The 67,777-nt window shown below is 52.8% G+C and overlaps 4 protein-coding genes across 9 annotated transcripts; 3 read left to right on the forward strand and 1 right to left on the reverse strand.

The window, feature by feature from the left end:
• The first annotated feature begins 9,670 nt into the window (after positions 1 to 9,670).
• On the forward strand, positions 9,671 to 12,746 carry LRG1 (leucine rich alpha-2-glycoprotein 1). The gene is made up of 2 exons (XM_043911904.1): positions 9,671 to 9,803; positions 11,100 to 12,746. Exons 1-2 carry the CDS (start codon positions 9,751 to 9,753, stop codon positions 12,109 to 12,111), a joined length of 1,065 nt encoding a protein of 354 aa, XP_043767839.1. The 5' UTR covers positions 9,671 to 9,750; the 3' UTR covers positions 12,112 to 12,746.
• A 1,133-nt stretch (positions 12,747 to 13,879) lies between these two features.
• On the forward strand, positions 13,880 to 24,687 carry PLIN5 (perilipin 5). 4 transcript variants are annotated; one of them, XM_043911907.1, is made up of 9 exons: positions 13,900 to 13,962; positions 14,409 to 14,460; positions 14,964 to 15,045; positions 15,903 to 16,098; positions 17,094 to 17,176; positions 17,779 to 17,959; positions 19,354 to 19,553; positions 23,323 to 23,442; positions 23,674 to 24,687. In XM_043911907.1, the coding sequence occupies exons 3-9, from the start codon at positions 14,986 to 14,988 to the stop codon at positions 24,202 to 24,204; spliced, it is 1,371 nt and encodes a 456-aa protein (XP_043767842.1). In that variant the 5' UTR covers positions 13,900 to 13,962; positions 14,409 to 14,460; positions 14,964 to 14,985; the 3' UTR covers positions 24,205 to 24,687. The 4 variants fall into 4 exon arrangements, with proteins under 4 accessions (XP_043767841.1, XP_043767840.1, XP_043767844.1 ...); XM_043911906.1 differs by lacking the exon at positions 14,409 to 14,460 and having other exon boundaries at positions 13,880 to 13,962; positions 14,831 to 15,045; XM_043911905.1 differs by lacking the exon at positions 14,409 to 14,460 and having other exon boundaries at positions 13,889 to 13,962.
• A 2,792-nt stretch (positions 24,688 to 27,479) lies between these two features.
• On the forward strand, positions 27,480 to 40,633 carry PLIN4 (perilipin 4). Of its 2 annotated transcripts, XM_043911911.1 has the most exons (9): positions 27,480 to 27,609; positions 27,736 to 27,800; positions 28,312 to 28,459; positions 29,309 to 29,370; positions 31,748 to 33,275; positions 33,474 to 35,627; positions 35,739 to 35,926; positions 38,218 to 38,286; positions 38,363 to 40,633. In XM_043911911.1, exons 2-9 carry the CDS (start codon positions 27,753 to 27,755, stop codon positions 38,693 to 38,695), a joined length of 4,530 nt encoding a protein of 1,509 aa, XP_043767846.1. In that variant the 5' UTR covers positions 27,480 to 27,609; positions 27,736 to 27,752; the 3' UTR covers positions 38,696 to 40,633. The 2 variants fall into 2 exon arrangements, with proteins under 2 accessions (XP_043767846.1, XP_043767845.1); XM_043911910.1 differs by having other exon boundaries at positions 31,748 to 35,627.
• A 143-nt stretch (positions 40,634 to 40,776) lies between these two features.
• HDGFL2 (HDGF like 2) lies at positions 40,777 to 56,863 on the reverse strand. Of its 2 annotated transcripts, none has more exons than XM_043911913.1 (16): positions 56,682 to 56,863; positions 54,237 to 54,313; positions 54,005 to 54,143; positions 48,808 to 48,999; positions 46,928 to 47,044; positions 46,749 to 46,820; positions 45,697 to 45,859; positions 45,490 to 45,565; positions 45,026 to 45,335; positions 43,921 to 44,024; positions 43,162 to 43,235; positions 42,959 to 43,029; positions 42,524 to 42,625; positions 42,122 to 42,335; positions 41,245 to 41,377; positions 40,777 to 40,925 (listed from the first exon to the last, which is right to left on the reverse strand). In XM_043911913.1, exons 1-16 carry the CDS (start codon positions 56,751 to 56,753, stop codon positions 40,823 to 40,825), a joined length of 2,019 nt encoding a protein of 672 aa, XP_043767848.1. In that variant the 5' UTR covers positions 56,754 to 56,863; the 3' UTR covers positions 40,777 to 40,822. The 2 variants fall into 2 exon arrangements, with proteins under 2 accessions (XP_043767848.1, XP_043767847.1); XM_043911912.1 differs by having other exon boundaries at positions 45,697 to 45,862; positions 56,682 to 56,862.
• Positions 56,864 to 67,777: the final 10,914 nt, after the last annotated feature.

Genomic DNA, 67,777 nt, shown 5'->3' on the forward strand with positions numbered 1-67,777 from the left:
CATTGCTACAGTTCACAGCTCTTCCTTCCAGCCTGAGTCGATTAAGCACCTATTGTATGCTGGGCTCTGGGGACATAGTCATAAACAGGACAGACATACCCCCCACCGTCACCATCCTCCCTTTTCATGGGAAGACTGATTTAAACAAAGACACACACAACACCAAGACAGTATCTTAGCAGCTCCTTATGAACCTGTGGGTCTGTTTTTTCAGCTTGATTGAAATATATTTGACATTTAACATTGTATAGGTGTCCGGTGAGTATCTTGATGATTTGATATATTTTATATGCATTGTTAAGATGATTATCACAATAAGGTTGACATATCCATTACCTCACATAGTAACTTTGTGTGCGTGTGTGTGTGTGTGTGTGTGTGTGTAGTAAGAACATTTAAGATATATTCTTAGCATCTTTCAAGTATACAGTACAAGGACTTCCCTGGTGGTCCAGTGGTTAAGAGTTTGCCTTCCAAAGCAGTGGGAGCAAGTTCCATCCCTGGTGGGAAGCTAAGATCCCACATGCCTCTCAGCCAAAAACCCAAAATAAAAATAACAAAAGCAATATTGTAACAAATTCAATAAAGACTTTATAAAAAAGACTAAATGGGGGGGGGGGGAACTCTAGTGTAACAGTACAATCTTGTTAACTAATTACCATGCTGTACAATACATTCCCAGAACTTATGCATCTTATAGCTAGAACTCTCTACCTTTTAACTAACATCTCTCCCTTTCCTTCATCTCCCTGCCAGCCCCTGACAACCACCATTCTACTCTTGGGGTTCTATGAATGTGGTTATTTTACATAACTGAGATCATTCAGCATTTGTCTTTTTCTGCCTGAGACGGTAAAGAATCTGCCTGCAATGCGGGAGACATGAGTTTGATCCCTGAATCAGGAAGATCCCCTGGAGAAGTGAATGGCTACCCACTCCAGTATTCTTGCCTGGAAAATCCCATGGACGAAGGAACCTGGTGGGCTACAGTCCATGGGGTCACAAAGAGTTGGACACGACTGAGCGACTAACACTTTGACTTTTACTTTACTTAGCATAATGCCCTCAAGTTTCACCCATGTTGTCCCAAATGGCAGGACTGGCCTCCTTGTTATGACTAAATTATATTCCATCATATATATGCACCACATCTATATCCTTGCATCTGCGGATGGACACTTAGGTTGTCTCCCCGTCTTGGCTATTGTGAGTAACTCCGTAATGAATATGGGAGGTCAGATATCTGTTCCAAGATACTGATTTCATTTCCTTTGGACACATACCCAGAAGTGAGATTGCCAGATCATATGGCAGCTCTATTTTTAATTCTTTGGAGGAACCTCCATACTATTTTCCATAGCGGCTACACCAATTTACATTCCCACCAGCAGCATACAAGGGTTCCGCTTTATCTGCATCCTCACCAACACTTGTTATCTCTTGTCTTTTTTATGAAGTCATTCTAACAGGTGTGGGTGACATCTTGTGGGTTTTTTTTTTAATTATTAGTATTTTAAAATTTATATATTGTGGACTGTGCTGGGCCTCCACTGCTGCATGGGCTTTTCTCTAGTTGTGCCAGGTGGGGGCTACTGTCTACTTGGAGTGCATCATGGACTTCTCCTCACAGTAGCTTCTCTCTGCTGTGGCGCACAGGCTTCAGTAGCTGAGGTATGAGCGCTCAGTATTTTTAGCTTCCGGGCTTTAGAGCACCGGCTCAATAGTCATGGCACGCAGGCTTAGTTTCTCCATGGCAGGGGGGATCTTCCTGGATCAGGGATTGAATCTGTGTTTCCTGTACAGGCAGGCAGATTCTTGACCACTGAGCCACCAGGGAAGCCCCTCATTGTAGCTTTGATTTATATTCTCCTGATGATTAGTGGTGTTTAGTAGCTTTTCGTGTGCCTGTTGGCCATTTGTATAGCTTCTTTGGAAAGACATCTATTCATGTCCTCTGCCTGTTTTTGTGTGTCCATCTCTGCATATCTGTTGTTCTCAGCTCTGTGTCTTGTTCTGCCCATGTTTCTGGTTCTGTCTACGTATTTTCCCTGTCGCTTTGTCACTGTCTATGTCTGTGTATTTATGTAGGTGGTGATCTGTTCTTCTTTATCTGTGCCTGTCTATGCCACCCTGCCTGTTTCCCTCTCAGCCTCTGTGTCCATTTTATCATCCTCACAAACAAACAGGGACTAAAGACTGGGCTGGGGAAGAGAGGCAATAGCCAGGCATACAGATAAAGATAATACATCACCAGCCTTCCCTGGAATTCCAGTGGTTAAGACTTGACCTCCAAATGCACAGAGTGTGGGTTCGATCCCTGGTTGGGGAGCTAGGATCCACTATGCCTCGGGGCCAAAAAAACAAAACATAAAACAGAAGCAATGCTGTAACAAATTCAATAAAGTTCTTTGAAAAAAATAGGTACTACATCACACCTGAGTGCTTAGAACTTAATGGGAATTAAAGCACTGAATAGCCAAACCTGTGAGATGCAGCCAAAGCAGTTCTTAAAGGGAAACTCGTAGCCTCCAGATGCATTTATTATGAAAGGAGAAAGAGTCAAAGCAAAAGTCACATCAGCATCAGCTGAAGAAATAAAGAAAAGAAGGGCCCTCAGAGACTGAGATCATCTTCACAGGTGGGGCAACTATGGCCAAGGAAATTTAAGCCACTTGCCCAAGTTCACAACACAAAGTGTTTACAGTGGAGCTAGAATTCAGAACCAGGTTTAGTCCCTCCCAGACCATTGTGCTTCCCCGTGGCTCAGTAGTAAAGAATTTGCCTGCTAATGCAGGAGATCTGGGTTCGATCCCTGGTTTGGGAAGATCCCCTGCAGGTAGGACATGGCAACCCACTCTGTTATAGCCAAATGCTCTGGGAAACAAACTCACTCAGAAGAACAGCATGGATTGTGGAATGCAGTTTATTACACCGGCAGGTCCTAGGCAAGAGTTTCCTCTTTAGCTAGGGACCCCGACTGACTTTTGTGAAAACCTTATATACCTTAAGTGTATGTGCTCAAGCCCACATCTTCAAATTCCTTAAACCTAGCCTGGAAAATGTTAAAGGGAGACAAAATCAGGTTACAGCCATGATTCATAATCAGAAGGGTCAGCTGGTTATTCATTGTAACCTACACCAATCGGTGCCATAAAGATTACAAAGGTGATTGACTACATAGAGGATTATTTACATTCTTTCTGGCAAAGGGAAATCTTGGTATGGAATCTGGTGTCTACCAGTCTGGGAGGCCTGTTTGGCCATAGGTAGTGATCTCCATTGGCTACCAGGCACATAGTCCAAAGTTCACTGGGAATGTAAGATGGAGTTTCCTTCTTTTTCAAGATGGAGTCAGCTCGGCCTATTCCTTTCCTCCTTCGTTACCCCCTTTGACGCTCTCAACTTCCAGTGTGAGTACCACTCATTGGAATGTACTGCATTTTAGATTTCCTGGTATATATTTGGATAAATGAAGTCAGCCTCTGTGATACAAAGTCAACAACACATTGGAGAATACAAGGTCCACATAACAGAATCAACAGAACAACTTTAACAATGGTTAATATAGTTTTCCACCAATCACCCTTTACCCATGATAGAACAAAAGTCCAAAAAGGAAGATTATCATCAATCATAGCTTTTACCTGACCTTTCATGTCATCTAGGGTGGCTGATATATTGCCAGAGAAGTCAGGAATTTATACACAACATTCAACTTTAATTATAGCACAGGTCCCTCCTGGTGCTGAAACTGTGGTTAGTCTCAAGATGATACTGGCAAGTCCTTGTAGCAGCAGTTGATTGTAGAGTTTCACCTCTTCTTCTTTAAGATGATCTTGGTTTCACGGGGCTCAGCGGGGTCCTTTTGCATAGTCCACTCGGCATCCTCCAGGTCTGTGTCGTATGCTCTCTTCACCCTCGTATGGTGGATCCAGGGAGTGATACCTGCAACTTTAACTGCCGTAGATGTGGTTAGAACAACAGCATGTGGACCTTTCCAATGTGGGGCCAAGGAGTCTTTTTTCCTGTCCTTAACCCACACCTGATCACCAGGCACAAACTCGTGAATCTGTTCCCCAATGGGGAACGGCACTCTTTCTTGTACAAACTTAGTTACCTGATTTTATTACCTTACCCAGTTGTTCCATCTGTGTGAAATCTCACCTCCCCTTATCTGTGGCAAGTTTGTTGACACCTGTCTCACTATAGGAGGGGATCTCCCATAGATAATTTCATAAGGAAAATAACCGTGGGAATGCGGGGTTAACTTTAATTTGAGTAAGGCTGCTGGAAGCAAATCCATCTATGAACCGTCAGTCTTTATGATCCATTTTGAAAGTGTCTCTCTAAGAGTTTGATTGGTTCTTTCCACCATTCTGGAACTCTGGGGCCTATATGCCGTATGTAATTTCCACTTGCTATTTGCAGCTTTACATACCTGTTGAATTAAGTCGGCTACAAAGGCAGGGCCGTTGTCTGATCCTATACTGGTTGGGAACCCGAATCTGGGGATTATTTCTCGAAGGAGACAGTGAGCCACTTCATTTGCTTTTTCAGTTTGGGTGGCGAAGGCCTCTACCCATCCTGAGAAGGTGCATACAATGATCAGTAAATAAAGATAGTGTTGGCAGGGTTTAATCTCAGTAAAGTCCACTTCTAAATGTTCAAAGGGTAGAGTGTCTTTTAACTGTATTCCTAGAGGTTTTTGCTTATGTCCAGGGGCAGCATTGACCTGTCAGCAAGCAGAACAGTTCCAGGATTCCATTCTACATAAGGAGGAAAGTCGTGGAATTAAGAAATATTTTCGAATTAATTCTTCCATTTTGTCATGTCCCAAGCAAGCTGCCTGGTAAACCTGAGTTACCAGCGTGGGGGCTAATACCTCGGGTACCAGTAACCAGCCATCCAACAGTTCCCACCAATCTTTTTCATTTCTGGTGGCCCTTTCTGCTTCAGCCAGCTGGTCTTGGGCCAGGGTATACTGTGGGAGAGTCAAAGTTAACTCAGGCATTTTGAGAGGTTCTGACAGATACGCCACTAGCAGCCCCAAATTTCTCAGCTGCATGTTTTGTGGCTTTCTCTGCTAGTCGGTTTCTCTGTGCTTGTGGGGTGTCTTCCTTTTGGTGACCCCGACAATGCATCACTGCTACCTTTTCAGGTTCCCATACAGTATCTAATAGAATCAAGATTTCTTTGTTTTTAATGTCCTTTCCGTTGGCTGTCAGAAGAACTCTCTCTTTATATAAAGCCCCATGTACATGTAAAGTAGCAAAAGCATACCCAGAGTCTGTGTAAATGTTTGTCTTCTTACCTTTTGACAACTAGAGGGCCCAAATTAGAGCCTATAGCTTGGCCCATTGAGCAGACCAGTGTGATGGCAGAGAGCTAGCCTCAGTGATGGTTTCTTCCGTGACTACTATATATCCCTACAGTCGTCGTCCTTCTTTCACCAGGCTGGTGCCTTTGGTGTACAGGACCCAATTTGGGTCCAGGATTGGCTGGTCTCTCAAGTCAGGTCTGCTGGCATAAACTTCTTCTAGGATTTCCTTGCAATCACGTGAGGGCCCACCTTCTCCCACAGTAAGGATAGTGGCCGGATTTAGGGCCTGACAAGGCTCAATAGTAACATGGGGCTTCTCACATAATGGTCCCTGGCATTGAGTAATCCGGGATGTCGACAGCCATTTATGGGAGTCCCCTCGCAGGAGAGTATTTACCTCATAGGGGACTTTTATGATCAAATCTTGGCCCAAAGTCAACTTGGTTGCCTCCTGGACCAGTAAGGCAACCGCAGCAACTGCCCGTAAGCATCCCGGTGGCAACGTTGTCCAGCCGTTTCGAGGGATGAGCCATGGGTCTGTCCCATGTCCCCATGGTCTGGGTCAACGCCCCCATAGCCACCCTTTCCTCTTCAGTCACGTAAACAGCTTAGCAAGGTCTGGCATGCCCAAGGCTGATGCTGATGTGATTGTACCGGGTTTGAGTTCTATTACCACTGGGGCTTGTTGTTTTGCAAGCCCGGAGCGGGGGTGGGGGGGTTGGGGGGGTTGTCTTCCTCCCAGACCTCAGGGAATTGTAGAGTTAACTTCTCTCTCTCTCTCTCTCTCTCTCTCTCTCTCTCTCTCTACTGTTTAACTCATCTCGTTTCCCTTCCGGAAGATGGTGCCACCTCCTTTCATCTTGAGGGGTTACCGAGAAGAAGAGTAAATAGGTGGTTGCGCCCACTAAAAGAGTGGGTCTTTTGTGGGGGGAAAAGGCCACTTGTGCCCCCAATTTAGACAGTAAGTCTCTTCCCAACAAAGGTACTGAGCATTTAGGGATGTATAAAAATTCATGAGTCACTTGGTGTCCCCTCATCTGACATTTTCGGAATAGACTTGAGACACAAGCTCTGCATTTATTACCATCTGAGACCCAGTGGCCTCTGGATCTGTTGGCGTCTAAAGTCTATAGGCCTCGCACAGTCTTTCGTAGAACTCAGAGGGTGATTTGGTTTCCATTTGAATCACTTTGGAGGGTTTTGCCATATTCATAGGTTTTCAGGCCCCCCCCCCTCCGCCTTGAGGCCTTGTAAAATAGCCACCCCAAATCTCTCCAGGTGCCCCTTCCTTCCTCTGTGCTATAGTCCCAGTTGGGCCTCTCATCAAGGGCGGCTAGTTCTGCCCACCGCTGTGGGTTTACCCTACCCTCAGGTGCCATTTCTCCTAGCCATTTTCTAGCCTCAATTAGGATCCCGTGTCTTTCTTCAGGGCTGAAAAGGGAGACTAGCAGTTGGATTATGTCATCCCATGTAAGGCGGTGGGTTTGAAAAAAATTGTCTCCATTAGTCTAATCATACCTTGTGGCTCCCCTGAGTATGGAGGAGTGTGTCTCTGCCAGTTTAATATATCCATAGAGGAAAATGGTTGGTAACAATAGACTAGGGGAGGCTGGTGGTAATGTCCTTCTGCGTCCTGAGCTGGGAGCTGTTGTACCTCTCTGAGGGGCATCTGCAGTGGGGGTTTTTACCCCATGTTCCTGAGCAGAACGCAGCCTCTGTCTAATTCCTGTGTTTCCTTCCTCCTTTTCGTCTATACTCACCGGGAGGGGCGGGTACAGCTTGGGAGGTCCCGCTGAGACGGAATCCTGGGGCCCGTTGACCAGAGGCTCCTCACTCAAGGACAGGTTGCCTGCCTGAATGGCAGCTCTACGATCTCCGATCTCCAGAGAAGCTGGCGGAGGGGCAGCGGCTGCTGCGGGAACTTCACCTGGCCCTGGATCGGGGGTTAAGGCGGCCTCCGGTCCTCGTGGAGCACTCCGCAGCGGGCGAGTTATCATTTAGTATTAGGGAGGGGGCAGGTCATCCGCATCCAAATCCTATAGAATTTCTTTTTTTCACCAGTTAATTTTTGTGCCATTAATATTTTCCCCTTTCTCTTCTGTATACAAAACCTCATCCAAGAAGGAGGGTCTTGAGCTAACTGCAGCCATGAGTCAATAGATGGGTATTGATACCGGTGACCCGGCTCTCCTGTGACTACTGTATAGACTGCTTCCACTGTTTTTAAGTTCATGGTGTCCTCTGGTGGCCATCCTATTCCCATAGGGGGCCATTCAACCTCACAGAGTATGTGGAGGCGGTTAGGCGTCATCTTCACCCCAAAGTCTCCTCCAAATCCCTTCTTAAAAATTTTAATCATGCACTCCAATATAGTTGCCTTAGATTCACTTCCCCACATCTTGCTTACCTTCTCGGATCTTGTTCTACTTTTGCTTTTCGTTCTGTCTATAAAGTTCTTGGTACCCTAAGTACTTCTGTTATTTCCACTCAATGAAACATGTAAATCGCCATTCCACCTCCTTCCTAATTGGGGTGAGAAGAACCTTACCTGCCAGATCCCAGAGGGATCTGCCCGTCACCATGGCCGTCACCTGCCCGTCAGCATGGCCAAACCAGAATACCATGTGGTCCAGGACTGTTTCTCTGTTAACTTTTAAAGTCCATTCTGCCTTGGTGGGCTTGATCAGGTGCAGATGAAAACACAGATGGGTTAAATATCCCACATCCCAGGCTGTCTCTGGAAAAGCCAATTCGTACTCACTTATGTATCCCCCTCCTTCTAGCCTGACAATTCTGAGGGGGTCAAGAATTTCACAGCAGATGGGACACCTCCTCAGGGAGGGCAGAATACCAGCACACAAAGACCAAGTTTCTTCCCCCAAAATCCCTCTCGCAATCGCCTGGTAGTAATTTACCTCGAGATTAGCAGACATCATCTCCTTGTAACATTCACGGTCAATGTTTCCCGTTCCCTCCCAGGGGGTTTTATCATGCCCCCTCTTCCACCCTGCTGGGTGGGAACCTCCTTACCTGAGTGCTCAACTACCTTGCTGTCATCCACTACGCACTAACATGAAAGATCCAGGCGTTGAGGAATGGAATCTTTCCAGAAGGGCGAGGCACCTTCGCCCCTCTAGAAGATCCGAGCCGTGAGGCCTCGGAGTGGCCCCAAATGGGACTTGTCTCCTCAAAGTGAGGAGTTCCCCAGGTCAACTGCTTGGAAAGCAGCTATGCTCGCCAGTATACCACCAATGCACCAAATGCTATAGGCAAATGCTCCGGGAAACAAACTCATTCAGAAGGACAGTGTGGATTGTGGAATGCAGTTTATTACACCAGTGGGTCCTAGGCAGGGTGACCTCTTTAGCCAGGGATCCCGACTGACTTTTGTGAAAACCTTATGTACCTTAAGTGTATGTGCTCAAGCCCACATCCCCAAATTCCTTAAACCTAGCCTGGAAAATGTTAAAGGGAGACAAAATCAGGTTACAGCCATGATTCATAATCAGAAGGGTCAGCTGGTTATTCATTGTAACCTACACCAATGGGCCCATAAAGATTACAAAGGTGATTGACTACATAGGGGATTATTACATTCTTTCTGGTGAAGGGAAATCTTGGTATGGGGGGGTCTATCAGTCGGGGAGGCCTGTTTGGCCATAGGTATGTGATCTCCATGGCTACCAAGCACATAGTCCAAAGTTCACTGGGAATGTAAGATGGAGTTTCCTTCTTTTTCAAGATGGAGTCAGTTCGGCCTGTTCCTTTCCTCCTTCAACTCCAGTATTATTGCCCGAGAAATCCCATGGACAGAGGAGTCTGGTGGGCTACAGTCCATGGGGTCGCAAAGAGTCAGACATGACTGAAGCAATTTATCACGGGCCATCGTTCAAAGACTGTGGAGACTTTTGGCATCACTTGCTTTTGAATTCTATTTTTTTTTAATGATTTTATTTAAAAAAATAAAAGGATATCTCATGAATTTAAGACAAATGTTTTTTTTTTGTTGTTGTTGTTCTCTCCACTGAGCTTCCAGGTTGCTCAAATTTATTGTAAATAGTACCTCTTGCTCCAAGAGACGTCCCCATCCCTCAGGACAGACTGGCACCTTGCAAACCTGACCCTTGATTCCTAGGTTAGGAGATGTGGGAACTCAGCCTCAAAGACCCTTGGGTACCCACTCTCCAAAAGCAGGACTCGGGGAAAGAAAAACTAGGCAGAAACAGGGTCAAGAAGGGGGTAGGCAGCCCTCTTCCTGTCCTCCCCTTGACAGGAAGCAATTTTGCAATCCTGACCCCTCCCTTTGCCCTGCCTGGCTCAGGTCAGCCCCTATCCGGAACAGGATGTGGGTGGAGACTTCCCTATGGTTGCTGCCCCTGCCCCTAGCTTAGACAGGTCTAAGGCCACCTTGCCAGACCCAGGGAACCTGGATGGAAAAGAGAGAGGCCACCATGTCCTCTTGGAACCCAGAGCGAAAACAGAGGTAGGTCCCCACCCCACCCGCCCTGGGCAGAACTGATATCAACACTGCGGAGACATACGGACAATCTGTCTGACCCACTGAAGTTCCAGGTTCAGACATTGGCCTGCAGGCTGGAGCAGACTGACAGTCAGGCTGCTCCAATGGACAGACTCACTCCCATATGTCGACATAAGTTAAGTTTTATTTGGGGCAAAATGAGGACTGCAACCTGGGAAACAGCACCTCAGATAGCTCTGAGAGACTGCTCCAAAGAGGCAGGGGGGGAGGTCAGTATAGATGTGATTTTGTGAAGGGGGAGTACATGCAATCAAGCCTATATATATATATATATATGTATATATTTGGTAGAAACTTTCTGCTAGTCACAGGGAGCACTCGTCACTATGAAGGATTTTAGTGCTTTTCTAGATAAAAGGAGATACAAGGACTGGGCGCATAAAACTAGCTCCTGGAAGTAAGTACCTGAAGACCTGTCCTGTCAGTTGTCCCCGCCCACTGCCACCTCACCCCTCACCCCCGAGCACAGAGTGCCTCATTTCTGCTCTCCACCCTGAACTCCTTTCAGGGGTTGTTGAAAATCAGCAGCTGCAGCAGCACATGAGTTAATCCTTGTAGAGGTAGACGGTAGGTGCCAAGTTGTAGTTGACACATACACACAGCACAGGAACCCCAAGTGGTCCATGGGTTGTAGCAACCAAGGGTGTTCAGGTGGTCTCTAGTGCTGCTGGGCTTGGGGCATCACTGCTGGAGGGACCATGAGGAGCAGAAGCCCCAACTGTTTCCCAAGGGGAAACAGTTTTCTTCTTGGGAGGGTCAAGAAAGCTTTGTGGAAAGGAGGGGGCATTGGAGCTGGCGGTTTGCAGGATGAATAAAAGTTTGTGGGCTCTGCCTTCAAAACACGGAACCAGGGAGCTAAGAAATAACCCAAGAAACAAGTGAGAGCAGAAGAAATTAGCAAGTTAAACTGCAAATAATTAATAGCGCATTGAGGTTGGACTGGCACTAGGAAAGGGTAGTATTTAAGGGTCAGACTAAGAAACTCAGGCTTTCATAGAATTAGAATTCTTCCTGGAACAGGAGTTACTCCGGGCAGCTCTGGGGGGCGGGGGGAGCGAGGGTGGAAGCTAAGAGCGGAAGTGACTCCATTATTCCAGCCCAGCAAAGAAGTGGCAGGGTCCAGGTTGGTGAGAGTAGAGATGGTAAGAAGCAGGCAGATTCTGGGTGTATTTTTAATCTTGCTGGATATCTAATATCTTAATTTTGACTTATTAAGGTCTTTTCTGTCATTGCCTGCAGCCTGGTGGGCTGGGACTCCCATCTTTCTAGAATCTTCTTCCTGTTGCTGCTATTTGTAGTCTCAGCCCAGGGGGTCACCCCAAATCCTGAAGCCTGTCTGGTGTCCTCCTCGGTCAATGGCAGCTCCATCTCCTGCCAGCCACCTGCCCAAATCCCCAAAAGCCTCCCAGCTGACACCATCTTTCTGGCCGTGGAGTTTTTCAACCTGACTCAGCTGCCTGCCGACTTCCTCCAAGGCATCCCTAACCTCCAGGAACTCCACCTTTCCACCAACCGACTGGAGAACCTCTCCCCCAAGTTCCTGCTGCCCGTGCCCCAGCTAAAGGTGCTCGACCTGACCCACAATTCCCTGACCCGGCTGCCCCCTGGCCTCTTCCGGGTCTCAGCTGCCCTCTGCACTCTGGTGCTGAAGGAAAACCAGCTGAAGTTTCTGGAAGCCTCGTGGCTGCACGGCCTGAAAGCCCTACAACATCTCGACCTGTCCGAGAACCAGCTCCAGTCTCTGCCCCCTGGGCTCCTGGAGAATTTCACCGACCTGCTCACCCTTGATCTTAGCAATAACCAGCTGCAGACGTTGCCCCCTGACCTTCTGAGGGGCCCCTTGAACTTGGAACGGCTGCGTCTGGAAGGCAATAGACTGCAGGTGCTTGGAGAGCGCCTTCTGGCACCCCAGCCAAAACTTCGCTACCTCTTCCTGAATGACAACAGGCTGGCCTCGGTGGCGGCCGGCGCCTTCCGAGGTCTGCAGAAACTGGACATGCTGGATCTCTCCAACAACTTGCTGACCACGGTGCCCACGGGCCTCTGGACCTCCCTGGGGAAGGCTGCCGGGAACCTGAAGGATGGCTTTGACATCTCTAGCAACCCCTGGATCTGTGACCAGAACCTGGCCGACCTCTATCATTGGCTGGTGGCCAACGAAGACAAGATGTTCTTCCGGAATCACACACGCTGTGCCGGCCCTGAGGCCTTGAAGGGCCAGATGCTCCTGGCTGTGGCTGGGTCCCATTGAAGCCCGGGGTGGGGCATGAGGCTGGGGTGGGGAGGCAAGTCTTCATAGGCCAGTGCACCCCACTTAGCAAATAGTTCCCCCTTCTAAGGGTGAGACTGGGCTTCCCATAGTTTCTGGGATCTGTTTCGTCCAGGCTTCCAGAAACACACCTTGAACCTTCCTTCCTTATTGCCTTTGCTCACACTGTATCCTCTTCCAGAAAGTTCTTTCCCTCTATCTCTCAGACCTCTTGGTCTCTGGCTCCTCCAGCCTGCCCTGGCCCCACACTGAAGTTGTCTCAATCTGGCTCTGTCTCCCCGCTTTGTGTGTGGTTTTCTGAGTGCAGGACCTGGGACTGGATTTCCTTTTACCTAGCATCACTCAGCTTGGAGTCAGGCTGGATTGTGGTTGTTAAGCCCTGTCTGACTCTTTGTGACCCCATGGGCTGTAGCACGCCAGGCTTCTCTGTCCTCCACAATCTCCTGGAGTTTGCTCAAATTCATGTCTATTGAGTCAGTGATGCTATCTAATAACCAGATCATCCTCTGCTTCCCCCTTCTTCTCTTGCCCTCAATCTTCCCTACTATCGGGGTTTTTCCCAAAGAGTTGGCTCTTTGCATCATGTGGAGCTTCACTAATAAATAATTGTTGAACAGAAGTAGATGGTTTCACTGTGCTCCTTGCATCTCTCAAGTAAAATTCCTAGGTCTCCAGGATGCAGAAGGAGGAAAGGAGAGGTATGCCATGAAATCCCAAATGGATAGCCATTGGGATTTGATCTCCTCCTCCCCTCCCCATCCCTGGACTTAACTGGAAATAAAACCTTGACCACTGCCCAGGGTGTCATTTTACCAGTGGATTCCTGCCAGAGCTTGTCCTGGGGAAGGTTTAAATTAAACCTGATTGCTTCAGAGCTCCAAACAATTTTTCACGCTGGCCTGAGATAATCGGGGAGGGGGCAGAAGCCCAGGGCAAGCGTGGGAAGGCTGGATGGGGCTGAACAAGTGGGCAGGGGCCCAGGGGACTGTGTTTTCACAGCTCTGGAACCTCAGGGCCACCTGCTAACACAATGTTGTGTATGGTGGGGCTCGAGGTCAGACTGGGGGGTCCCTGGGATGTTTGGGGCATGCTGTTCTTTTGCATCTCCTGGAAGAAGGGTCATGCCCACATGGGTGGTCATTTCAACTGTGGCAATGAACGCCAGGGTTCTGGAGTCTGGCAGAGCTGGGTTTGAATCAGTTCCCTCAATTGCTAGGTGAGCCGAGGCAAGTGGTTTAAACATTTTTTTTTTTTTTTGGCAGCGCTGCGCGGCTTTGGGGTGTTACCTCCCTTACCAGGGATTGAACTCGGGCACTCAGCAGTGAGAGTGCAGAGTCCTAACCACTGGACTGCTAGGGAATTTCCTGATTTAAGCATTCTGATCCTCACTTTGCTCATCTGTAAAATGGGGATCGAAAGGAATGAGCCGACCTCTCTCCTGGCTTAGTTAAGTGGCAGATTTTTAAAAGCAAAAAGAAAGACCTTGAGGACTTGCCCAAGATTACTGGGTGAAGAGGTTGGGGGGCTGTGATGGCCCTCCACCGTCTCTGGAACAACAGCAGTGAGGGCCAAGGAAAGTAGCTCAATTCTTGTGTAGTCAGCACCCCCAAGTTGCTACGACAACTGTGGGGCGCTCTGGGAGCCCCTGCATAGAGCTGGGGGCCTGGAGCCCCGCCCCGGGCACGCCCCCACACGGCCTCTCTCCATTGGTCAGTCCCCCGCGGCCCTGCCCCCAAGTCGCTATAAGGCGGGCGGGGCAGACTGGGGGCGGAGACTGGAGTCCGAGTCTAGGGTCTGTGGCGGAACCTGGGGGCCGAGGCTGAACGCGCCCAGGTGAGTGCCGCGCGGGCGGCGTCCAGGACCGCCCTGCAGGTCCCCGGGGGCCCCAGTGGGTGGGTGGACGGGCTAGAGTCCCGCGGCTTGGTAAGAGGTGGGATGTGATAGGCCGCAGCAGGTGGCTGAGACCCTTGTCCCACTTGGCAAAAGCTCAGGACCCTCCCTTTTGGGCGAGGAATAGGGTTCTAAGGGCGCAGGGGTGGGGACAGGGGAAGAACTGCAGGCAGGGAGTCTGAGGTCGAACTCTCTCTCTGAGTCTACTTAGCTGAGTGACCTTGGGCCCAGCATGGACCTGTTGTGTGCCTCAGTTTCCCTGTGTGTCAGACTGGACTGTGAGTTTACTGGTATTCTGTGGCTCCCACTCCACCTGCATCCCTGCTGGGGGCTGCTTGCACGATTCCATCCCTGGGCTGGGGGTAACAGGGATCTCCCTCACTTTGCAGAGGAGAAAGCAGCCCACACAGGTGAAGGCATTTGCCCAAAGTCACACAGCAGGTAATGGCAGGAAGGACTCGATCTTAGGTATCTCTCCCCCCAGAGCCCATGCTTTGAATCACTACCATGCCCCCATCCCGCCAGAGGTTTTCTGAAGTGAAAGTGTTAGTCGCTCAGTCGTGTCCGACTCTTTGCAAAAGCCCGCCAGGCTCCTCTGTCCGTGGAATTCTCCAGGCACGACTGCTGGAGTGGGTAGCCATTCCCTTCTCCAGGGGACCTTCCCGACCCAGCAGGTCTCCTGAATTGTGGCAGATCCTCTACCATCTGAGTCACCTGGGAAGTACGCACCTACTGTGTGCAGTGCCTTGTGCATGCATTGTCCCTGCCCAGGATGCTCTGAGGTAGGTATTATCATTTTCTCATCTTGCAGGTGAGGAAACTGAGACCCCAAGAGGAGACAAGACTTGCCTGGGTCACCAAGCCTAGCCAGACAGAACCCAGGGCCTGGGCGGGGGCTGGGAGGGCTGGTGTGCAAAGGCCTGTCACTCTGTCCTACCCCCCAGGGTGACCCTGTTTGCAGCAGGCATGTCAGAAGACGAAGCGGCTCAGGCCCCCGGACCCAGCTTGTGGGAGCAGGATCAGCAGGTGAGGGGCTGTGTCTCCCACAGAGCTTGGCTCAGGAGAGGGTAGGGGGACAGCCCCCTCAGGGAACAGTTTCAGACTGGGTCACCCCCCTTGCTTTGAGCACCTTACTCTTAGGGCATTTTGGACCATGGCTGGGGGAGGCCCATTCTACCCATTTCCCAGAGGGGCAAAATGAGGCCCAGGGAGGAGAGTCTCTCCAGACACTCCCAACCAGCTTACCTGGCCTCTGCTCAACCCTCTCCCTCTGCCATCTCTGGGTCTCTGCCTGCATCTCTCTGTTTCTGTGTCCACCATCATGGCACTCTCAACAAAACAATAACAACAACAATAACAGCATCAATCACAGCATACAGTCTGCATCATTCACTGGTTCAAGCACTTCATATACAATGACTCCTTGAATCCCCTTCACAGCCCTAGAAGCCCATTTCACAGATAAGGAGACTGAGGCACAGAGCAGTTCACATAGTTGCCCAAGTTCATACAGCTCGGAAGCGTCGGAACCAGAACTGAACTCAGATGGTCCAGAGGCTATGCCCTTTGTGTGTGTGTGTGTGTGTGTGTGTGTGTGCACGCATGCGCACGTGTGTTCAGTTGTGTCCAACTTTTTGTGACACCATGGACTGTAGCCTGCCAGACTTCTGGAGCAGACCAATTCCTTCAGAACTAGTTCTGCTGTGTGTCTGCTGTTGAGAACCAGAGCCCTAAACACCTCCATGAGGGTCTCCATTGCCTGCAAGCAGCTGCGCTCAATACACTTCCTCTCCTCCTCATCCTGGCCCAGATCGGGCTTTCCAGCTGGTGGCTGAGCCCCCCACCTCCACCTGGGACCCCTCTGATGCCACTCCTTCCTGCAGAGCGTGGTGCAGCGCGTGGCTGCCCTTCCCCTGATCAGGGCCACGTGCACTGCTGTCTCCGAGGCTTACAGCGCCGCCAAGGACAGACACCCGCTGCTGGGCTCCGCCTGCCGCCTGGCTGAGCACTGCGTGTGTGACCTGACCACCCGAGCCCTGGACCATGCCCAGCCACTGCTCAGCCACCTGCAGCCCCAGCGTGAGTTCCCCTGGCTAGTGTCCTGGGTCCTGTGGTTTTCCCACTGCCCTGCCCTCTCACGCTCCACTACAAGGAACCCCCTGAGTTGAATGTGCCTCTGCAGTCTTTTTTTCTTTTTGGCCACGCCCCTCATCACATGAGGTCTTAGTTCCCTGACCAGGGATCAAACTTGTGCCCCCTGCAATGGAGGGATGGAGTCTTAACCATTGGACTTCCCCAGGGAAGTCCTGCTGCACAGTGTAGCCTAAATTCTGTCTCCCCGACCTGCATCACCCTTGCTGGGTCCTTTTGCCTGCACCATCTTCCCCCCTGTTTGTTTCCCATCTTCCCCTCTGTTCCCCTCTTATTTGTCCCTCTGTAGTTTGATCGTCTGGCTACCTGCTCTTAGCTGTTTATGTGTCCACCCCTTTGGTTCCCATTTGTCTGTCTCACTGTCCTCCTCCCTTTGACTAGCCTGATGTGCCTTGGGTCCCTCTGCTGTCCGATCTCCCTCCCCTGTCTGCCCCTCTGTCCCTGCCCCCACCCATCCTGAGCCTGCAACCACCTCAGGGGTCCAATCCAGGGGTGTGGTGGGGGGCAGAGAGATCCCTGGTCTTACATCTGACTGAGGAAGGGGATCACCTGAGGGTCCCAACCCAGGGCCGCACCCTCCCTTCTTCTCAGCTGGCTTGTGTGATCTTGAACCTGCTTGCTGAGGTGTCTGAGTTGCACATGGGTGAGGAGTCACTTTGGTGCTGGCAGCACTGATGGCAGGGCTGAGGCGGGAAGGGCAGAGAGGCAGGGTCCCGCCTGGTGGCCCACCCACAGCCTCAGGGTCCCCAGCCCCTTGCAGGGGACCAGCCAGGTGCCCCGCTCCCTATCTCTTTCCCCCTGTGTGTGTCTCTATCTCTTTTTTTCTGCCTGTCCCCCAGCATCCCCTCTGTCCATGACTCTCTGAGTGTCCCTAGTTCCCTTGACATCTCCCCAATTCTCACTCCCTGCCTCTCTGTCTCCAGTGGCCACAGTGAATGATCTTGCCTGCAGGGGCCTGGACAAGCTGGAAGAGAAACTGCCCTTTCTCCAGCATCCTTCAGAGACGGTAACCCCCCAGCACTGCCAGATCATGTGGGAACCTATGTGGGGGCAGTGGAGGTGGGAGTGAGAAATGCAGCCTCCTCCCAGACCCAACCTCAATACCTGGGCCAGGACCCAGTCAGGCTTCAGTCAATTTGAGATAACACCAGCCAGATGAAAATTAGATGTCAATTAGACACCCATGTTTACTGAGCACTTAATATGTGCCAGCTGGTGCTAAGCCTCCCTTCAACAACCCCATGAGAAACAGACCTGATTTTCCCCCATTTTATAAAAGGGGTGGGACTTCCCTGGTGGCCCAGTGGTTAAGACTTCTCCTTCCAATGCAGGGGGTATGGGATCGATCCCGGGTTGGGGAGCTGAGATCCCACGTGCCTCCTGACCAAAAAACCAAACCATAAACAGAAGCAATACTATACCACATTCAATAAAGACTTTTAAAATGGTCCACATAAAGAAAAGAAAAAGAAAAATCATAAAGAGGGGGAAATAGTGGCCCAGAGGCAGTCAGGGGCCAGGGGTCCTTGCCTCACAGCCCGCCGGAGCTGGGGGCAAGGGAAGGGAGACCAAGGCTGACAGCACCTGGAGCTTGACCCCTCCTGCCAGGTGGTGACCTCGGCCAAGGGTGTGGTGTCCAGCGGCGTGACAGGCATGGTGGGCCTGGCCCGGCAGGGCCGCCGCTGGAGTGTGGAGCTGAAGCGATCCATGAGCCACGCCATGGATGTCGTGCTGGAAAAGTCAGAGGAGCTGGTGGACCACTTCCTGCCCATGACTGAGGAGGAGCTCGGTAAGACCAGCAGCCTCCCCATTCGCGCCTGAATCCTCCTGCCCAGGGCCCACCTCTAGAGGCTACAGATCAGAGAGGTCGCAGACTCATCCAAGGCCACACAGCAGATCAGCAGGGAACACAGGGTTCCAGTCCACTTCCATGGCTCCTGGCCCACATCCTAGTAGAAATCTGACTGCCCAGACCCTCAAGAGTGGACTGGACTGACAGACTGGAGGGCCACAGTCTCAAACTGGTGGCCCTCCAGACCGTGGCACCCCATGTTGCAGTATCTGTCCTATGCAGTGCCCTTAAAATGGTTTAATTCATCTCATTCATTTAAAAATCAGATTTCTGGGGACTTCCCCTGGTGGTCCAGTGGTTAAGAATCTGCCTTGCAATGCAGGGGATGCAGGTTTGATCCCTGGTCAGGGACTAAGATCCCACATGCCTCAGGGCAGCTGAGCCCGCATGATGCAACTAAGACCCAAGGCAGCCAAAGAAATAAATATACATAAAAATTAAAATCATATTTTGGTGACTTCCCCAGGGGTCCAGTGGTTAAGACTCTGCTTTCCAATGCAGGGGGCTCAGATTTGATCCCAGATCAGGGAGATGAGATCCCACATGCTGTGTGCTATGACAAAAAAAAAAAAAAAATCAGATTTTTGCCCTACAAAACCTGATTTCTGGTATGCCTTCAAAAAAAAAAAAAAAAAAAACTTGGGTTGAATAGCATCCTACCCTTTACGTGGTTTCCTTAAACCCCACCATTCTCCAAGGTTCTACATCTTGTCTTCCGGCCCTGGAGACAATCTGACTTCTCAGGCCTGCTTCATAGCACTTGAGGTATATGGGGCGTGTTCCCTCCTTGGCAGAAAGGCTGTGAGGCATTATTTTTAAATTTTACTTTATGTTTTGGCCATGGGGCGCAGCATACGGGATCCTAGTTCCCCCACCGTGGATGGAACCCCCCTGCAATGGAAGCGCGGGATCTTAACCACTGAACCACCAAGGAAGTCCCTGTGAGGCATTTTTGAAGCACCTATTGTGTGCCACGCACTCGTAATCAATTCTTTACTGTTATTAGCTCCATTTACAGATGAGGAAAACCGAGGTAAAGAGACCTAGTATTCAAGTTGAGTAGTTCTGGTTGCCTCGGTTCGAATCCCAGGTCAGCCTCTTGTACACTGTGGGACTCCACCTCTCTGTTCCTTGGTTTTCCTCGTCTGTAAATAGAACTAATAATCGTGGCTACATCGTAGGGTTTGGGGATGGTCGAATGAGTTGATATTGTAGAAGGGAACTCTAAATTTGCGAGTCCCCACCTCCCCCCACCCCCGTGCCCTGGCCGCTAATCCACCCAGGGGCAGAGGGCGAGGCCACCCTGACTCCCCGCCTCCTCTGTCCTCCAGCGGCGCTGGCGGCGGAGGCTGAGGGCCCGGAAGTGGGCTCGGTGGAAGAGCAGCGGAAACATCAGGGTTACTTCGTGCGCCTGGGTTCCCTGTCCACGCGGCTCCGCCACCTGGCGTATGAGCACTCTCTGGGGAAACTGAGGCAGAAGAAACACCATGCCCAGGACACGCTGGCCCAGCTGCAGGAGACCCTGGAGCTGGTGAGAGCTCTTGGCTCGCCTCCCCGACCCTGTGATGCGGGCCAGCACGCGTGGACTGAGTGCCTGGTCTGAAGGTGGAGGCGGAAGCATGTATGTGCAGGGCTGGGGCAGAGGAGGGACCCGGGGCTGGAGGCTAAGGTGGGGCTCGGAGGCTAAGCCTGGAGAGGTTCGGAGGGGCTTTGTGGAGGAGGGGAAGTAGGAGTTGGAATTTACAGGTGGTTAAGGTAGGTGGAAGGCTTCCCAGGTGCCGCTGGTGATAAAGAACCCACCTGCCAATGCAGGATATGTAAGAGATTTTAGTTCGATCCCTGGGTTGGGAAGATTCCCCTGGTGAAGGGAATGGCTACCCACTCTAGTTTTCTTGCCTGGAGAATTCCATGGACAGAGTACAGAGGAGCCTGGCGGGCTACAGTCCTCGGCGATGCGAAGAGTCAGAAACGACTCAGTGACTTTCATTTTTACTTTTCAGGGTAGATGGAAAAAGTGATGAAGGTACCTCAGGCTCTCTCATCACCAACCCCAATCTTCCCCAGACTTTCTCGAGTTCATAACCCAGCTTCTCCCCTCATTGTGCATCCTTCCCTCTCCAGAGGAACATGTTCTCTGGGCTTGATAGGTTCAGATGCCCCCAACCTGCTCCTCCTGCATCCTTCTCAGCTCAATTGATGGCAACCCTGTCCTAATAAGGGCTCAAGCCAAAACCTGGGAATCACCCTCAACTCCCCTCTTCTCCACCTCCTCTCCCACATCCGACACATCAGTACTGTTAACTCTGCCTTCAAAGTCTACCCTAAACCCTCACTCATCCTCCTCTTCCTCCACCTGGGTGCAGGCCTGATCCCGGTTGCCCATCCTGGATCCCACAGTCTGTCCTTCCTTAAGTAGCCACCAGAGGGCACCTGTGAGCACCGGAGTCGGCCAGTTTCATTGCACATAACGTCCTCAACAATAGACTGGGAAAGACTAGGGATATCTTCAAGGAAGTTAGAGATACCATGGGAAAATTTCATGCAAAGATGAACACAATAAAGGAAAGAAATGGTATGGACCTAACAGAATTGGAAGATATTAAGAAGAGGTGGCAACAATACACAAAAGAACTATACAAAAAAGATCATGAGGCAGATAACCACGATAGTGTGATCACTCACCCAGAGCCAGACATCCTGGAATGTGAAGTCAAGTGGGTCTTAGGAAGCATCACTACAAACAAAGCTAGTGGAGGTGATGGAATTCCAGCTGAGCTATTTCACATCCTAAAAGATGATGCTATGAAAGTGCTGCACTCAATATGCCAGCAAATTTGGAAAACTCAGCAGTGGCCACAGGACTGGAAAAGGTCAGTTTTCATTCCAATCCCAAAGAAAGGCAATGCCAAAGAATGTTCAAACTACTGCACAATTGCACTCATCTCACGTGCTAGCAAAGGAATGCTGAAAATTCTTCAAGCTAGGCTTCAACAGTACATGAACAGAGAACTTCCAGATGGTCAAACTGGATTTAGAAAAGTCAGAGGAACCAGAGATCAAATTGCCAACATCTGTTGGGTCATAGAAAAAGCAAGAGAATTCCAGAAAAACATCTGCTTTATTGACTACGCTAAAGCCTTTGACTATGTGGATCACAACAAACTGTGGAAAATTCTTCAAGAGATGGGAATACCAGACCACCTTACCTGCCTCCCTGAGACGTCTGTATGCAGGTCAAGAAGCAACAGTTAGAACCGGATATGGAACAATGGACTCATTCAAAACTGGGAAAGGAGTACATCAAGGCTGTATATTGTCACCCTGCTTACTTAACTTATATGCAGAGTGAAGTGAAAATGAAAGTCACTCAGTCGTGTCCAACTCTTTGTGATCCCATGGACTATACAGTCCATGGAATTCTCCAGGCCAGAATACTGGAGTAGGTAGCTGTTCCCTTCGCCAGGGGATCTTCCCAACCCAGGGACTGAATACAGGTATCCCATTTTGCAGGCAGATTCTTCACCAGATGAGCCATTGGGGAAGCCCAAGAATACTAGAGTGGGTAGCCTATCTCTTCTCCAGTGGATCTTCCCAACTCAGGAATCAAACTGAGGTCTCCTGCATTGCAGGTGGATATTCTTTACCAACTGAGCTATTAGGGAAGCCCCTAGTAGCAGAGTACATCATGCAAAATGCAGGCTGGATGAAGCACAAGCTGGAATCAAGATTGCTGGGAGAAATATCAATAATCTCAGATATGTAGATGACACCACCCTTATGGCAGAAAGCGAAGAGGAACTACAGAGCCTCTTGATGAAAGTGAAAGAGAGGAGTGAAAAAGCTGGCTTAAAATTCAGCATTCAGAATACCAAGATCATGGCAGCCAGTCCCATCACTTCATGGCAAATAGAGGGGAAACAATGGAAACAGTGACAGACTATTTTCTTGGGCTCCAAAAATGGCAGATGGTGACTGCAGCCATGAAATTAAAATATGCTTGCTCCATGGAAAAAAAGCTATGACTAACCTAGACAGCATATCAAAAAGCAGAGATATTACTTTGCCAACAAAGATCCATATAATCAAAGCTATGGTTTTTCCAATAGTCATGTATATATATGAGAGCTGGGCCATAAAGAATGCTGAGCGCCGAAGAATTGATGCTTTTGAACTGTGGTGTTGGAGAAGACTCTTGGAGAGTCCCTGGACAGCAAGGAGATCAAACCAGTTAATCCTAAAGGAAATCATTCCTGAATATTCATTGGAAAGTCTGATGTTGAAGCTAAAGCTCCAATACTTGGGCCACCTGATGCGAAGAACTGACTCATTGGAAAAGACCCTGATGTTGGGAAAGATTGAAGGCAGGAGGAGAAAGGGATGACAGAAGATGAGATGGTTGGATGGCATCACCGACTTGATGGACATGTTTGAGCAAGCTCCAGGAGTTGGTGATGGACAGGGAAGCCTGGCATGCTGCAGTCTATGGGGTTGCAAAGAGTCTGACACGACTGAGTGATTGAACTGACTGAATGTCCTCAAGGTTCAGCCCTGTTTTAGCCTGTCAGCACTTCCTTCCTCTTTAAGGTGACATAATACATTCATCCCTTAGAATCTGTGAGAGATTTATTCCAGGACCATCTGCCACGGATACCAAAATCCACAGATGCTCAAATCACTTCTGTAAAGTGGCCTAGTACGGTTTGCCCTCTGCATCCCCCGGTTCTGCATCTGTGGGTTCAAGCAACCCTGAATCCACAGATGCAGGACCTACGAATATGGAGGGTAGACTGTGTTCTGTTGTATGGATGGACCGCAGTTTATTTCTGTTAATCATCTCATACCTGCCCTGTCCTGTGAACTAAAGGTACAGTGACCCCCCTCCCCCAACCAGGACATTCACAGTCCAGTAGGGGTCAAGGGTCATGACAGGAGAGCATGCTGGATGCTGTGAGACCCAGAGGAGGGGTCCAACCAGGCTTGGGGGGTGGGAAGGCTTCTTGGAGGAGGTGACATTTACAATGAACTGGTATGAACTGATGGGGAGATGGGTGGCGGGGAGAGTGTACCTGAGATACCAGCCTGGGCAGAGGGCCGGCAGTGAGTCTGAGCTTCAGGGGAACCTCAGGTCACAGGTTTTGGCTAAGGTCAGGGAAGAGACTAGATGGGTCAGCCAAGCTGGATCAGCAGGCCATGAAGGTTTGCATCTAGTGCTTTTTGAGGCCAGATCCAGGACTGGGGTCCTGGTTCCCCCAACTCTCCAGCCCCTCCAGCTCTGATTATCATGGTCCTGGTTCGCACAGATCCACCGCATGCAGTGCGGAGTGACCCCCATCACCCCGGCCAGCCCGGGGAAGGTGCATGAGCTGTGGGAGGACTGGAGCCAGCGCCCCCTAGAGAACGGCCGGAGGCGCCACAGCCAGGTAGGATGGTGTGGGAGATGGGTGGGGGATGGGAGGAGGAGGGGAGGGAAGGGAGTGGGCTCTGGGTAGGTCCAAGGCTGCCAGGTTCCAATCAAGTGCTGAGGTCAGCTGACAGCTGGTTGGAGTGTCTGCAGGGAAACTGAGGCAGATGGGGGTCCCGGCAGGGGTCCATCCGTGACACCGAGGACCCGGCCCTCTGCTCCCACCCATTCCCACCCACGCCACCCACAGGCAGAGCTGGAGACCCTGGTGCTGTCCCGCAGCCTGATGCGGGAGCTGCAGAGTACCGTGGACGCGCTGGAGACCAGCGTGCGGGGCCTGCCCCCCAGCGCCCAGGAGAAAGTGGCCGAGGTGCGGCGCAGCGTGGACGCCCTGCAGGTAGCCTTTGCCGACGCCCGCCGCTTCGGAGACTTGCCAGCGGCCGTGTTGGCCGAGGGCCGGGGCAGCATGGCCCGGGCCCACGCGTGCGTGGACGAGCTGCTGGAGCTGGTGGTACAGGCCGTGCCCCTGCCCTGGCTGGTGGGGCCCTTCGCACCCATCCTCGTGGAGCGGCCCGAACCCCCGCCTGACCTGGAGGCCCTGGTGGACGAAGTCATCGGGGGGCCTGACCCCCGCTGGGCGCACCTGGACTGGCCAGCCCAGCAGAGAGCCTGGCAGGCCCAGCACGGGGAGGGAACAGTCCTCTCGGGGAACATTCCCGAGGAGGAATCTGAGCCCCCCAGCCGCCCCAAGCACACTCTGATGCCTGAGCTGGACTTTTGACTCGATGGAACCGCATAGGCAGCTGGAGGCCATCCTGCACCCCGAGAGCCCTGCTTCCCCCTAGCGGCCATGCGTCAGCACTACTAGCCGAAGCCTTGGTCTTGGCTCTTGCGTGGAGTTGGGGACCGAACTCCGAATCCTAGACTGAAGTCACTGATGTCAGATCGCCCCTAGTCTTTCCCATATGAGGACTTGAACGTAACTCAGGCTGACTAGCCCCAAGCTGGTTTCACTGGCTGTGGTCCCCATTGCTCCACCCTAAGAAGCTGATCAAAACTCCCCAGAGGATCACATGTTTTGCCCATGTGATAGAAGCAGAGGCACATGCTTCTGTCTGGAGCTTTGAAAAGTGAGTGAGTGTCCTTTTCCTCCCCCAGCTTTTCCATCTCGGACTGAGGGGTCCTCAGCTGGACCTGCTGCCCCCACTTGCTTAGCCATTTGGCATTTACTCTCCAGAATAAAGAGTATTGGTGTTGTCCAGAGGCCAGTGCCCTCTGTTCCAGCCGATGTGGGTCTCAGTGGTGGGATGCTGGGGGCTTCGGAGGTGTGCAACCATATCGCATGAGCCGGGGTTCGAGACTTGAAAGGAATGATGCCACCCTGACGAGCTTGACCTCCTGCCTGGAGTTCCACTGAGAGTGCCCCACCCACCTGGGTGAAGCATTCAGATGTTGCTTCCTGGAATGGAAGTCATTCACACTTTAATATAAATGAATGTCTGGGAAACTACAAGGAGCAGGATCAAGAGGAGGAGGGATCAGAGGGTGCAGCCGCTCCTATGCCCATCTCCCTGTGGCTTCTCTGGCTGCACCGGTCAGGATGGGGGAGACAGAGGCAGGGCAAGGGCCACAGGCCAGTCTCATGGGGGCCCTCCTGTCCTCTGACCGCATTTTTGGCTGGCCCTGAGGCAGCTCAGGGTGTTGGGAAACCACAGTCTTATGTGGTAAGGTCAGGGTGGCCCCTGGCTTCCCTGGGATCTGGCCCAGGGGTGACTGTGGGAGTCCCAGCCAATTTGCACCAGCTAGATTCACCTCCCTGCCACTGCTCAGGAACATCCCTGTTGCCGTCAGACCAACTATCTTCACTCCTCACTCTTCACTCCCTCAAATGCCTTCAGTCCTCAGGCATTTGAGGACTTCGGTTTCATCCTTGGGACGACTCAGACACTGCTGTGGTCCCAAGGAGCTGTGCACATCTCCCCACTTCAGGGCCGTTGTTCAGGCTGTGCCTGGAACACCTTCCCACCCTCCCATCTTTCTCTTGGCTACATCTGATCCATCCTCAAGCCCAGCCCCAGTGCCACCTCCTCCAGGAAGCCTTCCCTGACTCGACTCCTGTGGGATGTCTCCAACCCTCCATAGCCCACCTTTTTGGAGCTCCAAGTCCTTTCTATCTGGATATAAACCACAGGCAGCCTTGGCTTCTCTTTCCCTGAGAGGCTGGGGCTCCTGGAGGGCCAGGCTCAGTGAGAATGAGCAGAATGATACATGGAAAGAGCGTGTGGCAGAGCCTTGGCTATGGGGCATCAGTTTGACTAGAACTGAAGGGAGAGAAAGAGCCTGAGGTAAGTCCTCGAATCTGGGGGAAGGGAGCAGCAGTGAAGGCCCTGGGGCTGAGTCCCCGCCTTGCTTACAAACGGATGGGTCAGCGAGTGAGCCTCTCTGAAGTTCAGTTTTCTCCTCTGTGAAATGGGTATGAAAATAGGAGTAAGGCAGCAGTGCTCATGCCTGTGCAAAGGCCCTGGGGCAGGACTGTGCCTGGTGTCCTGGAGGAGCAGTGAGGAGGCTTGTGTGGAGCAGAGTGAGGAGGGGGAGAGACAGGGGGCAGGGGATAGGGCAGGAGTTGGTGCAGTCTTGTGGGAGGTGGGGTACACTTGGGTTTTTACCCCCAGGGAGGTGGGGAGGAGGGCTGTGGGCAGAGGAGGGACGGGATCTGACTCAGTGTTTATGATCATTTTTGTTATTTTTGCTGGGTTGCTCCCCATTTGCTGCATTGCAGCAGCCCTGTGGGGAGAGGGAGGGGCTCACCCTGGGTTTCCCACCCCCGCTTCCCTGCCACCTTTGGGAAGCATTGGCTGGGGAGGGGAGACAGTTTGGGAGATGCCCTTGTTTTGCTCCCCAGCTGTTTGGCAAACACAGTGATGGCTCCAAGGAAACAACCCAGGGGTCATCAGGCCCAGTGGCTAGACCCTCCCTCCTCCCAGCTTAGTGCCCAGAGCCACCAACTGGGTCTGTCCCCCCACCCCCACCAGCACACAGCTGGGATCCCTGTCCCAGGGGCAGACAGGGGCGTTCAAAGGGGGCTTGGCCATCATTTCTCTGCTTGCCTACCCACCCACCCCCTTCACAGACAACCTGCAGGTCTGGGTTCAAATCCTGTCTCTGCCAATTCCCAGCTCTACAGCCTCAGGCACAGGATGCCTTTTCCAGGAAGCCACCCTGGGTTGACCCAAGCCCACCAGGCCCAGATCTCACTCTTAGGGTATCCCCCAGTTCAGTTGGTGCCCTGTCTGGGTCTGTATTTAGGCCCTTTCTCAAGGGAAGTCCTTTCTGGAGAGTGACACATCCCCTCCCTGCCCCAGACAGACCCTGCTCCTCTCTTTCTCCCTGGACAATGCTAAGCTGATGTCTGTTGAACACCTGCTACATACCAGACACTGGGATCAATAGGTTACATGCGTGACCTCATTTCATGTTCACAACCACCCTCTGAGTTGGCCCATTTAGCCAAACATTTCTTGAGTGCCACCTGTGTTCTGGGTGCCATCCTGTTGCAGGGAACAAAAGACAGGCCCGGTGGATGTGAGGGAGGAAGCCATGGGGGTGTCTGGGGAAGATGCTGCAAGCAGAAGGAATAATAGCAGGTGCAAAGGTCCTGGAGCAGGACCAGGCCTAGCAATCTGGAGGAACAGAGAGGAGGCCTGTGTGGTTGAAGCGTGATGAGAGAGGGGGAAAGAGGGAGGAAGCAAGACCTTGTGGGCCCTGGTGAGGTGTCTGGAGGGGCAGCTGAAGCACACAGACAGTAACTGGCCAAGGCAAGGTAGCCCCGCAAAGCAACTGGAACACGCCCATCACCCAGGCGGACACCAGAGGCCCAGAGGTTAAGCAGGCTGTGCCTTGAGGGTATGGGACGACCCGTGAATCACTCAGCCTGGTGGGGGCAGGTGCTGTGGGCAGAGGCTGCCGGGCGCTGGGAGCGGGGGAAAGGTGCTGGGCGCTGGGCCCACACTGGGCCGGTCGGGCAGGCGGGCAGTCACGTGACCACCCAGAGCCCTCCCCCAGCCCACTGGCTGCCTGCCTCAGCCAGCCAGGCCCGCACCACCCCAGACCCTATAAGGCCTGGGAGCTGAGAGCCCAGCTGCCGGCTACACCACCTGTCACTCCAAGGGACCTCCACACGGTCCAGGTGAGCAATGCCAGGGTGAGGCCGGCCTCTGGGCAGGAGCTGGGGGACTGCTTGGGGTTATGGGTGTCGGGCAGGAAGCCCGGGAGCCCCCATTCACGCCCCTCCCCCATCTCTACCTCCTTCCAGCTGCCTAGAGGGTAACCATGTCTGCTCGAGACGGAGGCCAGGATCCCCCCAAACCCAAGGGCAAGGTGAGGGCAGGCGTGGGAGGGGACGACCCCAGCTGGGCCCTGAGAAGCCCCCGGAACCTTAGGGAGGTGACCTCCATAGTCCTGGGGTCTGAAGGGGCTTCCGGGGTCGGTTGGGAGGGCTCTGAGAGCTACCAGGCCAGTCTTCCATCTGGTCCCCAGCTGGAGGGTGAGGGGTGGAAGGATGCACTCAAACCTCAGTTCTTCCCCTGCTGTGTGACCTTGGGCCAGTCTCGGCCCCTCTCTGAGCCTCAGTTTCCCCATCTGTAAGATGTGGACCCTGAAAGGAAAAGGTCTTTAGAGACCCAGAGGATTATTTCCTCTGTCCCCGGGAGGTAGACTGAACCTGCCCATTGCTCAGGTGAGGAAACTGAGGCTGAGTGGTTGGGACACTTTCCTGAGGTCACCCAGGAGCAAGGGTCCGGGGCGGTCTGGGAACCCAGGGCTGTCTGATGTGCCCCTTGCCCCGCCCCACCACACCTGGCTCTGCTCACACACCCCCCACCCCATGTAGACCCTGGGCAGCTTCTTTGGGTCCCTGCCTGGCTTCAGTGCTGCCCGGAACCTGGTGGCCAACGCCCACAGCTCAGCAAGAGAGGCCCAGCCAGCTGCCGAGACTGCAGGCGCTCCAGCTGAGGAGGCCACCCAGCCCCAGGCTCAGGGTGAGTGGACAGTTCCATGGACGAGGTGGGGGCACAGGAGGTGGACGCCAGAAGGGACTTCTGCCGACCTTGCGGGTGCTTCTTATGTGCCTGTGTCACCTCAAAAGACCCTGTGAGGCTGGCATGCTCATTTAGTGCCAGGTGGGGACTCAAGGCATCAATACAAATGACCAGAGGGGGCACAAGTCAGCCAGAATAGGGGCACGGACACAGCCATGCTCCCATGTTCTCAACGCCCCCTCCGCCTTCCATCACCCCATTTCTGATGTACCGTGGGCGTTCCACAGGTCTAAGCTCATCTGAGATTTTGATCCCGGTTTCAGAGGGGAACAGCAGCTTCCCTGGGATCACACAGCCTCCAGTTGCTCAGCCAGAGTGCTTGGGGTGGCCCTAGCCCCAGAGCCTGAAGAGGGGCTGGAGCAGGGGAGTGCAGGCTGAGGTGGCAGCTCTGGGCGCAGAGCCCCAAGCAGCTGATTTCTGCTCTGTATATCCAGGCTGGGCAGGCAGCTGCCAGCTGTAGTCAGGCGCGGCAAGGCAGGGCCCCAACTCCTTTCCCTGCGGCCGCCCCCCCTCCTTGATGGGCATTCAGCACCTAGGACCCCATCAGAGAGAACTCTAGGGAACCCCTGTGCCAGGAAGCCAATCCTGGGGGTTGAGGGAGCCCCCGGTGAAGCCAGTGACTGAGCTAGGCCCATGGCCATGGATGTCACCTTCTGTTGTCCCCGGCAGGGCAGCTGGGACATTCCTGACCTTTCGGGCTGTGCCCGCTGATTGTGCAATGGGCTCTAGGGTGGCTGATGCTAGCCTGCGTCCCTCCCTGGGTTGCCTCACTGGCTCTTGTCCCCCCAGCGCCCACTGACCCGGAGCAGACGGCCAGGGGGTTAGAGAAGACGCTGCTGCCTTCAGACAAGGTGAGAGGGGCTAGCAGAGCCTGGTCTGATGGCCTTGCCTCCCTCTGGGGTACCTCTTCCCTGGATGTTTCAGTTCCTGCCATCTGGAGGGTTGTCATAGGCCAAGAAAAAAGCAGACACCCCTGTGTGTACCGCTGTGGAGTGACAGGCCAGTCTTCCCCTTGGAGCCTCTATTTCTGCATCTGTGAGATGGGTGCAGTACTCCCTGGCACCATCCGGTCTACAGACCCCCCACTCCCCACCAACTCTCACCCTGGTTCTGTACCTAGCACAATATGACCAAAACAGTGGTAATGCACTCACCACATGTCAGGCTCTGGGCTAAGTGCTTTACACATGCTGTTTGATAGTTAATCCTCCCCACCGCAACAGGAAGGGAGCAATGGTACCCCACATAAAAGCTGAAGCACAAAGAAGCCAAGCCATTTGCCAAAAGTCACACAGGAAGATGAGGTAGCTTGGGATGTGAACCTTGGGCAGTCAGAAGCTGAACAATGGCCAACGCTGCATCCACCCTTGTTCCTGGATGAATGGGAACCGCCCATGTAACCCTGTCCCCAAGGTCAGGGCAAGCAGAGTGGCTGATGTAAGACCACTGAGGGCCACAGCAGGGTGGCAGAGCTCCAATCCAACCCTTCTGCTCAGCACTCACCCCACTCTAGAGTCTTCTTTGACTCCCGTCTGCCCTCAGCTTGGCCATATCTGAGCTCCTCGGAGGGCAAAGTACTGCTTGGTTTGCCCTCTGGCCCAAATTAAAACAGACTCTGGCAGTTTAGGGCCCCTCTACCCATTTTTCCACTCCTCCCTCTCCATCCCTCTTCACTTGCATTAATGGAGCATCTGCTACCTGCAAAGTTGGTCAGGGACCTTGACTCCTTTTTTTAACCAGTCTTTGAAGGAGGTGCTGTCTTAATCACCATTTCCCAGATGAGGCTCAGAGAGGGGGTGTGGCTTGCCTGAGGTCACACAGCAAGTACGGGAGAGAGCTGGGATTTGAACCCAGGTCTCTGCAGGCAAGGTACCCACTTGAGGTGATGTTGGGCAGAAGGGCAGGTGGTGAGATTTATTTCAGGGCTTCTCAACTTCACTATTATGGCCAATTCAGAGTCAGATCATCCTCTGTGGGGAGCTGTCCTGGGCATTGTGGGATGTTTAGCAGCATTCTTGACACCCACCCACTCGATGCCAGGAGCATACTCTCTCTGAAGTCATGACTACCACAGATGTCCCAAGACACTGCCCAGTGTTAGGATCACTGGGGCAGGATCACTTGGGTTTAGGAACACCTGAATTGGAAACAGCACACTCCTGGTTGAAGCTGAGTGGTAAGCCATCTTGAGGCCATCACAGCCCTTCAGCAGTTTGGAAGAACTAGAAGAAACTGCCCTGTGCTACCAGGTTTCCCTGATGGCTCAGTAGCAAAGAATCTGCCTGCCAATGCAGGAGACTCGGATTCAATCCCTGATTTGGGAAGATCCCACATGCTTTGGAGCAACTGAGCCCGTACTCCATAATTACTGAGCCTGTGCTTTAAAGGCCGTGCTTCACAACAAGAGAAGCCACTGCAATGAGAAGCCCACACCACAACTAGAATGTAGCCTCCACTTGCCACAACTAGAGAAAAACCCACTCAGCGACAAAGACCCAGCATAGTCAAAAATAAATAAATTTTTAAAAAATGACATACCAAGCTATCAACTTGGTTCCTATGGCTCAGACCTAATATTTGGCCCTGTACTTTTCTGGTTATTACTTTAAAAAATAATATTTATTTGGCTGCACCAGGTCTTAGTTGCTGCACGAGGGGTCTTTGATCTTTGTTATAGCATGGGGGATCTAGTTCCCTGATCAGGGATCAAACCTGGGCCATCTGCATCGGGAGTGTGGAGTCTTAGCCACTGGACCACAAGGGAAATCCCCAGTTATCACTTTTCTAAATGTGGATCCCCTTCTTTTACTTGAATATATTCATGTTAACGAGCATTTGGTCACCTCAAATTTCTCCCTGTGATGGGGACACCAGGCTCAAAATTTGATATAAACTGAGATTAGGCAAGATGAACAGAACATGTAATTCTAAGACTTGCTGAGCCCAGGCTAAGGGATATTGGGCAAAGAGGGTGCTGGGGCATAGCTGTCAACAGTCAGGGTCTACCACATCTGGGCACCATGTGGCTCTGTGATGAGGCTTGATGGACTGTGTCCTGGGAGCCAAGGTAGGCGGTATGTCGGGGTGAGAGGTGAGCTGGCTGGGTCTCCAGGGAGCAGGCCCCACTCCCCAGGGTATATCAAGGATTGGGGGGAGGAGGAGATCTGGGGTGGGGAGGAGAGGTGTCTTTCAACTCTCTGCTTCATCACAAGTCTCTTGCCTCATCAGATGATCTCCGGGGCAAAGGACCTGGTGTCCTCCCAGATGGCCAGGACCAAGGATGCTCTCTCCACAGGGATGGCTAGCATCGTGGACACGGCTAAAGGTGTGGTCCAGGGAGGCCTGGGGATGACCCAATCCACGCTGACAGTCACCAAGGATGCTGTGGCCAGTGGGGCAACTGGGGCAGTGGGTGTGGCCAAAGGGGCCCTACAGACCGGTATAGACACCACCAAGACAGTAGTAACAGGCACCAAAGATGTTGTGTCCACTGGGCTCACTGGAGCCATGGGAGTGGCCAAGGGGGCCGTCCAGACTGGCATGGACACCACCAAGACTGTCCTGACTGGCGCCAAAGACACCGTGTCCACTGGGCTCACGGGGGCAGTGAACATGGCCAAGGGCACAGTCCAGACAGGCATGGACACCACCAAAACCGTCCTGACAGGCACCAAAGACACCATGTCCACTGGGCTCACTGGAGCCATGGGTATGGCCAAGGGGGCTGTCCAGACTGGCATGGACACCACCAAGACCGTCTTGACAGGCACCAAAGATGTTGTGTCCACTGGACTCACTGGAGCAATGGGTATGGCCAAGGGGGCTGTCCAGACTGGCATGGACACCACCAAGACCGTCTTGACTGGCGCCAAAGACACCATGTCCACTGGGCTCACTGGAGCAATGGGTATGGCCAAGGGTACAGTCCAGACTGGCATGGATACCACCAAGACCGTCTTGACAGGCACCAAAGATGTTGTCTCCACTGGGCTCACTGGAGCCATGGGAGTGGCCAAGGGGGCTGTCCAGACTGGCATGGACACCACCAAGACCGTCTTGACTGGCACCAAAGACGTTGTGTCCACTGGGCTCACTGGAGCAATGGGTATGGCCAAGGGGGCCGTCCAGACTGGCATGGACACCACCAAGACCGTCTTGACTGGTGCCAAAGACACTGTGTCCACTGGGCTCACTGGAGCAATGGGTATGGCCAAGGGTACAGTCCAGACTGGTATGGACACAACCAAGACTGTCTTGACTGGCACCAAAGATGTTGTGTCCACTGGACTCACTGGAGCAATGGGTATGGCCAAGGGGGCCGTCCAGACTGGCATGGACACCACCAAGACTGTCCTGACTGGCGCCAAAGACACCATGTCCACTGGGCTCAGTGGAGCCATGGGTGTGGCCAAGGGGGCCGTCCAGACTGGCATGGACACCACCAAGACTGTCCTGACTGGCACCAAAGATGTTGTCTCCTCTGGGCTCACTGGAGCCATGGGTATGGCCAAGGGCACAGTCCAGACAGGCATGGACACCACCAAGACCGTCCTGACAGGCACCAAAGATGTTGTGTCCACTGGACTCACTGGAGCAGTGAACATGGCCAAGGGCACAGTTCAGACTGGCATGGACACCACCAAGACCGTCTTGACTGGCGCCAAAGACACCATGTCCACTGGGCTCACTGGAGCAATGGGAGTGGCCAAGGGGGCTGTCCAGACTGGCATGGACACCACCAAGACTGTCTTGACTGGTGCCAAAGACACCATGTCCACTGGGCTCACTGGAGCCATGGGAGTGGCCAAGGGGGCCGTCCAGACTGGCATGGACACCACCAAGACCGTCTTGACTGGCACCAAAGATATTGTCTCCTCTGGGCTCACTGGAGCAGTGAACATGGCCAAGGGCACAGTCCAGACAGGCATGGACACCACCAAGACTGTCCTGACAGGCACCAAAGATGTTGTGTCCACTGGACTCACTGGAGCAGTGAACATGGCCAAGGGCACAGTTCAGACTGGCATGGACACCACCAAGACCGTCTTGACTGGCACCAAAGATGTTGTCTCCACTGGGCTCACTGGAGCCATGGGAGTGGCCAAGGGAGCTGTCCAGACTGGCATGGACACCACCAAAACCGTCTTGACTGGCACCAAAGACACCATGTCCACTGGGCTCACTGGAGCCATGGGTGTGGCCAGGGGGGCCGTCCAGACTGGCATGGACACCACCAAGACCGTCCTGACTGGCACCAAAGATGTTGTCTCCTCGGGGCTCACTGGGGCAGTGAACATAGCCAAGGGCACAGTTCAGACTGGCATGGACACCACCAAGACTGTCCTGACTGGCACCAAAGATGTTGTCTCCTCTGGGCTCACTGGAGCCATGGGTATGGCCAAGGGCACAGTCCAGACAGGCATGGACACCACCAAGACCGTCCTGACAGGCACCAAAGATGTTGTGTCCACTGGACTCACTGGAGCAGTGAACATGGCCAAGGGCACAGTTCAGACTGGCATGGACACCACCAAGACCGTCTTGACTGGCGCCAAAGACACCATGTCCACTGGGCTCACTGGAGCAATGGGAGTGGCCAAGGGGGCCGTCCAGACTGGCATGGACACCACCAAGACCGTCTTGACTGGCACCAAAGACACCATGTCCACTGGGCTCACTGGAGCAATGGGAGTGGCCAAGGGTACAGTCCAGACTGGCATGGATACCACCAAGACCGTCTTGACAGGCACCAAAGATGTTGTGTCCACTGGACTCACTGGAGCCATGGGAGTGGCCAAGGGGGCTGTCCAGACTGGCATGGACACCACCAAAACTGTCTTAACTGGTGCCAAAGACACCATGTCCACTGGGCTCACTGGAGCCATGGGTGTGGCCAAGGGGGCTGTCCAGACTGGCATGGACACCACCAATACTGTCCTGACTGGCACCAAAGATGTTTTGTCCACTGGGCTCACTGGGGCAGTGAACATGGCCAAGGGCACAGTTCAGACTGGCATGGACACCACCAAGACTGTCTTGACTGATGCCAAAGACACCATGTCCACTGGGCTCAGTGGAGCAATGGGAGTGGCCAAGGGGGCCGTCCAGACTGGCATGGACACCACCAAGACTGTCTTGACTGGCACCAAAGATGTTGTGTCCACTGGACTCACTGGAGCAATGGGTGTGGCCAAGGGGGGTGTCCAGACTGGCATGGATACCACCAAGACTGTCTTGACTGGTGCCAAAGACACTGTGTCCACTGGGCTCACTGGAGCCATGGGAGTGGCCAAGGGGGCCGTCCAGACTGGCATGGACACCACCAAGACCGTCCTGACTGGCACCAAAGATATCGTGTCTACTTCAATCACTGGGGCAATGGGTGTGGCCAAGGGGGCTATTCAGGTTGGCATCGACACCACCAAGTCCGTCTTGACTGGCACCAAAGATGTTCTGTCTACTTCAATCACTGGAGCAATGGATGTGGCCAAGGAGGCAGTCCAGATTGGCGTGGACACCACCACGTCCATCTTGACTGGCACCAAAGATGTTCTGTCTACTTCAATCACTGGAGCAATGGATGTGGCCAAGGAGGCAGTCCAGATTGGCGTGGACACCACCACATCCATCTTGACTGGCACCAAAGATGTTCTGTCTACTTCAATCACTGGAGCAACAGATGTGGGCAAGGAGGCCATCCAGACTGGTATGGACACTACCATGACCATCTTGACTGGCACCAAAAGTGCCATGTCCTCTGGGCTCAGCAGTGTAGGGCACCTAGCCCAAGAAGGTATGCACACTGGGGTGGGCATCATCCCAAACAGGTTACCTGACTCCAAGGCTGCCACCTCAGTTGGACTTGCCAGTTCCAGGGCCCCAGATGAAGGAGAACAAACCATCCCAAGCCCCCCTCAGGCTCAGCTCAGCGACCATGGACCTCTGTCAGCTGAGGCCATGTTCAGCCAAGAGGCCACCCTGGGCAAGGTGGATGCTGCTCCCGGGGCCACCACTCATGGCCAGGAGGGAGCCCAGGGCTTTGCAGCACTCCGGAATGAGCTGGAGGAGCTGGGAGAGCTCTTCCAGCCCATGAGCGCCGAGGAACAAGGTAAGCACAGCCTGGTCCCAGATCCCAGGGCCATGGTTGTCTGTACACCCCCAGACCCCTGATGCCCAAGTGGCCTCTCATGAGGACTGAGCAACCCCGTCTCCCCTTCAGCTCAGCTGTTTGCTACCCAGCCCAGGCAGAGGGAGGTCACGGCTGACCAGGGCAGCTACTTTGTGCGTCTGGGTGACGTGGCCCCCGGCTTCCGCCAGCGGGCTTTCGAGCATGCCCTCAGCCACCTGCAGCATGGTGAGTTCCAGGCACGGGACGCGCTGGCCCAGCTTGAGGATGTCTTCAGGGAGGTAAGAGCCTTGCACCTTCCCAGGCGTGTTCCTCAGCTTCGTGTTGGGGGCTGGACGGACACGCACTGAGCACCCAGTATGTGCCCGTCGGCCACTAGGTCACAGGCCTACCTACTCTCAAGGAGCTTGCCTCCCGGGCAGGGAGATGGACACGTGACCCAACACTTGTAGCCAGTGAGGCTGCAGAGAAGGAAACACGACAGTCGGGCAGAAATGGGCAGCAGGGCTGGGGCGTGTCCATTTGGGTCACATCCTGTGGAAAGTGGGGATGACAAGGACAGACAGTGGCCTGAGAACAAGCTAGGTGTGTTCTGAGGAGCAGAAGGGTGACCGGGGTAGGGAGGGTAAAATAAAGGGGTGAACAGGGCAGGAGGAGCCCATGCAATCTGGGTGGAGTTCAGTGATGCAAGAAAGGGGGCCCAATCAAGGGTGACTTTTTTTTTAATTTTGGCATTATTGCCGCAAGCAGCCTTTTTCTAGTTGTGGCGTTCAGGCTTCCCACTGCGGTGACTTCTCTTGTTGCAGAGCACAGGCTCAGTTGCAGCACGTGGGCTAATAGTTGTGGCCTGCGGGTTCTAGAACCTGGTCTCATTAGTTGTAGTGCACAGGCTTACTTGCTCCGAGGTGTGTGGCATCTTCCAGGGTCAGGGATTGAACCTGTGTCTCCTGCATTGGCAGGCAGATTCTTAACCACTGGACCACCAGGGAAGTCCCTCGAAGGTGACTTGAATGCCCTGTGGAGACAGGCACCAGCCAGCAGGGTTGTGCTCTCTCACCGGCTCCACTCACTCCCCAGGCCCAGGCTTTCTCCCCTGCATCACTGCCAACACTCATGCCAGCTCCTCGTGGGTGGTGGGGCTGACCTGTTGCAGTAGTAAGTTAAGTGGCATCCAGTCCATGGTTGATGCAGACGGTGATGGAGACCCAGCTCTGAGGACCTCCAGGTTCTCAAGCTCACGGGTCTTAAATATTGAGCAGCCCCACCTACTCAGGTGGTGAGCAATCTAGCCAAGCTGTTAAGAGTCAGGATCCCTAAGATGCGCTCGGGTGCCTGTGTTTTCAATCAGCAACCAGGGGTCTGTGGTGAACCACATCTAAGGACCACTGCTCCAGCCCAGAGAGTCTCAACGGGGCAGTCCTGTCCCCAGGGAACACTGGGCCAAGCCTGGGGATGTTAGTGGTGGTCACTCGGCGGGACTCTTGGCATTGAGTGGGTGGGAGCGAGGGAGGCTGCTCCACACCCCACAGGGCCCAGAACTGTAAACTGAAGATGGCCTGATCCAATAGAGGCTTTATTGAGGTGGATCGCTCCGGCTCCTGTGGGGAGGAGAGGCCATAGGAGTCCAGGAATGGAGACGGGAGACGAGTGAGGTTTGAAGAGCTGGGTTCTAGATGTATTTCCAGAGCAGAGCAGTCAGGTTAGACACAGGAAGTGAGAGCCAAGACCCTCTAAGGCCTTGGAGACTTTCAGCAGGAGACACTTGGAATTGCCTTGGGTAGGTGGGTGGTGGACATTATGGCCTGGTCTTTGACAGGGTAACCTGCAGATGAGCAGGAGCCCCCTGATGGAGCCGACTGCTGGGGCAAGGGCTAGGAGGGGGAGGGCAAGTTGAAGTGCATATTTGGTCCACTTGCCGAGGTCTCAGGATGACAAGATTAGTCAGTGGGGGTGGGGGGTTCCTATGTACCAGGGACCCAAAATACAAGGAGGAAACAGTCATGACAGAGCTCCAATCCAAGAGGGGAAATCAACACAGAAATTCATGATAACTGGACAGTGATAGCCTCTGAGGAGGGAAACAGAGATCTGATGGGGAGGGCCTGGGGCCCCAGCACGGCCAGAGGAAGCACATTCCAGGCTGAGTGAGTGGCATGTGCAAAGGCCCTGGGGCAGTAGCACGCCGGACATGCTCAGGGACAAGAAGGGGCCAGTGTGGCCGGAACAGAGCACCACAGGAGGTTAGCAGGAGCGGAGGTCACAGGCACCTGGAGCCAGCCAGGCAGCCAAGGTGAGGAGCTTGGTTCCAGGGCCTCTGGGAGATGTTGAGGGTGGGGGTGGGGAGGCGCTGAGCCAGAGTCCCGCTGCCATCCTGTTCTCTGAGCGCCTGATGACCTCACAAGGAACCAGGATTATTGCCTCTTCACGTGCCACCCTCTGGCTCCAAAGCGCTCCCCCATGCCATGGGAAAAGTGGACATGAGATGCTGGGTCAGGGAAGGCCACCCTAAGTGTGTCAGAAGGGGTCCCCTCTGAGAAGCCATCACATTTGTGCTGGGCTCTTTTTTTCCTAGATCGAGGAGGCCCAGCAGGCTCCGGTCGGGGATGCAAGCAGCCAAACAGAGGAAGCCACTGCTAGGGAGGTGCGTGCATACCAGTGAGGGGCTGGCAGGCCCACCCCTTGCTTCCAGCCCCTCACCTCACTCCTTCTGTGCACAGGTGCCGGCCACTGGGGCTCTGTCTAGGGCCTGTGACCTCGTCCAGCAGCTCCACGTGGCCTACAGCCGCCTGGCCTCCGGCCTCCAGGGCCTCCCCACGGAGCTTCAGTGGCAGCTCCAGCAGGCGCGGCACAGCATCTGTGAGCTCTATGGTGTGGTCTCCTCAGCCGCCACGGTGGCGGAGCTGCCAGTCAAGCGGCTGGCCGAGAGCCGCCAGGGTGTGGGGCAGTCGTGGCGGGGCCTGGAGCAGGTGCTGCGGAGCGTGCAGCAAGGCCCTCCGCTTGGCTGGCTGGTGGGGCCCTTCGCCCTGCCCGCCAATGGGCAGCCGCTGTAGGAACCCCTCCCCTGCCCAGAACCAGCTCCTAGCCCCCGAAGCTCTGGGTCCTGGAGCTCCACCACACCATGCACCTGGCGCCAGGCCTGTCTGTACCAGGCGGTACCTGCCTCCCTGAGCACAAGCTCGGCTGGTCCTTCTGGCCGAGGAGTCCCAGGCAGCTAAGACCCCCGGTGGTGGGCCTTAGCCTGAAGATCTCGAGCAAGTGTTCAAGAAAGGGTATGGGGCCTGCCTAGAAAACTCTCCACTCCATACCCCGACCAGGGCCCTTTTATCTTTTATAAACTCCGGGGGCCTTCCACCCCAGGTGGGGTCCTCTAGCCACCAGTTAGCAGGCAGCCCTGCTCCTCCGTCCTGGGCTCCAGGCAGCTCTGTCCTTGTTCTGAAAGCACACGTCCAGCAGCTAACAGCGCACACCCCCGAACATACCAGAATGCTGTCGTCCCAGGGCAGGCGGGCTCCCGCCACCTCTGCTGACCCTGCTGCCTCTGCTGACCTTCGGGGGAGGCCAAGGGGCTTTGTGAAGGCAAAGCTGAAGCAACTGCTACAACTGAGGGCCAGATGGTGCAGGTGATGGTGGGGGGGGTGAGTACATGTCCCCTCCTGATGCAGCCCACCCACCAGCAGCACCCCTGGTCACGGCTGATCACAGGGGTCCAGAGCTGATGTTCTAAGGCTCTGGGCCCAGAAGCTGCCAGTGAAGGAATAAAGGGAGAGACCCCAGGGAACACATGACAGAAGGTACTCGAGCAACTTCCCTTGAGGTCCTGCAGTTAGGGCTCTGGACTTTCACTGCTGATGGTATGGGTTCGACCTCTGGACAGGGAACTAAGCCCCCACAAGCTACATGGTGTGGCCAACCCCCACCCACAAAACAAAACATGCTTGACATGTGTTCAGGTCCTGGTCAAATGCTCCAGGCCAGAGACTAGGGGCTGGGTTGGCAGCCACTGGACAGGCTTCCTTTCCAGCCATACTTTCCTTTAGTCCTCGAGGCACCCTGGGAGGTGGGCTGCACACGGGAAGGTGGGGCCACGGAGGTCCAGTCCCCCTGATCCTGCTCCCGGGACCCGGGCGATGCTGGGGGAGCTGCTGACCACCAGTAGCCCAAGCTTCGTCAAGCGCCCCCACCGCAGAGCCCATCACACCTGCACCCCTGCCCCCGCTGGCCACCTCCCTGACAGAGGGCTAGAGATGGCCCCTCTTCTCAGAAATGATCGAGTGCTCCGAGCCCCGGACGAATGTGCCAGCTGTCCCCAGAGGGTCACCATGTCTGCCAGGGGAGCTGGCCAAGGCAGGCCACAGGGACCAGTGTGGGACCTTCCCAAGCCTTCCCTGCTTTGTTGCTCATCCCAGATGGCCATCAGAGGGGGTGACGCTGGAAACGGTGGTTCACAGAATCCGAGCTCAACGACAATCTCAAGTCCAACCAAACCCCAGTGGGGGGGTGCCAGGCCCAGAAAGCAGAACCACGCCCTAGCCTCTAATCCACCAGGACAGAGAGGCTGGGCCACCAGGACACACAAGAGAGACGAGTGTTTAAACAACTGCCATGTGCAGGTGCTTGGATGGGCAACACACACACAGACACACCACACACACACACCCCCCCCACTACCCCTTTCCCTGGTCTAGAGAAGCTCAGAATGAAGGTGCCACTCGCCCCACGTCTACAGTGAGGCCTGCTCCCAGGCCCTCACCCTCCAGTTGTCAGGAAAACAGCCTGTAGCACCCCTCCTGGTATTTGGGGAAAGGTCTCGCTCATCCCGTCTCCCTGCCCCTCGTCAGCCCTGCAGGGCCAAGGGCACCGTCAGAACGAAGTTCACATCCGCGACTAACAGTGACCTTGTGCTTTAAAACCCTCTGTCCCTGGACTGGCCCTTGACCACTATTTAGGAAACCAAGCCAATAAAAGTGACTTTTTTTTCATTATAAAAACCCTTTATAGTCATTTCATGTGGGTTGGAAACCACAGAAATTAGGCAAAAAAAAAACCCAGGGGGACAAATACAAACGAACAGCACAGCGTCTCCCCAACAGTTCTCTGCTCTCTGGGCACCAGGAAGGAGCCAGGCCGGCACTGGGCAGTTGCTCAGGACGGCAGGGCCTGGCCACAGGCTGCCCGGCTCAGCTCTCCTCCTCATCCAGGGACTCCGAGTCCATCCGCAGCCGCTCTCGGTCCAGCCACTCCTTCCCGGGCCCATCCAGGTCGGGGCCCTCCCTAACGGTGCTGGGAGAGGATGGTAGGGGCAGGGTGAGCAGGCCACCTGTCTGTCTGTCTCCTCCTACAGAGCCCAACTTGCTCCCCCTGCAGCCCCGCCACACACAGGCAGGCACCGTCGTTCCCCACGGCGGACGTCAGGAGGAAGCCACCCCACCCCCAACTCCAAGCCCAGGCTCAGGGCAGCTCTGAGTTCAGAGCTCCCTCCACGGAGCTGGGGGGTCAGCATGTGGAGCAGAAGTCCCTTTGGTCTGGACCCCACTGAGAGTGGCTCAGACACTGGGGTACCTTCTCCAGAAATGGGCCCTGTGGCCGGGGTGACACTTACTCATTGTGTAACAGGTCTTCGGAGGAGCCACCCCCCAGCCCCTCCTCCGAGTTCTGTACTTGCTCTGGCTCCTTGTCCTCGGCACTTTCCCCCTTCTGGGACACGGCCTCGCCGTTCACGGGAGCTGAGAGGTCTGTGGGAAAGAGGCTCATGGGTCACAGCAGGGGTTACCATCGGGGACCCCGCAACCCTGTCTGAAGAGCGTGAGCAACATGTGAACCTTAAAGGCCCTCAACCCCTTTGTGTCTCTGCTTTCACCGTTCCACCCGAGCCACCAGACACACGGGGATAGCAGGCTGCGTGTGGGGACAGCAGGCTGCATGTGGGTCCTTCTCTAGCCAGTCCCTGACCATGCAGCCTGAAGATGCGAGGGGCTGGTCAACTAACGGCCCGCAACACCGGGAAAAACCCTGCCACGGCCAGATCCAAGAGACAGGAAAAAGACGGCCTCTGCCGTTCCGGGGCAACCTTGGCTCTGCTGACTCCCTGTTGATGCCCACCTGCCAGGCTGCTCCAAGCATCTCAGCAGGACCATGTGACCCCTCCGCCCCCGGAAGTTACGCCCTCCTGGCCCAACAGCCACGGCCCTTGCTCCTCTTGGCTCACCCGTGGCCCTCCCTCCTCCCAGACCTCCATGACCGCCTGCTCCAGTAACACTCGCACACTTGGCAGCACACACATGGCCTCTCAGACTACCTGACTCTGAGGGTGGTGCCTGTGAGCAGCACAGGAGTGTGTGGCCCGGGCGCCGGCCACCTTGTGGACACAGCGAGCCTGCACGGCCAGTGCCAATGGATTGTGTCCCCAGGCAGTCTGGGGGGAGCACCGGCCCATGCTCAGGGCCCTGCTGGCCACCTTGGTCCCTCGAGCTTCTCACCAGTGTTCGCCTCGTCCTCCGCCCTCTCTGTGGGGGCCTCCTCTCCGGCCAGCACTTCCTCGGCCTTCTCAGCCTCGGCCCTCTCCTTCTCTGACCCAGTTTTGGTCGCCTTCTGGATGGCCTCGATCTTTGGTCCCAGGACCCGAGACTTGAGCCGGGTGTAGACCTCCGCCGCCTTCTCCATCACCTCCTTGTTAGCCTTGTAGCGGCGGATCTGGCTCACCAAGAGGCCTGGCTCAGGAGGTGCAGCCGCCTCACCCCAGTCCCGAGACCCTCCCTCATCACCACCACCCCTGGCGGTGCCTCCCATGAGCACAGCCTCCTCCTCACTGACCACATGCAGCCCAGCTCCCAGAGCAAGCCCATGACCCCATCCCCTTCGATCCCTTGGCCCTGCCATACCTTTTTCAACGTGGCCACGACATCCGTATTCTTCTGAAGGATCTGTGAGGTCACCTGCAGGGTCCCTAGTTCCTCCAAGGCATTCAGACACCTCTTCACATCCTGCAGGTGGAAAGTGCAGTCAGCAGCGTCAGCATCTAGTTGAGGGGGCTCTTGGGGCCCAAGAGGGTGGGGAGGGACACCCTGGGGCTCCCTCTATGGGGAAGGGCCAAGTTACAGGGAGCCGGGGACAGAGGGAAGGACCAGGACTCACGTGGCACCACCTGGTGGAGGTGCAGAGAACTACGCCCAAGAGGCCAGGCTGGCCCTCATCTGGGGGGCACCCACCCCGGGTAGCCTGGTTTTGCCTCAGGGCTCTGAGACCTCTCAGGAAGCTCCAGCAGTCAGAGGATGGGGGACCTAGCCGTGACCTCTGTACCCCAAGGAAGGTCTCACCGGATTGTCAACCTTCAGGGCGAACTTGATCTCGCTGTGTAGTTTCTGTAGCTTCTCCTCCACGGAGGGCTCTGCAGGTAGGAGAGCAGGCAGCGTCGGGCCTGAGAGGAGTCCCCGCTAACAGGAGCCACTTGTTCTTCCAGGGCCGCCCCTCGTCCCTCCCAAAGACCCCAGGCTGCAGCCAGTGCTGAGCAGCCCCTCACCTTTTTTCTTCTCAACCTTCCGGTCTGGTGGGAACCCTTCTGACCGCTTCCGGGTCCGCTCCACCTTCACAGGCCTGTGGAGAGCCAGTCGTGCCCTTAGCGGGCCCCTGATCCATGTCCCCACCAGGGACCAGGGGCCTGTGAGGGGACCTGTGGCTGCTGCAGAAGGAAACAGTCAGTAGGCCCCGGAGGCCAGGAGGTGGCGGCTCAGGGCCCACCTGATCCAGTTGAAGGCAGCGCCTAAGGGGACTAAAAAGATGCCTAAGGGGACCAAAAAGATAAGTCCTTCCTCTAGGAAGTGGATAACAAATTTCTTTTTTTTTTAAACAAGTGAATAAGGGTCAGTGGTTAGTTACATAAACCCCAGCGCATGAGTTACTAGAGGTTCTGATCCAATGCTAGGAAATAGCAGCAGACACGTTACTGCAGCTCCAATTCCATGTCCTGTTCGGCGGTCTGGGCCAGGTCATCCTCTGCAGGCTGATCCTGGCATTGTGGGGTAGGAGCAGCCTCTCTGGCCCCCACCCATCAGATGCCAGGAGCACCCCAGTGTGACAACCACAGGTGTCCCAGATACAGCTTGGTGCCCCAGGGATAGGGTCACCCAGGGAAAGGCTCCTGCACAACCTGATGGAGTCCTGAGAACCAGATTCTTCAACTGCTTCAGTCTCCAAGACTGACTTTGGACCCCGGGGCCCTCCCCTGAGTTGTGGGGACCCCTGGAGGCCATGGGGGGGGAGGGGCAGCATGGGACCAGACCTGGCTCGCGGCTTCTCCTCAGAACGTCCCCTCTTCTCCTTCTGGCTGGGTCTCCTCGCAGGCTCTGTGCTCTGTGACTGCAGCTTCTTAGCTGATTTCTTCACCTGCGGCAACCAGGGAATGAAAGGGCTGGAGCAGCGGGCAAAGGGGACTCTCCAGACTCCAAGCTGTCCCCTTAGAGACACAACTCAACACACCCTGCCAGTACCTCCACCTGGACAGGAGCTGCTAGACCAGGTGGGATGGACCTCATGTCCAGCCCATCCCCCTGCAGCAGCTTCTCAGCCCTGAAAGGACTACCCAGCAGTGGGGGGCCCCACTGCATTCTTCTGGCTGGCTGAGAAGGACACTTCCTGTGCCAGGGCACTTGCCCCGCCCCCTCCGCCCCCCACTTTGTGACAAAAAGAAGAGTGGTAGAGAGAGGACAGGGCATTGTTCCCCTCCCTGATCCCTACAGAGTGGGCTCCTAGGCTCACACCAAAAGGCAATGGGCCCAGGAGCTCTGATTCCTGGGCTCAGGCTGGCCTGTGAGAGCCATGAAGCGGGGAGCTGACAGTCACAAGAGGCCTCATTGCTCCCTCACTCACCCACAAGCCATCCCCCAACTCGGCAGCCAGAGGACACCCATGAGCACCCACCCCATCTCTGCTCACAGTCTTCCAGGGCTCCCACATAAACCACCAAGTCCTCCAGAGGGCTACCTGGCCCTGCATGAGCTGTCCCATCCCCTGGCTTCTCTCCCTCGCTCACTCTGCTCCAGACACAGGGGTCTCCTCACTGTCCCTCCAACACACCAGGTACAGTCCTGCCCCCTGGCCTTTGCATGTACTCTGCCTCTGCCTGAAAGTCCCTCCCACAAGTATCTTCCCAGATCTCTCAGTTCACTCACCTCCTTACTTAATGTCAGCTGCTCACCTGCAGCCCATGAGGTCCATCCTATTTGAGATGGAAGCCCTGTCGCCCCAGTGTCACCCGGCCCGCCCCCCAAGGCACTGGCGGTACCCTCTCCCTCCGGTGTCAGCTCATCAGCAGGGGCTTCCTGCATTTCCGGCCGCCTTTGCTGCCCCGTCTCTGGTCCTGGCGCTCAGGACATACACAAACATACCTCTCTGTCCAGCTCGGCCTCGGGCTCCGAGTCGGAGGAGGACTGTGGGCCCCGACCCCGGCCCTTGCGGCCGCGCTTCTTGACTGGCTCGTCGTCGTCCTTGAGCTCCTCGCCGCTGCTGCCCGCGCTGCCCCCAGGCGCTGTCTCCCCGCGCTCGCGCTCGCGCCGACGCTCCTTCTCCTCCTTCTCCTGCTCTCTCAGCCGCCGCAGCTCCTCCTCCTGCTCCCGGCGCCGCCTGGCCTCCAGCTCGCGCCGCCGCTCCTCGTCCCGGCGCTTCCACTCGCTGATGCGGTCCACCTCGTCGCTGTCGCTGAGGGCAGGCCGGTCAGCACACCGTCATGGGGCCTCGAGCCACACGCGCCCGCCGCCTGCGCCCCGCCAGGGCCCTGCATCCACCTAGTGCTCCCCATCCAGGGCCCGGCACCCACCTGCCGCCTGCGCCCCTCCCAAGGACCTGCACCCACCTGTCGCTGCTGGAGCTGGTGGGCGGCCGCTCAGGCTTAGGTTTCCGCCCACGTGGCTTGGGCGGAGGTTTCTCAGCTGCAGAAAAAAGAGGGGTAAGCTCGCCCGCATCATGGCGGGCGGGGGGGGGGGGGGGCATCTCTTGGAGAGCCTCCCCCAACCCCACCAGACCAGGCCCAGACCCCGCGCAGCACCCCCAATCAACCTACCTGGCTTCCGGCCTCGCGGAGGCTTCTTGACTGACACTTCCGAGTCCGAAGAGGAAGAGGAGGAGGAGGCGGAGGACGACGATGGCGACCTCACCGGGGGCACCGGCTCAGCCTTGGCTGCGTCCGATTCTGCTTTGGAGTCCGAGTCTGATGCAGAGGGCGCCTTCTGGGGGAGGCCGGGCAGGGTGAGAGTAGCTGGGGGGCCCACCCCTCCCCCAAATGGAGACCCTTCCTTCTGGCCTGGAACCAGGAAGCCCCGCAGCGCGGTTCACCCGGTCAGGGTGTCGGCACCCCTCTGGACCGCCCCCTCCTCTGTGGGTGGAGACACACTGAGACATGCTGACACCCACGGGTACGTGCACACACAGCCCACGCTCACACACAGACACACACTTTACACACAACACACTTGTACACGTGCAGACAGGACACATGCTTTCACACACATGTATGCAAATTCTATTGTACATATAAAACACACTCCAACATACACACACGCACATACTATATCATGTCCACACTCGTACACACACACTGGTACATGTGCACACCTGGACACTGTGCTTGTATACACACAGGTCCTTCCACATGTGAGAACACAAACTGCTGCATACACACTCATGCACACACCATACCCATATAAACATATTCAGGTACACACACCACATTCACATGTGTGCGCGTGCGTGCACACATACACACACACACACTCTCTCTCCTCTCTCTCCCAGGGCCCCTAATAGCACCCTGGCCCCTTTTCGACCCTAGCATCTCGTTTCCGAAACAGGCTTCTAAGTCCCTTTCCAGGGAACAGGGTAGCCTCCTTGGGGGAGGTGCTCTGTGCACACTGTACTTGGAAGCCACAGAGCGAAGCCAGGAGTGAAGGTGAGGCAGATATCAGTGGGCTCTGGGGTCTCCCTGGGTCTATGGCCTCCCCTCCTCCAAAAACAGACCACCCCTAACAGAGGGCCGTGGCTGCTGACCATGGAGAGACGTGCAAGGAACTTTCCCAGGCCATCATGTGGGAAGGAAACAAAACCAGACCTCTGTACCTTTTTCTTCCGTCCCGGAAGGGGGCCCCGCCGTGGGGCCCGGACAACAGGTTTCTTCTCAGGAGTGAAGTCCTGGGTGGAAAGGAGGGAGCCGGACATGGGGCCCACAGGTAGCAGGCCCACACGCGGCCCCGCCCGAGCATCCCTCCCCTGTGCTCTCACTCTGGCCAGCTGCTCACCTGGTCACTGGTCTTCTCTGACTCGGAGGAGCTTTCCGAGTTCTCCTCCTCAGATGGAGACATGCTGGCTTGATCCAGTTCGCTGGAGGCCTTTCGAGTTCGTTTTGAGACCGACATCTAAAAGAGGAGCAGCTCAAATGGATCAGCAACTGAGAAAGGCCTTGTGCTTGATGGAGCACCCATAGCCTAGGAAGCTTTGGGAGAGGGAGGAACCCCTTTGAGAATCTGATAAAAACCAGGTATACTGAACCTAGACATGATGCTCAGTGAGAGAAGCCAGTCACAGAGGACAAATACGACCCGATTCCACTCATGAAAAATTCCTAAAGGACTCAAACACATAGAGACCTGGCAAAAAGACACAGACTATCCCCCCTCCCTGCCCCTGCCAACCATGGGGAAAGGAACACCAAAAATGAGCTAGGGTGCTGGGTAACAATGAAAGAGGTTGTCTAAGTGTCTCCCTAGTATGGGGGGAAAGGTAGTGCAATAATGACATTCATTTAATGCAAAGATGAAAGCAAAAAATAAAACCTGAATACATATTAACCTATAAATACTGATTTCTCTCTAAGGGGTAGGATGGGAGGAGGACATTTGACATATTTCTGTTAAGTCCTCCAACAACTGTAAACAGAAACAACTAAGACTTTTAAAAAAACAGTGCCAAGTGGAGAAGCCAAAGGCCCAATACTGTTAACAATATGTTGGTCAGAATTCATCCATATCAGAGATTACTCCTCAACCACTGAAAATTGAACCTTCAAGTAATAGTTAAGGACAAGGAAATGCTTGTCTATCAGGTGGAAAACCCGCAAGACACACACTGTGTGCATGACTGCCAGTCTGTGCTTCACACACACACACACACACACACACACACACACTTGATCACACTCGAGAGCTCACAGAAGCACAGCAGAATGCTTCCAGTCCTTTGGCACAAAAAGCCCCTCAGAGAATTTGGGCGTTTTTCACCCACTGCTTTATGCTTTTCATACCTTTTAATTTATCTACAATGATCATGGCTTATTGTTATAATTGGAACCAAATATTATTTTTAAAAATCATAAAAAAGGGCCTTCCCTGGCGGTCCAGTGGTTAAGACTCTGCACTTCCACTGCAGGGGGCATGGGTTAGATCCCTGGTTGCAGAACTAAGATCCCACATGCTGTGTGGCAAAGGCAGTAAATAAATAAAAGAATGCCTCACTCCATCAAAAGAATTTGCTGCTAGATCCTAGTTCTTTCACTCTGCACCCGAATATCCAGAAGCAGTCACAAGGCAGAGGAAGGGGTGGGGAGGAAGCAGGAAAGAGAATACATCCAGAAGAATTTAAAACTCACATCCATGCAAAAACTTGTACATGAATGAATGTTCACAGCTGTGTTATCTGTGATGGTCCCCCAGTGGAAACATCCCAAATGGCCAGAAACAGATGATGGATAAACAAATGTGGTCCCTCCACATCCGGGAGCATCTCTCAGCCACGCAAAGGAGAGAAGCCCTGACACTTGTTACCATGAGTGGACTCTTAGAACACGATGCTCAGTGAGAGAAGCAGACACAGGACACACAGGGTGTGATTCCACTGATGGAAACGTCCAGAAGAGGCCAATCCACAGACAGACAGAGTGGGGTTGCGGTTACTAGGGGCTGTGGGTAGAGATATGTGGGGACTGCCAAAGGGGATGGGGTTTCTTTTGGGGGTGATGCAAAGTTCTGGAACTGACAGAGATGACGCTGGCATAACTTTGTGAATGTACTAAAAACCACAAGAAGGAAAGGCCAGGGAGGGAGAATAGGCGGCCAGATGGGGCCTCTGAGGAAGAGGAAGGGCCCCAGCCCCCACAGGGCAGGCGTGCCCACCCTGTCCCTACCTTCAAGGCCACAGCCTTCCGCTTGAGGCCGCTGTTGTCGCTGCTCTTGTCAGAGTCAGAGTCACTCTCCATCCTGTCACTGGTGGCTGCGGCGGTCACAGCTGTGACAGCCATGACCCCCCGGTCCTCGTCATCCTCACTGCCACCTGCCCGGTCCGCTTCAGCGGCCTCGCTGTCGGAGGAGCTCACCGGCTGGGGGGTGGGGGACAGAGACAGCAGGTCACTACAGAGCTTGTCGCACGGACCACACCCACCGGCCGGGTCTCGAGTGTCAGGGTCCAGTTTGCTTGCTCTCCAAACAGGGGAACTGAGGCCCAGAGAGCTCCAAGGGCTGAGGCAGAGGGCGAGATGGACCCGAGAGTGCTGGGCACTGCAGGATCTGAGGGCAAACCCTGGGCCAGTGACTTACGCCTCTGGGCCTCAGTTCCCGCATCTGAGCCGTGGGGACAAAAGTGCTTTGGTCTCACAGGGCTGTGGTAGGGTGAGACAGTGGCGTACTTAGGATCATGCCCAGACTGGTAGGAGGTCCATGGAGGTTTGACTTCTGTAAAAAGTATTATTATTCCAAGTACTGATGAGCAGGAAACCAACCTAGGACAGGACCTCTAAGCATGAACTTCAAGGCACTTCTATTTCTGTTTTACCCCAAACATCAGCTCAGACAGTAACAGCCACGGAAACAGCAAACAGAGAGACAGCACTGCCCCCATGCTCACTGAGTGCTGGGCTTGTCTGTGAGCAGAGCCCAGATGCCAGGCACCGGGCCAGGTGGATGGTACCACCCAGAGGAGAACAGGGTGTGGGTCCTGCCCCCAGGGAGCTTACAATCTGGTGGGAGACCAGCCATGGCCATTTCAAGAGACCCTTTCAACACTGCTGGTGGGAATGTAAACTGGTGCAGCCCACTATGGGCAACAGTATGGAGAATCTTCAAAAAAACTAAAAATAGAGTTGCCATATGATCTAGCAATCCCACTCCTGGGCTTCTATCAAGAGGAAATTGTAATTAGAAAATATACATGTGCCCCAATGTTCACTGCAGCACTATTTACAATAGCCAAGACATGGAAAACAACCTGTCCATTGATGGATGAATGGATAACGATGTGGCATATATATACAAAGGAATACTACTTAGCCATAAAGAAGAATGAAATAATGCTATTTGCAACAACATGGATAAACCCAGAGATGATCATACTAAGTGAAGCAAGTCAGGAAGAAAAAGAAAAGTACTATATGATATTGCTTATATGTGAAATCTACAAAATGGTGCAAAGTAACTTATTTATAAAAGAGAAATATAATCACAGATGTTAAAAATGAACTTATGAGAACCATGGGGAAAGAGGAAGAGGAGGGATAAATTGGAAGATTGTGACTGACATATACACACTACTACATATAAAAGAGGCAACTAACCTACTGCATAGCACAGGGAACTCTACACAACACTCTATAATGACTTACACGGAAAAAGAATCTAAAATAGATACATGCATATGTATAACTGATTCACTTTTCTGTATGCCTGAAACTAACACAACATTGTGAATCAAATACACTCCAATAAAAACTTTTTTAAAATAATAAAATATGACAGAAATGAACATACCTATGAAACAGAAACAGACTCACAGACATAAGAGAACAGGCTTGTGTTTGTCCAGGGGTGGGGCGATGAGGATTGGGAGGTTGGGATTAACAGATGCAAACTACTATACATAGAATGGATTAATAACAAGGTCCTACTGGACTTCCCTGGCGATCCAGTGGTTAGGACTCCATGCTTCCCCTGCAGGGGTCATAGGTTCAATCCCCAGTCAGGGATCTAAGATCCCACATGCCTCAAAGAACAAACAAAACAGCATACCAACAACAATAAGGTCCTACTGTATAGCACAGACATGAATGAAACTCTCCTTAGGAACCAAAGAGGTGGGTGTGGCTGGGGTGCAGGGCAGAGAAGAAAGTGGCAGGAGAAGGCACTTCCCTGGTGCTCCAGTGGCTAAGACTCCAAGCTCCCAATGCAGGGGGCCCAGGCTCGATCCCTGGTCAGGGAACTGGACCTCATATGCAACAACTAAAGATCCCACGTGCCAAAATGCAGATTGAAGTTCCCATGTGTGGCAACTAAGACCCAATGCAGCCAAATAAATAAATATTATAAAAAGAGGAACATTGGGGGAAAAAACTAAAGAAGCCACATTTCCTTGGTGTGATTACAGTCAGGGGTCATGCTAGTCGAGAAAAAAGCAAGGAGGAGTGAAAGAGTATGAGGGTGTGTGTGTGTGGCGGGGGTTCCAGGGTGATGGGAAACACTATAGAAGCTAGGAATTGGGAGACAGAAGCAGTGAGGGTGTCCAGCCGGGTGGCCAGAGGAGGGTGGAGGGCCCAGGTCAGGGCTAAACAGAGGCTGGTCAGTCTCTGGGCCTGCCTGCCTTGCCAGGACCCCACCCATCCTGCACTGGCCAGAAAAGCATTTCAGCCTAGGAGACGTGAGGCCTGGGTTTGAGTCCCAGCGCAGCACGAACCGGCTAGTGGGACGGGTCCCTTCACCTCCTCTTCCGCCAGGTCACAAAGAGGTATCAATAGGGACCCTAGGTCAGTGGTTCTCAGCCAGGGGTGATTCTGCCTTCCGGGGGGCATCCAGCAATGTCTAAAGACATCTGGATTATCAAGATGGTGGTAGTGGGTGGGGGGGGTGGTTTTCTGGCATCAAGTGGGTGGGACCAGAGATGCTGCTCCATTGCCCACAGTGCCCAGGATGCCCCACAGAGTGACCGGCCGCAAAAGTGTAAAAGCCCTTGGTCCAGGTCTCAGGCCTCACATTCTAGCTAGGTTCCTTTGGGCAATCCAGTGAATGCTCCGGGCTTCAGTGTGCTCAGCTGTAAAGTGGGGAAGAGGCTGCCAACCTCCCACCCTCACAGCCCATCTCAGCTGGGACACAGCTAGAACCACTCTGAGACCCCATTTCCTACTTTTTGGCTTGGCGGGGGGACGTGGGAACAGGTCTGGCCGCACGCTCCTGGTGGGAGCACACCGAGTAAAGGCTGTCGAAAAGAATGAAGCTGTTCTCTGCACGACAAGGGGGACCAGTTGTGGGGAAGGAAGCCAAGTGGAGCTTTAGGGTTTCCAAAAAGCCAGCTATGCAGGGTGCTATGTGAACACAGAATTTTGGAAGGAAACACAAGGATCTGGAGGCTGGGGCTTCCTTAAGAAGAAAGGGAGACAGAGCGACTGCCCTTTTGTACTTTTCAGTCTTGTACAGGAGTCTGTACTCCCACCTGAAGTGTAAAAATAAACTAAAAACGTATAGGATGAAAAGACAGACTGCTGGGGCACCCTCAAAAAGCAGCACTTCCCGAAGACTGCTGTGGATGGACCCCAGGAGAAGTGCCAATGAGGGAGATGAAATGCCTCGAGGTGTCCAGGCCTCAGCCCTAAACCACCACTCCTAAACCTCTGGGGGTGGGGCCCTGGGATCTGCATTTTGAAACCAGTGTTCGCTTTGGAAGCACTGACAGGTCTGGGAACCAGAGAGCAGTAATACATTACAGCAACTTCTCAACCTGGGGAGTCTATGCGGGGATGACTGAATATCAGGGCCACACTGCTTTCGAGTTTCATTTCCTCGAGGGCAGGCATCTGTCTATTCTGTACTTCACAGGCTGAGGGTGTGTAATAAATACTAAACGGTGCGATGATTCACCAGGAGGCAAGAAGTTTAAGACAAGACTAACTAGAATTTGGGTTGGGGCCAGAAAAGGATCTCATCAACTACCTTAAAGGATGTCCGATCCCTTTACCCATGTTGGGAACGTGCAAAGCCCGGAGAAAGGCTGGCACCAACACAAGGGGAACATCCATCTCCCAGAATCTTCGCAGGAGGTGCAAGTAAGACAGCACACACATGCAGGAAGGGTGGGCCTGCCAAAGCTTCAGCAGAGGAGAAATCCACAGAGTGGACTCCTGGGTTCTGGACAGTGTGCTCCGAGAAGACAAGAGGTGCGTCGGTTTCACCTGGGATTCCTGATCCCCAGCCTAGTCTGTGGCCCTCACACCCCAGGGGTCTGTCTATACAGGAGGGTGGGCCAGGTCGGTGGGTGGACAGAGCCACAGGAGAGGTGTATGAAGACCATCTCAAGACCCTGAGCTCTCAAGCAGGACCAAATGCTGCAGAGCTACACAGTCCTTCATTCACACAAACCAGACAGATCCTCTGACTCCCATTTCCCTGCCCACAGACTACACCGGATGTCCATTTCTTCCCTAACAGCTGAGCTTTGAGCCCTGCAGTCAATTTGCTTAGTCTCTTGGCCAACCTGGAGCCCACACCTCCTGAGGCCAGGCCACCCCGCCACCCCCTCTGCATCTCACCCCCAAACACCCAGAGTGAGGCACCCATCCCCCACGTCACCCTCAGCTTCCCGTGACTTTTTTTTTTAAAACAAATTTAACTTCAGCTTCTCTAAATTCCCTTTTCCCCTCTGAATGTTCAGAAGGTAATTTGGCACTTAGATGTTGTCTCTGTGACTGTTACGGTTTCTTTCCCACCTCAGCAAGAGTTCTCATTACACCCTTTTCCCGTGTCTGAAAACCTGGCAGTAAAGGGGGAAGGAAAGGGTGTTATTGAAAGAAAAATATTTTTTTCCTTAGAAAACAAAAGGTTTCTTAGCTCTCACAACACTGCTATACATTCAGGTTAATTCTAGAGCTGTGGGTCTGGGGGGAAGCGGGGCGGGACCCTGCACCCCTCCACCTGACTCAGGGGACAGTTGGCAATGCATGCAGATATGTTTAGTTGGCACAACTGGGTAAAGGAGAAGCTACCAGCATCAAGGGGGTAAGGGGCTGTGGGGCTGTGGATGCTTCCCCCTCCCCCACGGTACCCAGGACAGCCCCCTACAGAAAGCGACTAGGCCCCCAAATGTCAGCGGTGCCCAGTGGGAGGAGCCCTGGCCCAGCAGCCGCTCCTTTTTCATGGGACAAGCTAAGACCACCTCCGGTCCCTGGTGCGTGAGTGCCCGCTGCCCTCCCCGGCATGGACTCACCAGAGGCGCGCTAAGACCACCTCTCTTCCCCGGTGCACCCGTGCCCGCCCCCACCCCCGCCCCGACTCACCAGAGGTGCGCTAAGACCACCTCCGGTTCCGGGTGTGCGCGTGTGCCCACCACCTCCCCAGCCAAGGACTTACCAGAGGCGCGCTGTAGCTGGCGTGGGGGTTGTTCTGGATCTCCCACAGGCCCTCATTGAAGCCTTTCCTCTTGTTGGGCTTCCCGTACTTGTCTTTACACTTGTCGTAGGGGAACAGGTCCTTGGGTCCCAGGAAGGCTCTGGAGAAAGGAAACGCAGGGCCGGGCCCTGTGAGCCAGGCCACCCTGGAGGCACCAGGTGGCAAGAAGCCGACCCCAGCGGGGGACACTTACGTTTCGTGTGTACCAAAGAAGAAGATGGGGTACTTGTTGGGCGGGGGCTTCACGGCACCGTCGGCGATGTCATCGATCTGTAGGAAGAGACCAGTCAGGGGCCGGCTAGGGGGTGGGGAGCAGCTTCACCCAGTGACCCAGGAAAGCCCTAAGAAATCGGCTGTTACTTGGAGGGAAGCATGCTGGGGGGAAGGGGCCCTTTCAGGGAGGAAGACGCATCACCTTCTAATTAGGCCTCTGCCTTCTTCTGAGCAGCGCTTCCGCCCCCCCACCCCCCTTCCCCAAGGTAGGTGTTTCACCTGGGCAAAGCCAATAGCTCTAAGCAGCCAGGGGGTGGGGCCAAGCCCAGCTTCTGTGAACTCCCAGGACCCTCCCACGGGACCCCCCCTCCCGCAAAGAGGCGATTGGTGATCCGGCTCCCAGAGGCTGCAGCTGGCTGCTCCAAGGAGGCAGAGGGTGGGGGGTGGGCTGCAGGAGACAGGCCCCGAGCATCCAGGAAGTCCCACCCTCTCCCTGCAGGCCCATGGGCTCCAGCAGTTGTCAGTCATCTCCCCACAGGAGGCTAGCAGCCCCTTCCCTTCCAATCAGGTGCTTGGAAGCTCTCTGGGCTTCGAGAGCCAGCTTGCGGGCGGGGGGGAGCGGTGGCGGGCAGGCGGAGGAGAGGGAGAAGCTGGTACTCTGGGAGGAAGGGAAGTGCCCGTAAAGTTTCATCACTCTGGTGCCTCCAAGAAAGTAAGCCCGAGCAAATCAGGTTAGAATGGGTTCTCTGGTCCCCATTAATTCCTTCCTGTCCTCTTCACAGCCTGGGGGCAGCTGGAACCTTCCCTGTCCTCTACCCCAAATATCCTTCCTCAGTTCTCTGGGCCACTCTTCAAAGTCCTTGGGGCCCAGATGTCCATCGCAAGCATCACCAAACTGCATCACCCTGAAGACCAGCTGGTCAGGCCTTCCAGGCCTGCTTCTGCTCTGACCTCACCCAGGACCTACCTCTGAGCCTGAAACCCAGACATCCCGGCAGCAGCACCACCAGCTTTGGACCACTCTCAGCGCTGCCTGGTTAGTGGTCCTTGAGCCTACTCTTGGCATCTCATGGTGGCCTCTCTACAACCAAACACCCAGCCCTGGGCAATGCCCTTCTGCTTACTTCCACCCAGAGGCAGGCAGGGTTCGGCAGGGAGCAAGGCTGGAATCTCCAGGCATCCCAGAGTACCTCCCAGGCCACTCCTGAACTCCTTCTGTTCCTGAAGAACCTTCAACTTCATCCTTCACCTGTCTCCCCCTCCAAACTCCTTCAGTCCTACGGTGCATATTCCACCAACCCCGGTCCTGGGGTGACTTTGACTCGGGGATGACAACAACCTCTGGCCCCTCCTCCACACCCGCCTGCCCCACAAACAGTGCCTGAAACTTCACTCTGGAAATCTGGGACTCCTGCTTAAGACTCCGTCAGACTTGGACCCTTCGAATCATCTCTGGATCCCAGCCTCCTCCAAAGGGGATCCTCAGAGTCCTCTCGGCCCAACCCCCTCCTCTAACACTCTCTTTCCAGCCTGAGTACCAGTGGCTGGTCTCTGATTCAGGCCTCTCCCCATCCCAAGCCCTCCTTCCCACGCCCTACCCGCCACTCCATGCCCCAACCAGACTCCTCCACCAGAGTCTGGCAGGGGTGTCCTCCCAGGGCACAAGTGCCGAGGGTCCCCCCAACAAGTCTTACTCCAATCTCTGGTCTCTGATGCCTCATATTTTCAAACCACGTTCGCCCACAGCTCCAGTAACCTTGTAAACACAGCCCCCAGCCCTAGTTCCAAGCACCAGCCCTCCTGAGCACATCTCAACCTTGACCTTCAACTCCTCCCTTACTGGAACCCTTATCCCTAGACCCCTTCACACGTTTCTCCAGGACCCCCCTCAGAACTTGGCTTCTTGTTGTCCCCTCAAAGATATCCTTCTCCCTGGGGCACCTCCTTCCCTTAGTTTGGGCCCTCTCCTCAAATCCCAAATTCCTCAGCTCCCTTCACCACCTTCAAACTTGAACCCCGGTCCATCAAGCCCCAGGTCCCTCAACAACCATGCCCCTAGGCTCTGGGACCCCAACAGCGAGTACCCCAGGCTCAGGGCACCCCACATCCCCGGAGCTAGGGTTCCTCAGGCCCAAGTTCCCCCCACAGCCCAAGCGGGCGAATTCTTCAAGTCCAGGACGCTCACACCTCCGAGTTTAGGTTCGCCCACAACCACTGCGCGAGGGTCCTACAGGCTGGGGACCCCCGCACCTCGAGGCAAGCGGGTCCCCCAGGCCCAGGTTCCCCCAAACTCCGAGCGCGCGGGTTCCTCAGGCCCAAAGCCCCCCAGACTTCCAGTGTTCAAGTCTTTCAGGCCGTGTCCCCTACTGCCCCACCCCCACCCCCCCACTCTCCGTCGCCTGGCCCATATCCCTCGCGGCCTCACCCGGGCCGGCCAGTGCGGGTAGCCCTTCATCTTGGCGAACACCAAGTCCCCGGGCTTGAAGGCGTGCGGCATGCTGGCGGCGGGAAGCCCAGGCCGCGAAAAGCGGCGGCGGCAGCGGCAGCGGCTGCGGCGGAGGCGGCGGCAGCGGGAGGCAAAGCCGGGGGCGGGAGCAGGGCGTCGAGGGGGCGGGGGCGGTGGCCGGGGTAGCGGGTCAGAGCGTGTTTATTGGCCTGCGCCCCGCAGGAAGTCCCGCCTTCCAGTCGTCACGGGCGGGCAACGACGTCGCTCAGAACCACGTGCGGGGATAGAGGCACAAGGAGACCAATGAGAAGAGGGGTTGGAGCAGAGCAAGTTAACGGGATTGGATAACGGGTAAATCCAAGGGGGCGTGACTAAGAGGCCTAATGGGTGGGGAAGGAGGTTATGGGAGGTGAAAGAGGAAAGGTGGGTGGAGGGAAACAGAGGCGCTCAAAGAGTGAAGAGGCGGGCAGCCAGGGTAGAGGGGCGGGCCGTAGACCGCCATGGGAGGCGGGGCCTTAAGTAGGAAGCATGCCATTGGATAGTACAGGAAAGAAGGCCCAATAACTGTAGGGGGCGCGTCATTGCGAGCCTCCCGCGCCTCAGAGGAGGGGCATAATATGGAATTAGAGGCCATTGGGTACCACAGGAAAAGCGGCTCAAGGTAGAGAGCGAGCATTGGTTATCACAGGAGGAAGGGCTTAAGCGGTGGTCTGCCATTGGATATTGTAAGAGACAAGGTTCAACTCAAAATAGGGATGCGCCGTTGCCTGTTGGGAGGGCGGGGCTTAGGTGTAGGGGCGGGCCATGTAGAGATTTGAGGATAACCAGCCAAAAAGTGCACAAAACATTATTTCTTCACTCGCGACGAGTTTGTTGAGCACCATGATGCAGAGCCACAAAACACCCAAAATACATGTTAATTCAGTCGAGAAAATTGTACTGAGCACTGCCTGGGCGAGTTACCTAACCTCCGTTGTCTCAGTCTCCCCACCTGTAAAACTCATAATGGTACCCATCTTATGGGGGAGTAAAGTTTAAACGGACATCACCACCCCTGTACTCTGCCAGACAGTAGCAAATACTGGAAGCGCTGAGGTGCTGTCCCCCTCGCTCTTGAAGTATTTGAGTTTTAGCATGTAAAAGAAATATCGATTTCTTTATAATTCGGACCCAAGGAAGGGACTAGGGGTAAGATAGGGCGCTCAAGAAAGAGCTAAATAGGACTTCCCTGGTGGTACAGTGGGTAGGAATCCGCCTAACAATGCAGGAGACACTGGTTACATCCCTGGTCCTCAAGGAAGAACAGCGGCCCCCCATCCCCGCCCTCCCCCCCCAGAAAACCCTAGCGCAGCAACCAAGACCCAGTGCAACCATAAATAAATTAATTTTAAAAAAGAAGAGATGAATAATCAAGGTCCTAATGTACAGCATAGGGAACTATATTCAATAACCTGTGATAAACCATAATGGAAAAGATACGTGTAAATGAATCATTTTGCTGTAAGGCAGGAATTAACACAACATTGTAAAACAACTATATTCCAATTAAAAAAAAAAGAGAGCTGAGTAATGGCGGAGAATTCGTCTATCCTGGGGGAACAGAAGGATTTGCGGTAGAAGATAGTTTGACCAGAGAGATAAAAGATGACTAGACATAGGTCCATATAGTAAGGTGGGAGCTAGAAGGGACATTTGAGGTAGAAGAGACAGCAAAAGGGTCCGTTGAGGACCTGTCTTGTGCCTTGTGAATATCAATGACACGCTTGAGTTTTATTTTAACTTCTTGGGAAAAAAAATTGGAGGGATTTGAGCACAGGGTATGAAGATAATATTTTAATCTCAAGAAACATCCTTGTGCACATGAAATATATCTCAAAAGGGCAGGTTTTTTTTTTTTACAAAGTTTAATATGAAAAGTTAAAATGAAGGAAGTTTAATATGAACCAGCAATTCCAATTTTATGTATCTACCCAAAAGAAATGAAAACAAACACCCATGCCAAAATTTACACAACTATAGTGATAACAGCATTATTCACGAAAACAAAAAAGGGGAAATAATGCACATGTCTGTCAACAGGTAAACAGATAAATCAAATGAGCCCTATTCTGATGAATTTTATTGCTAACCCTCCAGCAAGAAAATGAAACCCAGGACTGATATACACTACAACAGGGGTTAACCTCAAAAATATACTCAGTGGAAAAAAAAATAGACATCAGGTCACATACGCTATGATTCCTATGTCATATGATAATGTCCAAAAAAGGCAAAATTTTCCAGACAGAAAGTAGATCAGTATTTGCCTCAAGCTGAGGGTGGGTATACAGATACAGAGTGACTGTAAAGGAGTATGAAGTTTCTTTCTAGGGTGATGGAAATGTTTCAAGACTAGTTTCTGGTAGTCATCCTTCTTGTTTAGTTACTGTCGTGTCTGACTATTTTTCGAACCCGTGGACTGTAGGGTGCCAGTCTCATCTGTCCACGGGATTTTCCAGGCAAGAATACTGGAATGGGTTGCCATTTCCTTCTCCAATGGTCCAAGAGCTCTGTAAATATAAAATATACAATAAAATTCACTGGACTATACACTTTAAAGAGGGTGAACTCTAGGGAATTCCCTGGTGGTCCAGTGGTTAGCACTCAGCACTTCCACTGCAAAGGGATGGGTTCAATATCTGGTTGGGGAACTGAGATCCCGCATGCAGCACAGTACAGCCAGGAAAATGAAGAAAGAAAAAGATGAATTTTAGGGTGTGTAAATGATATATTAATAAAGACATTTTAAAAGAAAAAGTTCTGTAGGATGCTATATGAAGAAAGGCTGTGGGTAAAATTGACAGATAAAATTCAGGAAGCCTGGGGCTCCCTTCCCTAGTGGTCCAGTGGGTAAGAATCCACCTGCCAATGCAGAGGACATGGGTTCCATCACTAGTCCAAGAAGATCCTAGTGGTCCAGTGGGTAAGAATCCACCTGCCAATGCAGAGGACATGGGTTCCATCACTAGTCCAAGAAGATCCCAAATGCCAAGGAGCAACAAAGCTCATGCACTGCAACTACTGAGCCACCACTGTAAGAGCCCATGCTTGGCAACAAGAGAAGTCATCACAGTGAGAAACCCACAGACCTCAATGAAGACTCAGCACAGCCAAAAATAAGTAAATAAATCTCTTCAAAAAAATTCAGGATGCCTAGTTAAATATGAATTGTAGACATACAACAAGTACTTTTTTAGTATAAGTATGTTCCGTGCAATATTCATGACATTAGCTATACTAAAAAGGTATTTACTGGGCTGGCCAAAAAGTTCATTTGAGTTTTCTGTAAAATGCTACGAAAAACCCCAACAAACATTTTGGCCAACCCACTGTTGGGAAAGATTGAGGGCAGAAAGAGAAAGGGGCAGCAGAGGATTAGATGGCTGGATGGCATCACTGACTCAGCGGACATGAGTTTGAGCAAATTCTGGGAGATAGTGAAGGACAGGGAAGCCTGGCGTGCTGCAGTCCATAGGGTCTCAAAGAGAGAGACTGCAACTGAACCACTGAATAATAACAATGTTGCACATTCTACACCATGGATGAACCCTGAGAACACTGTGCTCAGTGAATAAATCTAGTCTAAAACGACAAACACTGTCTGATTCCACGGGAGGTCCCTAGAGGAGTCAGATCCACAGAGACAGGAAGTAGATGGTGGGGCCAGGGCCTGGGGATGGAGGAAGGGGAGTCAGTGTTTCATGAGGACAAGAGTTTCAGTTTGGGAAGATGAGAAAGTTCTGGAGATGACGGTGGGGGTAGTTACACAGCAATGTGAATGTGCTTACTGTCACTGAGCTGTGTACTTAAAAATGGTTAAGATGGTGACTGTGTCATAAATATTTTATACCAATAAGATAATTAATAATGAATATATATCATCAAATAACAATATCTAACACATAGTTTATATCATCCAATAAAAATATCTGACACATATTTCTTTTTGAAATGGTTAAGACTATACCTTTTGTTTGTTTGTTTTGGCCATGCCAGTGGGCAAGTGGGATCTTAGTTACTGGATCAGGGATCAAATGTGGGCCCCCAGCAGTGAAAGTGACGAGTCCTAACCGTTGCAACACCAGGTATTCCCAGGAATTCCCTATAAATTTAAAGTATGTATGCATGTGTGTGCTCAGTCGTGTCCAACCCTTTAACCCCATGGACCACAGCCCATCAGGCTCCCCTGTCCATAGGATTTCCCAGGCAAGAATACTGGAGTGGGTTGCCATTTTATCCTCCAGGAAATTATGCATATAAAACAGTAAAGTATTTGTATCTGAAATTCAGATCCTATTGGGTGTTTCATATTTTTATTTGCTCAATCTGGGCATCCTCATATAGGGAAGAAGTTGCACAATAAATGAAGGACTTGGTACAGAGAGGTCTGGCCTAGGCCAGAGTACAGATGGGGATACTGAGGCCCAGAGAAGGGCATACCTTGCCTGAGGGCCAACATCCAGTCTGTCTAAGGACAAGAATGCCACTTCTCTGGGTCCCCACCACCAAGGCCCTCCTGATTCAGTGCAAACTTCTCCCCCAGACCTTGAGCCAGTGCAGAAAACCCAGAGCTTCCCGCACAGACCTGACAGAGCTATGTTGCTGTTTAGTCGCTCAGTCGTGTCCAACTCTTTTGCAAGCCCGTGGACTGTAGCCCACCAGGCTCCTCTGTTCATGGGATTCTCCAGGCAAGAATACTGGAGTGGGTTACCATTCCCTTCTCCAGGGGATCTTCCCGACCCATGGACTGAACCTGGGTCTCCTGCATTAGCTGGTGGATTCTTTACTGATGAGCCACCTGAGAACAACTGAAAAAAAAGTATCAGGCTCTGCTGGGGGCAGAGTACCCAAGAGGGTTGGGAGAGCCCCAGAGTGGCTGGCTGAGAAGGGAGAGGATCTACACCTTCCCGCAGAATCAGTAGTCACTAAAGCCAGCAGCTGAACCGCTAGTCATCACTAGTGGGGAGATGAAGTTTCTTCCTGGTGCCTGAGAGAATGGTTCCTGGTACTTGGCCCCAGGAGGAAAGGTGGGGAAGGGGCTGTCCTGCCCGCTAGAACTGCCTGAAACATCTCCTTCTAATTAGCAAGTGACCTGAGCAGGTACTGTGTGCTGCAGGCTTGATCAGTTTACAGGCAGGGGCATCAGCTTTCAATCCTATCATTAACAAACATTTTCTGCACACTTATCCAAGTAGAATAATAATTAAGATTTATTGGAGCTTCCCAGGTAGCCCTAGTGGTAAAGAACCCACCTGTTAATGCAGGAGACTTAAGAGACGCAGATTCCATCCGTGGGCTGGGAAGATCCCCTGGCGAAGGAAATGGCAACCCACTCCAGTATTCTTGCCTGGAGAATCCCATGGACAGAGGGTAGAGGTCTCTTCCAGCAGAGAGGAGTACCTGGACAAAGGTCTGGAGGTAATAAGGCAAGAGTAGTTCCAAGTAGCTAAGGGAGAGTGGGCAAAATGGGTGGAGAAAAGAGATGAGGCTTCTAAGAATCCCAGGAGCCTCCTGATCTTCAATGTACAGACAAAGCAGTCTGATAGCACTTTACTCTCAGGGAAGGGAAGTGGGGGTGGGTCTCTAGCATTTTCTGACTGTGTGATTTGGGGCCAGTCTCTATCTTCACTTGAGACTATAAGGAATATGACCCTTTATTTCACAGTGATAAACTGGAATTTTCAGTATCAAATATTTAGAAAAGATGATAACGGTAGCCCAATGAACACAGTGTGTTATTATATTAGTTAGCTATTGCTGCCTAACAAATTACCTCAGAATTTAGTTGCTTAAAACAACAAACAAGGCTCCCCTTGTGGTCCAGTGGTTAAGAATCCACCTGCTAATGCAGGGGACACGGGTTCAATCCCTGGCATAGGAAGATTCAACATGCCACAGAGCAACTAAGCCCATGTACCACAACTACTGAGCCTATGGTCTAGAGTCTTGGAGCCACAACTACTGAAGCCTGAGCACCAAGATCCTGGGCTCCCCAACAAGAGAAGCCACCCAATGAGAAGTCCGAGCACCACAACTAGAGAGCTGCCCCTGCTCACTGCAACTAGAGAAAGCCTACATGCAGCCACAAAGACCTGAAACAGCCAAAAATAAATTAATTAATTTTAAAAATTAAAAAACTACAACAACAACAAACACCAGGGTTTCCCTGGTGGTCCAGTGACTAAGACTCCACATTCCCAATGCAGGGGCCATGGGTTTGATCCCTGGTCAGGGACCTAGATCCCACATTAACATAACCAAAAAAATAAATAAAAGATTCCACATGTTGCAACTAAGATCCAGGGTAGCCAAATAAATACATATTTTTTAAAAAACAGAAAACATTTATTACTGTTGTTCAGTCGCTGAGTTGTGTCCTGCTCTTTGAGACCTCATGGACTGTAGCATGCCAGGCTTCCCTGTCCTTCACCATCTCCCAGAGCTTGCTCAAACTCATGTCCATTGAGTCAATGATGCCATCCAACCATCTCATCCTCTGTTGTCCCCTTCTCCTGCCTTCAATCTTCCCCAGCATTAGGGTCTTTTCCAATTAGTCAACTCTTCACATCAGGTGGCCAATTGGAACTTGAGCTTCAGCATCAGTTCTTCCAATGAATATTCAGGGTTGATTTCCTTTAGGATTGACTGGTTTGATCTCCTTGCAGTCCAAGGGACTCTCAAGAGTTTTCTTCAGCACCACAATTTGAAAGCATCTGTTATTTGGCACTCAGCCTTCTTTATGGTCCAACTCTCACATATGTACATGACTACTGGAAAAACCATAGCTTTGACTATATGGACCTTTGTCAGCAAACATTTATTATCTTATGCAGATTCATACAGTCAGGGGTCTGGGATGTTCTGGCTCAAGATCTCTTATGAGACTGATGCAGCCAGGACTGCATCATCTGAAAGCTCAGATAAGGCTGGAGGAGCCTCTTCCATGGCAGCTCCCTCCCATAGCTGTTGACTGGAGGCCTCAGCTCCTCATCACAGGGCCCTCTCCATATCGCTGCTTGGGCACCCTCACAACATGGCGACTGGCTTACCCCAGATGGAGTTATTCAAAAGCGAGTGCATAGGGCCTTCCCTGATTGATGGTCCAGTGGTTAAGAATCTGCTTTCCAATGCAAGGGACATAGGTTCAAGCCCTAGTCAAAGAACTAAGATCCCACATGCTGCAGAGCAACTAAGACATTGAGCCGCAATCAGCCACAGCTAAGACCTGACACAGACAAAGATACACATGTAAGACAAAATTGAGAGCATGAAGGAAAATGCAATGTCTTTTATGATCTAGTCTCAAAGTTGCACACTACCACTTCTGCCCTACTCCATTTGTTAAAAGTGAGTCACCAAAAAAAAAAAAAAAAGTGAGTCACCTAGTCCAGCCCATATTCAATGGTAGGGGACTTAGGCTCCACCTTTGAAAAGCAGGAGTGCTAAAGACTTTATACATATATTTATTTTGTTTGTATCTGGCTATGCTGTGCCACAAGTGGGATTTTAGTTCCACAACCAGGGATGGAAACTGTGTCCCCTGCAGTAAAAGTGCAGAGTCCTAACCACTGGACCGCCAGAGAAGTCCTGGACATATTTTTAAACCACCGCAACCCTACACCTACAGTCAACAATTTTTTAATACTTATTTTTATTTGGCAGTGGTGACTCCTAGTTGCGGCATGCAGGATCGTAAATCTTACTTGCAGCATGTGGGATCTAGTTTCCTGAAAGTGAAAGTGAGAGTCACTCAGTCGGGTCTGACTCTTTGCGGCCCATGGACTATACAGTCCATGGAATTCTCCAGGCCAGAATACTGGAGTGGGTAACCTTTCCTTTCTCCAGGGGATCTTCCCAACCCAGGGATTGAACCCAGGTCTCCCACATTGCAGGTGGATTCTTTACCAGCTGAGATACAAGGGAAGCCCAAGAATACTGGAGTGTGTAGCCTATCCCTTCTCCAGGAGATCTTCCCAACCCAGGAATCGAACCGGGGTCTCCTGAATTGCCAGCAGATTCTTTACCAACTGAGCTATCAAGGAAGCCCAGGGAAATTTCCTAACCAGGCCTCTAACCCAGGACCCCGGTGTGGGGAGCCCAGAGTCTTAGCCACCAGACTACCAGGAAAGTCGCTAACAACAGTTAATATTTTTGCATGTGTGTTTTATATTCATGTGTGAATATATATGCATTTGCTTTTAAACATTTGAAAGTAACTTTTATACATCCATCATCACACGTCACCCTAAATACTAAATATTTCATCACACTAAATACTTTGTCACACTAAGTACTTCGGCATTTCCCAAGAACAGGGACATTGAATTATATGCTACCTTTACCACACAAAGAAAATTCATATTTATGCTATGATGTTATTTAATATTCAGTCCATTTCCAGTTTTCTTCATTGTTCTATGAAGTTTTTGCAGCTTTTTCTTTTGAACCGGTATCAAATCAAGGTTCATGCTCTGCAAATAAAGATTACATTCTTCTAGTCCATTTTGATGAAAATCTTGTTTATTTTTCGCAACTTTGAGTTTCTTGAACAACCAGGTAAGCTAGTTTGAAGCAAGTCTCACATTCCGGATTTGTCTATTTCCTTGTCAGGCTGTGTTTTTTTTTTTTTTAAGTTTGAATCTGCCACAAAGCATGTGGGATCTTAGTTCCCTGATAAGGGATTGAACTTGCAGCCCCTGCAGTGGAAGCAAGGAGTCTTAACCACTGGATCACCATGGAATTCCCATGAGGCTGTTTTATTGTTTCTCTATCCTTTGTAATTCTCATGAATTTAGACCTAGAGGCTTAATTCAATTGTCTTTTACTTTCAAATGTTATTTTCTATTGTAAAAGCCAAAGAACCCCATTAAAGAGAGTTGAGAAAGAGAAGAAAAATCCCCTATAATCCCCCCAACTCCAAATAACCAGTGTTAGAATTCTTCCCTTCTTCCTTACCTTGTTCTTTCCACAGCATGTTTTCTACCTATTGTAAACCAATGTGCAGATAGCATCATCTATTGCATTTAAAAATTTTATTTACTTATTTATGGATTTATGACTGTGTTGGGTCTTTGTTGCTGTACTCGGGCTTTCTCTAGTTGTGGTGCGCAGGCTTCTCATCACAGTGGCTTCTCTTGTTGGCGAGCATAAGTCCTAGAGCATGGGGGCTTTAATAGTTGCAGCACGCAGGCTTAGTAGTTGTTGCCCTGTAGTATGTGGTATCTTCTCAGACCAGGGCTCAAACCTGTGTCTTCTGCATTGGAAGGTGGATTCTTAACCACTGGACCACTAGGGAAGTCCCAACCATTGCATTTTTACTCACCACTGTAGTGTGGTGGGTAGCCCTCAGATTGGACCCCAGTGATTTCCACCTCCTGACATTCACATTATTGTGGAGTCCCCAACCACATTGAAGGAAAGTCTCTGTCTGTGAGACCAATAGCAAATGTCAGAAATGATGTTTGATACTGGGTTATAAAAAGACTGTGGCTTCTTTCTTGAGCACTCCTCTCCCCCCACCTTCTAATTTTTGTAAATTGTCTTGGTTGTGTTGCGTTTTACATTCGGCATGCTGTATCTTTCGTGCTCTTCACTATGGTGCATCAGCTTCTCTCTAATTGTGGCTCTTGGGTTTATTTGCCCTGTGGCATGTGGGAACTTAGTTCCCCAACCAGGGATTGAACCCTTGTGCCCTGCATTGGAAGATGGATTCTTAACCACTGGAACACTAGGGAAATCTCACTCCACTCTTGCTCGCTCCCTCCCTTTCACTCTCTCTTATTACCCACACAGGTCACACACTGGAGGAATCTGGCCGCCATGTTATGACGACCCTCAAGTTGTGTATAGAAAGGTCTATATAGGGAGGGCCTAAGGCCTCTGATCATTAGCAAGCAAGGCACTATGGCCTGCCAACAACCATCTGAGTGAGCTTGGAAGCAGCCCCTCCCTCAGTTGAGCCTTCAGATGTGGCCATAGCTCCAGACAACACTGACTTCAACATAACCTGAGAGCCTTGAGCCAGAGCCACCCAGCTAAGCCTGATTCCTGATGCACAGACATTTTGAGACAATGGTTGGTCTTTTAAGTTGGTAAATTTCGGGACTGCTTGTTATGCAGCAACTACTAACTTATACATCTCCTGAAGGATTTTCCCCTGGCTACGAATTAATTCACCAGACCACAGTTCCTTGTGGCTATAGACTGTTTAATAGAGGGGATGATCAGACCACACATTACCTGCTCTCAGCAGAGGATCCATTCTCCCCTTTGCCCACCCTGCTCTGGGCACAGTGCTCTGTAAAATAAGCTACCACCTCAGGACCTTTATCTTTGCTGTTCCTTCTGCCTGGAATGCTCTTCTCCCAGATACCCCCATGGTTTTGCCCCTTCTCTCCTTCAGACATTTCTATTCAAGTGTCAGACCTTACTAGCCTATCTGAAAAAGAACTTCCATTGCTCTGTTTTTTGTTTTTTTTAAATATATATTTACTTATTTGGCTGCATGGGGTCTTAGTTGTGGAAATCCATCTTCATTGCATCATGCAGGATCTTTCATTGCAGCACATGGACTCTGCAGCTGCTGGCCTCGGGCTTACTATTTGCAGCTCATGGGCTTAGTTGCCCTGTGACATGTGGGATCTTAGTTCCCTGACCAAGGATGGAACCCAAGTCCCCTGCATTGCAAGATGGGTTCTTAACCACTGGACTACTAGAGAAGTCCCTCCCATCACTCTTGATTCCCTTCCCCTACTTTATTTTCTTTCACAGTAGTTATCACTACCTGTCACTATATACTTATTTAATAGTTGTATCCCTAATTGACTGTGAGCCCCTTGAGGACAGGATCCCATCGGTCTTATTCTCTGTTGTGACTGTACTGGCCTGATACACAGCAGATGCTCAGTAAATGTTCTGGGCATAACTGTCTTGCACTCAATCACACAGTGAAAATGCAGCCATGAGAATTCCAACCTAAATGTGGGCACATATGTACGTGTATGTGTTTTTTTTTTGCTAGAGTATTTTGGGTGGGG

Source organism: Cervus elaphus, chromosome 9 (assembly GCF_910594005.1).
Source record: "Cervus elaphus chromosome 9, mCerEla1.1, whole genome shotgun sequence".
In the NCBI taxonomy this organism is placed as follows: domain Eukaryota; kingdom Metazoa; phylum Chordata; class Mammalia; order Artiodactyla; family Cervidae; genus Cervus; species Cervus elaphus.

Bases quoted from the DNA above. Each gene is read 5' to 3' on its own strand.
- PLIN5 (XM_043911906.1), top strand. From the start codon at position 14,986: ATGTCAGAAGACGAAGCGGCTCAGGCCCCCGGACCCAGCTTGTGGGAG. The intron at 17,960-19,353 runs GTAAGACCAGCA...TCTGTCCTCCAG, and splicing joins CATGACTGAGGAGGAGCTCG to CGGCGCTGGCGGCGGAGGCT. The intron at 23,443-23,673 runs GTAGGATGGTGT...CGCCACCCACAG, and splicing joins GCCGGAGGCGCCACAGCCAG to GCAGAGCTGGAGACCCTGGT.
- HDGFL2 (XM_043911912.1), bottom strand. From the start codon at position 56,753: ATGCCGCACGCCTTCAAGCCCGGGGACTTGGTGTTCGCCAAGATGAAG. The intron at 43,236-43,920 runs GTCTGGTCCCAT...GGCTCTCCACAG, and splicing joins GAGGAGAAGCCGCGAGCCAG to GCCTGTGAAGGTGGAGCGGA. The intron at 41,378-42,121 runs GTGAGAAGCTCG...TCTTTCCCACAG, and splicing joins GGAGGACGAGGCGAACACTG to ACCTCTCAGCTCCCGTGAAC.
- PLIN4 (XM_043911910.1), top strand. From the start codon at position 27,753: ATGTCTGCTCGAGACGGAGGCCAGGATCCCCCCAAACCCAAGGGCAAG. The intron at 27,801-28,311 runs GTGAGGGCAGGC...CACCCCATGTAG, and splicing joins CCCCCAAACCCAAGGGCAAG to ACCCTGGGCAGCTTCTTTGG. The intron at 35,628-35,738 runs GTAAGCACAGCC...TCTCCCCTTCAG, and splicing joins CATGAGCGCCGAGGAACAAG to CTCAGCTGTTTGCTACCCAG.
- LRG1 (XM_043911904.1), top strand. From the start codon at position 9,751: ATGGAAAAGAGAGAGGCCACCATGTCCTCTTGGAACCCAGAGCGAAAA. The intron at 9,804-11,099 runs GTAGGTCCCCAC...CATTGCCTGCAG, and splicing joins AACCCAGAGCGAAAACAGAG to CCTGGTGGGCTGGGACTCCC.